The sequence below is a fragment of the Zea mays genome, chromosome 3, assembly GCF_902167145.1.
Source record: "Zea mays cultivar B73 chromosome 3, Zm-B73-REFERENCE-NAM-5.0, whole genome shotgun sequence".
NCBI lineage: Eukaryota > Viridiplantae > Streptophyta > Magnoliopsida > Poales > Poaceae > Zea > Zea mays.
Window position 1 is genome coordinate 237,056,533 of NC_050098.1, and position 71,307 is coordinate 237,127,839.

Sequence of the window (71,307 nt, forward strand, 5' to 3'; positions counted from 1 at the left end):
CAGAAGCAATACGTTGTGTAATGATATTTTCGATAATATAATGTTTGTTCGATATTAGTTCATTCTATTTTAGTCGGTGTATTTATAATAATATTACATATTTATATCGTCAATATAATATTAATATTACAGTGATATTTTGCCACACAAATTTTACGTATTATAGTTATATTTATCGTTCTTTGTATTTTATACTAATTTTTAACTTTCATAGCAACGTACAGATACATACCTTTACATAGTGAAATTTGGAAGAGATGACGAAATAAGGACGACATAAGAGCGTGTTTGGTTTGGCTTTTGCCCCATAAAAGCCAAAAGCCAACCAAAAGGCCGGATCTAGGAAGCAGCTTTTTGTAAAAACCGACTTTCTCGAGTGCAAAACTGAAAGCACCTCTAGACGTGCTTTTAGTGGCTTTCGGATTGAACTGTGAAAACATATATCGAAGAACTTTTAACGACAATTAATGGTTTCCAACTTTCCACCAAACGATTTTTATCTTTTTAACAGCTCACAAACTACATCAACTTTTTCTACAGCTCACAACACACAACAATTTTTTCACGGCTGGAGCCCAACCAAACATACAAAGTAACCAGATATGGGCCCTGTTTGGCACAACTTATTTTCAGCTTCTTCACAAATTTAAGCAAAAGTTTTGCCAAACAGCTAGCTTCTGCAACAGCTTATCAGTTCAGCTGCTTTTCAGAATACACTAAAAGCAGTCAACAAGCAGAAGCTGCTTTTCACCAACTTAAGCTGTTTTTTTAACAAGCAGCAACTGTGCCAAACAGGGCCATGAAAGTTGCCGCAGAGAACACACAATACATATTCTGTCACTGGCCCTTCTCAGCATGTCTCGTCAATTTAACCGGCCCGGCCCATAATCCCTTGTAAGAGAGGATTTTGCTAGGTTTTTGCCCCCAACCGCCCAACTGCGCGTGCTCCTGCCGACCTCCCACCCCTCCACTCCCCTGCGGTTGGCGGCTGTCTCGCCGAAGCGACCCAGCCGGCGCAGCCGATATGGCGAAGGGCGACGACGCGCTGGCGCGGAAGCGCAACCGTGTGCGCCGCAAGCGCCTCCGTAGCAGCGAGAACGCTGTTTCCGCGCGTGTCGCGGCGATCATCGCCTCCAAGCACCGCCGCAAGTCGGGGAAGCGCCGCGCCTGCGAGGGCATGTGCTTCTCGCTCCCCACGCCCGACGACCCGTTCAACGAGCGCCATGGCAGGAAGCACAAGCTCGATGACGAGCCGGCCGACGACACAGCCGCCGACGCCGCTGAGGACAGCGGCAACCCCAAGAAGAAGGGCGCGAACACCAAAAAGCAGCAGCCGGTGGCAAAGTATGGCGCCGAGGCGAAGTCGAAGGCGGTTCGCGAGAGGGAGACGGGTGCGGAGGTGGTCCGCGGGGACTTCGACCGGCCGTCCAAGTTCCTGGTGGTCTGTCTCAACGCTATCCGGGATGCGGTGGCGCCCGAGGAAGGCGGTGGCAGCATCCACGGCGCCGGCGACTGGGGCGTGGAGCTCTGGCGGTGCTGCTCCGCCCAGGCGCCGTCCGACGTGCTCGACGCTAGCGGCGCGTGCGCCACGGTGGCGCAGACCGCGTGGCTCGTCTCCACCGCCTGCGACATCGTCGCTAGGAAAGAGAGGCATGGGATGGTCGTGTCTTGCCCCTTCCTGCTGTACCTCGTCTCGTCGCAGGATAAGGCCGCGCAGGTTTGTCCTCACATTTTGATGCTCCTATTACCTAGTATTTCTTTCTGTGAGGTTCAGTGAGCAAATTGGAATGATTTACTGATTCTACTGGTGTTGTTTGGGCAGGTGCGATCGATATGCAAACCCCTGAAGCCTCTTGGGATTCATTCAGTGAGCTTGCATCCTGGCGCATCCATTGAACACCAGATCTCTGGGTATGTTTTGTCCACTATTCGTGTCATCCGTTGTTGACTGTAAATGTGCTAGTGTAGTCGTGTATTGTATATAGTAAATACTAAATGACAACCGTTATATTAGTGTTAATTCATTTTGTTTGGACTGCTCTATCAGACTGAAAACTTGTGAGCCGGAGTTTCTTATTGCTACCCCCGAGAGGCTTCTTGAACTTGTTTCGTTAAAGGCGATTGACATATCAGGTGTATCAATGTTGGTAAGTGAACGTGGTAATCGGAGTGAAAGGCTTGATGAACTGTGTCATTCTGATTGTGACTATGAAAGTGGTGTTCTATGTAATTGCACATTGCAAACCGTGAATTTGCAACAAGTTATTCATCATGGTTCTTAGTGTGCTTAGTTGTTCTAGTTTCTGTATTGCTTTTCTCCATATAGTTATCAATCCTGCTACCGAGCTTCAGCTAAAGATGACAACTTCAATTGGCAGGTCATTGATGGACTGAAATGTTTCGTAGACCACAATGTTAGTGACAAAATATTTTCTATTAGAGACGCCATATCAAACAATCTTCAGATTACTATCTTCACCGATCCATCTGATAAAAATATTGCAACAATGGCTAAAAATCTACTCCGTGGAAGAATTACAAAGCTTTCTATCAATGATTCTGTTTCTTCACGAAGTGCATTTATAGCCCAGCATGTACACTTCTGTCCATCGGAGGAGCTGAAAACAACAAAGGTAATTACTTATTTCTCTAGTGCCTGGTTGTCTTTCAAGTGGTCTGCAACTTACTCAGGAGAATAATAATGCATAACTAGTGAACTTGTATTTTTTCTACAGACCCCTAGCCGTTGTTACACTTAATGTGTTTCCTTTCTGAGATCTAAAAGACTTAATTGTTTTCCTGCATACTGGAAATCCTTCTTAGTTACCAGTAGTAGATTTGGTAGTATGACATTGATTGCCTAAACATGCATTGGGACCCTGCATGCTAGTACTAGCTTACTCTTACACCTATCAAGACTGCAATACGAGTCATCGAATCACATTATCATATGATCCTAGTTTTAACAAACAATATGAGGCGCAACAGGGGTTTTAGGCAGAGTGACCATGGTATTGTAGAATCGGGATTCACATGTGATTTCATACTGTCCAGACAGAGGGGGAGAGTCTCTTCGCTGCATTATATATGTGACTAGTCGCCTGGTCGGTACCATACCATGGCAACTGGTGTCGACTAGCCAATGCTGCTGCAGACCAGCAAAAGCATTTGTGAAATTGCGATAGAGCTCTGTAGCCTGGGCCACTGGCAGTGCTCCGCTGCACTGCTGCAGTTGCAAAATTCTTGGCCATATGGTTTCAGTACTGTAAATTTTAGTTTATCCTTGATGCATGTTTTTTTTTTGTAATTGTGTTTGTTCATCTTGGACTTGGGGATAAGAGTAAAAAGTCAACTAAAGGAAACAATAGAGTAATGCTGCTTATCGCTAGTGATTCTCTTGTTGGATTGAGTCTGCAACTTCAGTGAATGTTGGATTCAGAACCTTAGATGTGTTTGCATAATTGTGCAAGTCTGAATGGAACTCTGCAGTTTGTATCTCCAGAACCTGTCTAATGACAAACAGAAACTATCTGCATCCTAATATTATAATTATCATATTGTCTGTTGGAAGTGCTATGCTATAAATAAATTAAGGATGTAAATTTACCATATTAAAAAAAATAAACTTAAAAAACGAAAATCTGATAGGATCCTGATCCTACAATATGACCCTTCTCGGCAGAAAATGATCCTACCTGGAATTCCGATCCTAAGAACCTTTCTCATGTCTATTGAATGAATCCATGGCTGGTAGTTTATTTAATCGTAGCTGTTCAAAATGCTTGTATGATTGGGGTGTGCTGTGGCTTTGATGTTCTGATGAACTATTTCTACTTTCAGGTTAAGGAAATTCTTGAGCAGATATTGCAAGATCATCCTAAAAAGACATCAAAGGTGCTTCTAGTAGCTGCAAGCGATAAAAAAGCACGGCTCATGTCACTGTCGCTGAAGCTGGAAAATTGCACAGTGATTGATGACTCATGTGGCAACTCCTTTACAATATGCAGCAGGTACAGTGAACTAAACATCATCGCATTTTCTCTGCAATTTCCGTTCTTGCATGCAAACTGAACCAAACTTGTAAATCTTTTAGCATATTCATTTTCCAATCTCTGCATGCAAACTGAACCGATCTTACCGATTTAATAAAATACATCCAGGAGAACTTTGGGTTTGAGGTCCTCGAAAAGTTTTAATCGCCATATTATCTTTTGACTGAGTAGCGTGTAACTCATATCCTCTATCGTTGACATTGTACATGCATTTTGCAGTGTGGGGCTGATGAATGTCATTGTGAAAGACCGGGAGAACATGTCAGTGACAGATGTAGAGGCATTCGAAACCGTGCTGGTGGTGGATCTGCCTCCTTCAGTCGACGAATACATTGAGATCCTCACTGGGGCTGCTCTTCATGTGATTGGAGGCGAAGTGCATAGCATATTCTGTAACACTGATGCTTCTGTTGCAAAACCTCTGGCTCAGCTTCTTGCAGACTGCGGTCAGGTGGTGCCTGAATTCCTCAAAAGCCTGAAGTCTTCATAGCAGAGACTTGTGTACGCAATCAGAGTAGTCAGATCACACCGTGGCGATTCAGATCATATCGGAGCAGTGTGTGTTCTACATGTTATTCTCATTTATCAGCACAGCATTGGTATTCAGGCCTCGTCCTTGGTATGTACTATTATGTCGTGCATTGTGAAATGTGAATGCCTTGAGGCCCTTTTCCTGGGAGTTGTTTATTGTCAATTGTGTCAAAGGAACTGAGTCAGTCATCCCTTTGCTCCCTCCCCAGCTTCCTTTGTCCAAAGGCAAGCAGAAACAGGGACCTCCACTGAGAGATCTTGGCACCTTCAAAGTGCATCAACCAAAATGTCAAAGACACAGCTTCTTTTAATCAAGTTATTTTTCACATCTTTACAGCACCTCATCTTGTGTTCTTGCTGGCTCGTTTCCTAGGATGTCAGCTCGATGGATTTTTGTCAAATTTCAACGAGGGTGTCCAGGTCTAGGATCATCTCGGGGTCCAACCATGCGTGGATCGAGTCTACGTAAAGCAAAGGTGACCATGAATACTACCAAAAGGAAACCATTTAACGAACTTTGAGACGAACATCTAACCAAAACTCAAATAACTCACATCATAGCACGGGGGCTAACGCAGGGAAAATTATAGTTCCAATAAACATCTACAATGAGTAAGGTTAGCCCTCGTGAAATAAGTCTATTTTCTCGGGCTTTAAAGAGGGAGAAGGGTTGTTAGCTAAGCTTAAAGCCTAGGTAACATGACTACTGGAGATGTGAGAAGAATACAACGTAGCAATGCTACGAAGAACATTGGTGATGTGAAACCAAGGGAAATGATTGAAGAGGAAGGTCAAGTGATCCCTCCATCAAATATGGACACCATTGATTCTCGTGATCAAGGTCAAATACATCAAGTGCAAAATCAATATTTGTCTAGTCCAACTCAAAATAACACAATATCGTAACCAACCAAGCTCAAATGGTCAAGTTATTCTGCCAATTACTATTGCAATAGATCATCCATTGAATCAAATAGTTGGAGATTTGAGAAGCGGTGTTCAAACAAGATCAAGGCCAACATCCTTTTGCGAACATTGCTCACTTATATCATCCATTGAGCCAACAAGAATTCAAGAGGCATTATTGGATATTGATTGGACAAATGTCATGCATGGAGAACTCAACAATATCACAAAAAGCATGAGAACTAGTTGAGATGCCCAATAATTACAATGTGATTGGAATCGAGTGGATTCTCAAGAACAAGCAAAGTACAGTTGGAATAGTGTTAAGAAGCAAAGTAAAACTAGGTGCACAAGGTTACACTCAATTGGAAGGTCTTCACTTTGGAGAGACATATGTCCCAGTTTCAAGATTTGAGGCTATAAGGATTCTATTGATATATGCCTATGCTCATAAAATCAAGTTATACCAAATAGATGTCAAGAGTGCATTTTCAATGGGCACGTCAATGGGTTAGTTTATGTAAAAATACCACCCGACTTTGAAGACTGCAGTAAACCTAACCATATGTACAAACCGAAGGCACTATATAGATTAAACCAAGCACCTAGAGCATGATATGAGATATCAAGGGATTTTCTACCCTCAAAGAGATAGAATATGTGCAAGGTTGAAGCAATTATCTTCACCAAAAGGATTGGAAACGATCTGTTTGTATGTCAAGTATATATTGACAGTATCATCCTGGGATCAATACATCATTTTTTTTGAAGAATTTGGAGAGATGATGACTCAGGAGTTTCAAATACCAATGATTGGTGGGCTAAGATACTTCCATGGACTTCGAATCAAGCAAATAAAGAATGTCACATTTGTGAGTCAAGAAAAAAAAATATCAAACATATATTGAATAAATTTGGGATGGTTGAAGCCAAATCAATACATGCACATTGTGCATGCACCTCCACTCGTTGTTGCCAACTTGGTCACCCATCTAAATGGAAGCCTCTAATGGTGATGGAATGCAGTCTAGCCCTCTCAGGCACCAACATTGTCACCTGCAGATGTTGTCCCTCAACCAACAATGTCGAGGTAGCGGGATAGGAGACAGCGGTCCTCACCAGAAACGTTAAGCGGACCATCATCCATCTAATAGTGAGCCTTAAAATGCCTCATCAAGCTTCCCTCTAGAAGGAATGGGAGGCAAAGAGGGATAGCAAGGATGGTGGGCTTGAGGTCGGGTTGCACTTGTCAGCCTATCACATTAGACTGACCACTGGGCAGGTGAAAGCTCCATGTGCGATTTTGGTAAATGAGACAACTAGTGGACTAACCTCTACCCTAAGCGTCGATAATAAGATAGTTAAAATCCACATCCAAGGTTGAGCTAGATTGACAACCATAAAAAGGATGATGATGGACACGAAGGATAATCAAGTGCTAAACATGGAAAAAGGAAGAAGAAAAGTAAAATGCAAGGACTCAAGGCAAATGTATAAGATATAACAATTTATTTTGCTGGTCAATATGTAATAGAATATGTATTAAATTTAGAATAGATGTGCATACTATAAAGAGGGAAGTCTAACAAGACAACTCAATCATCTAGCGCCACTAGGTGTAGGAATCACATGCATTACATATTGGCCTAAGTGACACACGTGAGAGCAAGCGAAACTATTAAGACCCTTGAAAAATGCTAACTATTCTCTATTATGTTTGGTAAAAAATTAGAGTTAGCACACTTTAGAAGAAAAGAGAAATAGCTCTCGATGTAGATTTTTATGTGCACTAGACATGTCCAGTGGTGCTGCGAATATGACATCAATTATGAAGTTAGCTTGTATGTACTTCACAATTTCAGATGAGCACTATGGTGTTCGTGTGCACCGGATAGGGTGCGTCAAATGTGTATGGTGAGGCACTAGATAGCCCACCAGACAGGATGCTCAGAGAGAACGTCAAACATGCATTTCAGTTCTATAACGTACCGATATATTTGTTGTGGCATCGAACACCACATAGGACAGGGCACTCAAAGAGCATACAATTTGCATAGTTCAGCTCAACACTCCCTAGACATGTTTGATGATATGTCTGGTGAGTGCAACATACATCTAATATTGTTAACAACTAGTTTAGAACTATTACAAATATAGCCATTGGAATGGCACCCGACATATCTGGTGCAGGGGTCGATGGTGCACCGGATATGTTCGATGCCCCAAAATTTTGTGTTTCAAGAGATAATGGTTAGATTCCTTTATGGGATTATAAATAGACCCTTTGGCCAACTTTGGCCGGCACCTCTCGCTTCATACAATTGTGAACAACACTTGAGGATAGAGAAACACACTCCACACACATGCAACTTGTAGTTCATCATTTGGTTGAGATTTGAGAACTCATAGTGCATTACTTGTAGTTGTTGCATATTGTGGCACTAGCTAGGTGATTTGGGTTAGTTACACTCCTATTACACCTAGTGGCTATCATCACCTAGATGCCATAGAGTGTGTGGGGTTATTGAGCGACCATTGGTGATTACTACCAGCTCTAATCATTATTGCGAGTGGTTCTTGTGCCCATTCCTCGTGGGTGATTCACAAAGAGCAACTAAAGTGGAATCGTCACTTATTGGACTGCTTCTTTAGAGTGATTCTTACTTCACCTTTATTATGGGCTTGACATGTTATGTCAATTAGCGCATAAATCACCTTGTTTGGACTCACCACAATGAAAACGTAGGTTGTTGGCAAGAAACCGAATCTCGATGATATATCTTGTGTCATCTCTTGCCCCATCAGGTTGCACTCTATACCTATTCTTGCATACTTGTCTATTTAGTCTTGTGTAGTTTATATTTGAGTTTTATCTCCTACTAGTAAGTAGCTTTTTTGTATTCTATACAATCCTTTTTCCAAGATACTAGATTAATTAGAAGCTAGCATAGAATGTATTAGAGCAAGAGCAAGTATATGCTTTCTCATCCATCAGCTTGGTTCCAGTAATAATATTAAATTTTTGTAGAACAGTTTTATAAGCTATTCAGTCACAGCATGGCCTGCCTTCCCCAATGCCTGGGGTCGCCAAACCCTCATTCTAAGAATGTGTGCTGCAAATTTGGATAGGCTAGAGTTGTCTACCGGACACGAAAAAAGAGAATGCTTCCAGCAGAACACCCATGCAAATACATATATATCCCCGCAGAAGAAAAAGAAACCCGTGGATTTGGGATACAAGGAAGCTATGCACATCCTCATCCACGTTATGGTAGAAGGTGAAGTCAACAGACACGCAAAACCACATGTATGTAAGGTGCTTTCCGCACATTGCTGGACATCTTGGTACCAATAGTTTAATAATCTAGCCAGTTTGTAATGGAAAAAGTTATGATTAGAAGCATTGAAAAGGACAACTCTTAATGGAAAACCAAGCAGCAGGCATAAAGCTTCGGTACTGTAAACGACAAGACATGGCCATTAAAACCTAGAAGGCAATTCTTTCTCCAATGACTAAGTTCTGGTCTTAGCGGTACTGAAGGCGACTCCTGTCATATGTCCCCCACGAAGCATATTCAGGAGGATGCAAAGGATCTTTCTCAGGAACCCCCTGGTGATACAACAGAAGGTTACAGATAAAATAAGGAACTGTCCATATAGTTAACTAATGTTTTAGGAGATCATACCACATAAGCATTATAACCATCTTCATATGGGTTCTTAGTGAAGGTCACTTCCGAACTCCCAATCTGCATCCCATATGCTCCACCTAAAATGTTACATAAAGGTAATTGCATAAGAACTCTGCCATATGCTAAAGAAAATAAAAAAAAAAGAGACAAGTACAAAACATCAACAATACTGACGAGATAAACACTTTCAGAAAGCAGACTTTGAAGAAAATCACTGTCCATGCTAAATTTCAAATGGTTCAGTCTTAGCAAATGATTTAAGCATTCATTGTTGATAAGGAAGGTTCCTGAGTGTAGTACATGAAGTGATGAACAAGGTAACCACCTAGCCTATCTAGGCAGCAGCATCTTGCTAGCCAACTAGCCTACCAAAGTGGTGATCAAACATTCAAACCTGCCTAGTCCTACCTAATCCCAATTCGGTGCTAGGCGCTGATCTGGAGGCCAGATCAGCGCCTAGGGAAACACTGATTATGGCACACTAACACATCAATTTCCACCGTTCTTGTTGCCCCATTAAACAACACTAATTGTTGAGTAAGCCATATCAAGACATCAACTAATTGTTGAGTAAGCCATATCAAGACATCAAGGCCAATGGTGGAAAGTATTACACTGCCATACATTGATTCTGCATGTCCAGGGTTATGCTAAATCAAGATCAACATAAAAGAATAGACATGCACATAATATACATTTTAGAGCAACGGATACTTCCCAACATAAATAAAAATCTGTGCATGCTTCTATACATTTGGACATGTGCAAAAATAACACAGTACAAGTATTGTTTATTTTGAACTATCACATTCAATGAGATCAGCAAATTAACAGAGCTCAGTAAGCACAAAGCTGAGTGATTTCTGCCCAAGAATATGAACCTAAACCATCAGTGTATATTATTTAAACCATATACTATATGTATCCTTTATCAGCTAACAATTATAATTCCAGAGTGTATGCTATACAGTAGTTTTTCATTAGATCTATAATTAGATTTCACACCTCAAATACTTGGTATTTTAAGAAAGGAAAACTGAAGATTGATCAAAGGTAAAGACTCCTAGGCAAGAATAAGAACAGATACAGCTGATATGCACAAAATCATTGTGCAGACAATAGCAAAAAGAAAAAGGAATCAAAACCTGATGGCCTACTCCTATAGCCATGGCATAGTGATGGTAATAGTCCAAACTGTTAGACTATGTGTGTGTGAGTGTGTGTGGGCCGGCACCACTGTTGGGCTGCCGACCCATTAGGGTTAGGGTTGAGTCTATATATATTGTATCCCATCTATTATCAATACATCATCCATTACACTTCTACATGGTATCAGAGGGCTAGGTTAGGGTTAGGGTTTCATCCCAGCCGCCACCTCCCTCCTCCAACCCCTACAGCCGCCTGCCCCACATCCAGCCGCCGCCCCGGGAGGCTCATCCCTCCCTCTCGGGGCGGCTCCCTTGCAGACGCTGCCTCCTCCCACCTCCCCCCGGCGTCAGAGGATTAGGGTTTCTCCCTCTCCACCCACAACCGCCACCCACCCCTCAGCCGCCGCCAGCCCTAGGACCAGCCGCCGCCCCCGGGAGGCTCATCCTTCCCTCCCGGGGGCGGCCTCCCTCCTCCCAGCCGCCGCCACCCCTCAGCCAGCGAGCTCGAGCTCCCTCTGCAGGCCGCCATCACCTCGTCCTGCTCTCTCCTCACCTTCGGCCGCCACAAGCCAGGGCGCAGCATGGGCGCGCGGCGGCCACGACGGCTCGAGCGCTGCGGCCTCGGCCTCGCACGGCGCGGGCGCAGCGACCCCGGCCCCAGCGCGGGACCGACCCCGGCGGCTACGCAGCCTCGTCGGAGCACGGGCTCCTAAGGCGAGACGCGAGCGCGCGTCCCTGCGCGGGCACGGCCAGTCAGGCGCGGCCACAGCGCAGGCGTGGCCCAGACGCAAGAGCGCAGCCCCGCCGAGGGCGCCGCTCCGGCGCGGGCGCGACCACTGCGCGGGCACGCGGCCCCAACACGGGCGTGCGGCCCTGGCCAGGTGCCGGCGCGGTCTCGGCGCGCGGCCAGCCGCTGTTAGGCGGGCGCGGCCCAACCCTCTTCCTCGGTGTCCGCGCCCCTTCTCTTTGTCTGCCGCCCTCCCCGGCGTACGTGCCCCCAGCGCAACGCCCTTCCCGACGTCCGCGCCCCCACGCGCAGGTCTTCTCCTCCTCGCGCGTGCTGTGCAGCCACCGCAGTGCTGCCATCGCCGGGCCTAGTGCAACCTCACCCTTTGAGCTTCTTCCGTCGCCGGTGCCGCCAACACCCCTTGCCAGGTCCGGCGCAGGCCCCTGCCCGGCTGGACCCGCCCCGCCGCCCACCCCTTCATCGCCTTCGTTGGATCCGTCGCTGCCGCGACCTTCCTGGCCGGATTCACGTTGCTGCGACCTTTCCAGCTCGATCTGATGTCCCTTTGGCTGGATCGCGTCTTCCCGGTTGGATCCATCGCTGCCGTGGCCTTCTCGACCGGATCTGTCGTTTCCCCTTCTATTCTGCCGCGGGCGCGAACACCATGATCGGGGCAGACGTTTGCGCTACTGTCGTCCTCCCTGGCGAGGCTCCTTGACGCCCGGACGATCGAAGAAGAAGGAAGGTCGGCCTGCCGGTGCCCTTTTGTTGTGTCGCCATGCCGATCGTTGACGCTCGAACGTCGACCCCTCCCAAAGATCAGGCTTCTGCTGCGTGTCTCCCGACCGCGACCACCTCGACTTCGGCTACCTCGGCATCTAGGGGCTATCGTCTTCTTGGAGCACACACTGGTCTCTACTCCAGTCACAACATTCGCATCATCACGACGCTACGACTGCGGGGGAATTTCAACCCGTCGGCTCCTACCTTCGGCCTCTACTCCAGTCTCATCGTGTGTGGTGCCCCCGTTGCGACTGCGGGGGAATGTTAGACTATGTGTGTGTGTGAGTGTGTGTGGGCCGAAACCACTGTTGGGCTGCCGGCCCATCAGGGTTAGGGTTAAGTCTATATATATTGTATCCCATCTATTATCAATACATCATCCATTACACTTCTACATAAACAGATACAGAAATATGCATAGTCCAGACAACCAAACAGAATTATCTACAATAGTACAGCCTCCTACCAATGAGAGTAGGGACTGTGTGCAACAGGGATAAGAAAATTTACAGTCTAGTCAAGCAATTAGTCCTAACATCATACCTGGGCCCCTTGGTCTAACTTCAAAATTAGCTAATTCGCCTCGCATCTGCTCGATCTCTTGTGCCATAGAAAGCATATTCTTCTCCATTGCCTTCCTTTGTTCCAGCAATTCCAAATTCCCCTTCTGCTCTAACCCGCAAGCAGTCCTACAGGAGACAAATCAATGGTCTTATAGTACAAGCATATAAATATGGAAAAGACTAACTGGTGCGCCCAAAAATCATAATGGAGCAGATGGAACTGCAGAAGTACCTCACGTGAACAAGTTCCTGTTGCAGACCATCAATTTCTGTTTTCAGCACAGGTAGCTGCTGTTTAACAGATTGCTCCCTGTTCAGCTCTTCCACGAGAGATGCAGCCTCTGCAGATAGTTCTTTCCGAGCGGTAACGAGCTTGTCAATTTCACCACGAAGATGCCTGACCTCATCACACAAGTGCTCACTTGCTCCAAGTTCAGCTTCAAGCTTCCTCCTCTTGTCCATAAGCTTACTGATATAAGCTTCTTTCTCAGTGTTAATGTCAGCAATGATCACATTCAAGTGGCGGACCTCATCTTTTCCAGCTTGTATTTCCCTGCTTAACAGTTCACGCTCCTCAACTAGAGCACGGTTATGTGCCGAAAGCCTCCGGAGTTCAACTTCCTGTAACTCAAGCTCATCCTCGAAGGCAGCTGGGTAAGGGGGAGGAGCCGCCCTCATGCGTGAGCCTTGATGGAGCTCAGGATAGGCCCTGCGTTCATCAACCCCACGACTGCCAGGATAGCCCCTATGGTCGACCACACGAACACCAGGGTAGCCCCTAGGTTCCTCAAGCAGATGGGTGTCAGGGTAGCCCCGACGCTGCTGAACCCCACGAATGTCAGAGTAGCCCCTCCGATCCCCATCCACGAGGACTTCAGGATGGCCTCTGGGATCCTCAACTAGAGGGACTACATGGTACCCTCTGCTGCGGTTATCAATCAATCGTCCTGCCAGGCGACCTCTTTCCGACATGATGCTTGGTGCTTTGGCATGGAAAAAAACAACAAAAGTAAAAAAAAAAACGGATCCATCATTACAGGAACATGAAGCCGGCATATTGATCGAATGATGTAACAGTGGCGGTTGAATAACACTGTTAAGACGAAGTTCATGTCCTTCCTATGGACCTAAAACAACACTCCGGTTAACACCAGGCATCCTCGGGGCATGGCAATATGGCATGGCCGGGGGAGGACCCAGCAAAGGGACATTGGTGTACACATGTACGCCCCATAACTTCTTAAAAAATTTCGGAGTTAGGAGGCATCAAATAGCCAAAGAGCTTTAGGTTAGGGTTCGAGTGCTCGGCTTCGCTCAGCAGGTCAAGGGAAGAGAAGGTATAGGAATACCTGGTACGTGCTCGTCGCCGTCGAAGACACTGGCGAAGGCCTCAGCACCTGGCGTTTGGCGGCGCCGGCGCCGGCAGCCCACCAGCCGTCGGAGGGCGAGAAGGGAGCGAAACACCAGCTGCCGCGGAGAACGAGATCCCGTGCGCGAGAGACAGAGAGGAGAACCGTGAACGCAACGCAAGGGGATGCGGCGGACAACCTGCCGGCCCAGTGTTCGGACGGGGAGAGCGCAGCGCACACGGGCCTTCTCCTGGGCCGTTCTTTTTCCAGACGTTTCTTTCGAAAATTCTTTTCTGTTTCTTTTCGTCTTTTTTTTATTTTGTATTCTCAGTGGTTCCATATCTATTCTCTCTCCCATTTGTTTCAACTTTTTTGAGATTTTGTAATTCAGATTTTGGACCATTTAAAAGTGAAAAAGCTTCCGGAAGTCAAAAACCGGAAACTCACTAGGGTAAGCTTTTAGGCTTTTGGCTTATGCAAGTTTTTTGGCTTTTAGGATGTCCAAAAGTTGAAGTATAAAATTTCAAAAAACTGAAACAAGCCAAAAATGTTCAAGGGATAGTACAACATTTATTTTAAATAAAATAAACAATAATAGTATTTAAGAGTGTGTTGTAAATAACTAAATAGAACTTTTTCATATTTATTGTTGTAAGGAGAAGTCTTTGTGGAAGGTCCTCAATTCACATTTCCAAATATTTCAAGTATGTTTCAGTAATCGATGGGCACGAACTTTGATGATCTGGTTTGATAAGTTAAAGGGAGAGGGGAGGCTTCAGAGGCGTGGAAAACAAATAGCTTTGTCACATCACGAAGTCGCCTTCAAAACAATGTGTTAGAACTTGGAACGAAGCTACGGTTAACCAAGGGCGCTGTGAAGGGAAGGGGTCCAAAAGGGACGTGTGTGGCATGTCTCAGGGGAAAAACAGAAACACCCATTGTAGTTTTATAGGATTTGTATGTAGACATCATGACACTAGTATAATTTCATAGGAAGGTGTACAATGATATGCTCCTATAAATAGGTGAATAGTGCACATGCACGTGAGACTTTTGGCAATTCGCGTACTCTCACTACCTTCGAAGTGCTCAGCCTCCAAAGTTTTCTCTATAAATTTACCTTCAGACGTCTTGTACTCATTTTGACAGGTTCTAGTCCGCAGGCGGTTCAACTGGGAGGTCGACTGAGCTTCAAGGTTGAGCTAACCTATTGAACCTAGTTTGGCTCTGCCCAAAATCAGTTCAACTGGCTTTGAGATGCGGTTCAACTGCATTTTGTCAAACCTCGGGATAAATCTCATGTTCTTGAGTTCTTGCCTCGTTCATCCGTTATGCTTTATTTTTGGCAAGCAAAAGGCTTCAAGCGATTTGTTGTGTGTGTGTGTGTGTGGATTCTGTGGAGTTGCCCCACTCCGATCCATCACAATTTTCACTTAGGTTATCCCTAAAGTTCTTTGTTTCAAATAATCTCTTATTATCCTCCATGTTGTTCTTATCCTAGATCTATTCTCACAGTTGAACTGGTTCAGAGTGGTTCAACCACTCTTAGTAGCGGTTGAACCTGCTTGTACCAGTTGAACTGGTAATTTGACCTTTTCGAAGTTTATGGTGAAAATTACAGGTGTAGCCTATTCACCCCTCTAGGCAACTTAGTATCAGAGCTTAATATTCGTTCTTATCGCTTAACCATGGGAGGAAACGATCATGTCGACTCTAAGGAACAACGAAGATCCTCTTCTCGAGGAAGTCTCAGCTACGGTCGATGGAGAGGAACTGAATCCCGAGATCCTCGACCTTGCCATGAAGCTTGCTGAAAAGATGTTCCTCAAGATGAAACAGGAAGACCTGAAGAGAAAGGCCAAAGAAGAAGAAATCAAGAAAAGGGCCGAAGAAGAAGAATCAAGGAGAAAGGTCGAAGAAGAAAAAGGAAAGAAGAAGTTGGAGTACAACGACGACTTGGTTGAACTCTTGGTATCTAAGGTAATGAATAAGGTAGGTTCAAATGACGAAGAGTCATCAATCAAAAAGCAAGGGTAATGAATTTCACAAAGTTCAATTCATTTACTCACATAATTTTATGCTCAACTTCTCTTCAACGCCCCTCGGAAAGCTTCCAACACTTAGCGAGTTGAACTATGATGAGTGGGCCGACAAAATGGAGTTTCATCTAATCGGTGTGCATCCAAGTCTTTGGGCGATTGCGAATATAGGTGTGTGTGCAAGCCCGCCCTACGAAGAGATGACCCCAAAGATGATGCAAGATATGCATAGTAATGCTCAAGCCGTGAGCATTATCAAAGGAAGCTTGAGTGTGGAAGAATACTACAAGTTCAAGGAAGAGAAGATGCTCATGATATTTGAAATATCCTAAAGATGTCTCATGAAGGCAATCCTGAGGCGAAGAGGCATATGATCGAGGCATTGGAGAGCGAATTAGTAAGGTATGATTGAATCAAGGGTGAATCATTCCAATCATTATTTGATAGATTGATGGTTTTGTGCAACAAGATAGGAGTGCTTGGAAGTGATAATTGGAATGATTCAAAAGTCACTAGGCTTTTCATGAGAGCCTATAAAGAAAAGGATAATGGTCTAGCAAGGATGATTTGAGACGGTGATGACTATGAGGAGATGAATCCTCATCAATTATTTGTCAAATTACAACAACATAAAATCAGAGGAAGCGCCAACTAAGGCAAGTGACTCAAATGCTTTAGTTGCAAAAGAACAAGATTCGTCTAAGAAGGCTTCTGTGGGCAAGGATGATAAGTGCAAGAAAAGCCATCGAGAGCTCAAGTGAAGATGAAAGCTCAAGTGATGAAGATACAACCATGTTCATCAAAAGTTTTAAAAAGTTTGTTAGAAAAGGGGATGAAAGGGAATTAGGCTTACACCTAGTCCCTAATTAATTTTGGTGGTTGGATTGCCCAACACAAATAATTGGACTAACTAGTTTGCCCAAGTGTATAGATTACACAGGTGTAAAAGGTTCACACTCAGCCAATAAAAAGATCAAGTTTTGGATTCAACAAAGGAGCAAAGAGGCAACCGAAGGCCCTCTGGTCTGGGAGCACCGGACTGTCCGGTGTACACCGGACAGTGTCCGGTGCACCAGAGGACTCCAACTCGAACTTGCCACCTTCGGGAATTTCTCAGGCCGGCGCGCTATAATTCACCGGACTGTCCGGTGTACACCGGACAGCGTCCGGTGCTCCAACGGGACGCAGCTCTGGAACTCGCCAGCCTCGGGATTTTACGAAGGCTGCTCCGCTATAATTCACCGGACATGTCCGGTGTGCACCGGACTGTCCGGTGCAATCGCGGAGCAACGGCTATTTCGGCGCCAACGGCTACCTGCGACGCATTCAATGCGCGCGCAGCGCGCGCGGATGTCAGGCACGCCCATACTGGCGCACCGGACATCCAACAGTACATGTCCGGTGTGCACCGGACATCCAGGCGGGCCCAGAAGTCAGAAGCTCCAACGGTCAGAATCCAACGGCATTGATGACGTGGCGGGGGCACCGGACATGTCCGGTGTGCACCGGACTGTCCGGTGCGCCATCGAACAGACAGCCTCCCAACGGCCACTTTTGGTGGTTGGGGCTATAAATACCCCAACCACCCCACCATTCAATGTATCCAAGTTTTCCACTTCCCAACTACTACAAGAGCTCTAGCATTCAATTCTAGACACACCAAAGAGATCAAATCCTCTCCAAATTCCACACAACGCCCTAGTGACTAGAGAGAGATTTGCTTGTGTTCTTTCGAGCTCTTGCGCTTGGATTGCTTTCTTCTTTCTTGATTCTTTCATTGCAATCAAACTCACTTGTAATTAAGGCAAGAGACACCAAACTTGTGGTGGTCCTTGTGGGAACTTTGTGTTCCAAGTGATTGAGAAGAGAAAGCTCACTCGATCCGTGGGATCGTTTGAGAGAGGGAAGGGTTGAAAGAGACCCGGCCTTTGTGGCCTCCTCAACGGGGAGTAGGTTTGCAAGAACCGAACCTCGGTAAAACAAATCCGCGTGTCACACTCTTCATTTGCTTGCGATTTGTTTTCCACCCTCTCTCCCGGACTCGTTTCTTTATTTCTAACGCTAACCCGGCTTGTAGTTGTGTTTATATTTGTAAATTTCAGTTTCGCCCTATTCACCCCCCCTCTAGGCGACTTTCAGGGAATTTTGTAAGTTTTGAGTGCATGATCGAAGGCTCGAGGAAGATCAACGAGCTTGATGATCCCTCCACATCCGAAGCTCAACCCGTCGCATTCAAGGCGACAGAGGAAAAGAAGGAGGAGTCTACACCAAGTCGACAACCAATAGACGCCTCCAAGCTCGACAATGAGGAAATGGCGCTCGTCATCAAGAGCTTCCGCCAAATCCTCAAGCAAAGGAGAGGGAAAGACTACAAGTCCCGCTCCAAAAAGGTTTGCTACAAGTGTGGTAAGCCCGGTCACTTTATAGCTAAATGTCCATTATCAAGTGATAGTGACAGGGGCGACGACAAGAAGGGGAGAAGAAAGGAGAAGAAGAGGTACTACAAGAAGAAGGGCGGTGATGCCCATGTTTGTCGGGAGTGGGACTCCGACGAAAGCTCAAGCGACTCCTCCGACGACGAGGACGCCGCCAACATCGCCGTCACCAAGGGACTTCTCTTCCCCAACGTCGGCCACAAGTGCCTCATGGCAAAGGACGGCAAAAAGAAGGTTAAATCTAAATCCTCCACTAAATATGAATCCTCTAGTGATGATAATGCTAGTGATGAGGAAGATAACTTGCACACTCTTTTTGCAAACCTCAACATGCAACAAAAAGAAAAACTTAATGAATTGATTAGTGCCATTCATGAAAAGGATGATCTCTTGGACACCCAAGAGGACTTCCTTATTAAAGAAAATAAAAAGCATGTTAAGGTTAAAAATGCTTATGCTCTAGAAGTAGAAAAATGTGAAAAATTATCTAGTGAGCTAAGCACTTGCCATGAGACTATAGACAACCTTAGAAATGAAAATGCTAATTTGTTAACTAAGGTTGATTCTCATGTTTGTAATGTTTCAACTTCCAATTCTAGAGATGTTAATGATGATTTGCTTGCTAGAATTGAAAAGTTGAACATTTCTCTTGCTAGCCTTAGAGATGAAAATGAAAAATTGCTTGCTAAAGCTAAAGATCTTGATGTTTGCAATGCTACTATTTCCGACCTTAGAACTAAGAATGACATGTTACATGCTAAAGTTGTAGAATTAAAATCTTGCAAACCCTCTACATCTATCGTTGAGCATGTTTCTATTTGTACTAGATGTAGAGATGTTAACATTGATGCTATACATGATCACATGACTTTAATTAAACAACAAAATGATCATATAGCTAAATTAGATGCTAAAATTGCCGAGCATAACTTAGAAAATGAAAAGTTTAAATTTGCTAGAAGTATGCTCTATAATGGGAGACGCCCGGGCATTAAGGATGGCATTGGCTTCCAAAGGGGAGACAATGTCAAACTTAGTGCCCTCCTAAAAGATTGTCTAATTTTGTTAAGGGCAAGGCTCCCATGCCTCAGGATAACGAGGGTTACATTTTATACCCTACTAGTTATCCTGAGAACAAAATTAGGAAAATTCATTCTAGGAAGTCTCACTCTGGTTCTAACCATGCTTTTATGTATAAGAGTGAGACATCTAGCTCTAGGCAACTAACTCGTGCTAAGTTGCTTAAGAAGAAAATTCCTAATGCATCAAATGAACATAGTCTTTCATTTAAAACTTTTGATGCATCTTATGTGTTGACTAACAAATCCGGCAAAGTAGTTGCCAAATATGTTGGGGGCAAGCACAAGGGGTCAAAGACTTGTGTTTGGGTACCCAAAGTTCTTGTGTCTAATGCCAAAGGACCCAAAACCATTTGGGTACCTAAAGTCAAGAACTAAACTCGTTTTGTAGGTTTATGCATCCGGGGCTCAAGTTGGATACTCGACAGCGGGTGCACAAACCACATGACAGGGGAGAAGAAGATGTTCTCCTCCTACGAGAAAAACCAAGATCCCCAACGAGCTATCACATTCGGGGATGGAAATCAAGGTTTGGTCAAAGGTCTTGGTAAAATAGCTATATCTCCTGACCATTCTATTTCAAATGTTTTTCTGGTAGATTCTTTAGATTACAATTTGCTTTCTGTATCTCAATTATGCAAAATGGGCTACAACTGTCTCTTTACTGATGTATGTGTCACTGTCTTTAGAAGAAGTGATGATTCAATAGCATTTAAGGGTGTGTTAGAGGGTCAGCTATACTTAGCAGATTTTGGTAGAGCTGAACTCGACACATGCTTAATTGCTAAGACTAACATGGGCTGGCTCTGGCATCGCCGACTAGCACATGTTGGGATGAAGAATCTTCACAAGCTTCTAAAGGGAGAACACATTTTAGGACTAACAAATGTTCATTTTGAGAAAGACAGGGTTTGTAGCGCATGCCAAGCAGGAAAGCAAGTTGGTGCTCATCATCCACACAAGAACATCATGACGACCGACAGGCCGCTTGAGCTACTCCACATGGATCTATTCGGCCCAATTGCTTACATAAGCATCGGCGGGAGTAAGTATTGTCTTGTAATAGTGGATGATTATTCTCGCTTCACTTGGGTATTCTTTTTACAGGAAAAATCTCAAACCCAAGAGACCTTAAAGGGATTCTTAAGACGAGCTCAAAATGAGTTCGGCTTAAGGATCAAGAAAATTAGAAGCGACAACGGGACGGAGTTCAAGAACTCTCAAATCGAAGGCTTTCTTGAGGAGGAGGGCATCAAGCATGAGTTCTCTTCTCCCTACACCCCACAACAAAATGGTGTAGTGGAGAGGAAGAATCGAACTCTATTAGACATGGAAAGGACCATGCTTGATGAGTACAAGACTTCGGATCGGTTTTGGGCCGAGGCGGTAAACACCGCTTGCTACGCCATAAACCGGTTGTATCTACACCGAATCCTCAAGAAGACATCCTATGAACTCCTAACCGGTAAAAAGCCCAACATTTCATATTTTAGAGTTTTTGGTAGCAAATGCTTTATTCTTGTTAAAAGAGGTAGAAAATCTAAATTTGCTCCTAAAACTGTAGAAGGTTTTTTACTTGGTTATGACTCAAACACAAGGGCATATAGGGTCTTTAACAAGTCCACTGGACTAGTTGAAGTCTCATGTGACGTTGTGTTTGATGAGACTAACGGCTCTCAAGTAGAGCAAGTTGATCTTGATGAGATAGGTATTGAAGAGGCCCCATGCGTCGCACTAAGGAACATGTCCATTGGGGATGTGTGTCCTAAGGAATCCAAAGAGCCTCCAAATGCACAAGATCAACCATCCTCCTCCATGCAAGCATCTCCACCGACTCAAAATGAGGATGAAGCTCAAGTTGATGAAATAGAAGATCAAGCAAATGAGCCACCTCAAGATGACGGTAATGATCAAGGGGGAGATGCAAATGATCAAGACAAGGAGGATGAAGAACCAAGGCCGCCACACCCAAGAGTCCACCAAGCAATCCAACGAGATCACCCCGTCGACACCATCCTCGGCGACATACATAAGGGGGTAACTATGAGAGCACCTAGAGGGGGGGTGAATAGGTGATCCTGTAAAACTTAAACTTATAGCCACAAAAACTTGGTTAATCATTAGCACAATAATTGCCAAGTGGCTAGAGAGGAGCCAAAACACAATAACCACAAGAAATCAATCACAGAGATGACACGGTGGTTATCCCGTGGTTCGGCCAAGTACAAAACTTGCCTACTCCACGTTGTGGCGTCCCAACGGACGAGAGTTGCACTCAACTCTTCTCAAGTGATCCAATGATCAACTTGAATACCACGGTGTTCTTCTTTACTTTGATCTTTTCCCTTTTGCGAGGAATCTCCACAACTTGGAGTCTCTCGCCCTTACAATTGAATTTCACAAAGAAGCACGGAGTAAGGGAGGGAAGCAACACACACAAATCCACAGCAAAATGCGCACACACACAGCCAAGAATCGAGCTCAAAAGCCTATCTCAAAGTTCACACTTGAACGGAGCTCGAATCACTTGAGAATGACAAACGAATGCGCAGAGATTGAGTGTGGATGATCAAGAATGCTCTAAGGTTGCTTGTGTTCTCCTCCATGCGCCTAGGGGTCCCTTTTATAGCCCCAAGGCAGCTAGGAGCCGTTGAGAGCAAATCTGGAAGGCCATCTTTTCCTTCTGTCGTCGGGTGCACCGGACAGTCCGGTGCACACCGGACACTGTCCGGTGCCCGATTTCTTTCCTTAAACGGCGCAGCCGACCGTTGCAGATCTGGCGCACCGGACACGTCCGGTGCACACCGGACAGTCTGGTGCCCCCTTCCGACCGTTGGCCGGGCCACGTGTCGCGCGCAGATTCCGCGGTCGACCGTTGGCTCGGCCGACCGTTGGCTCACCGGACAGTCCGGTGCACACCGGACAGTCCGGTGAATTATAGCCGTACGCCGTCGGCGAATTCCCGAGAGCGGCCTCTTCACGCCGAGTCAGTCTGGCGCACCGGACACTGTCCGGTGCACCACCGAACAGTCCGGTGTGCCAGACAGAGTTGAGTCTTGGCTGTACACAGCCAAGCTTTTTGCACCTCTTTTCTTTTCTTCTTCTTTCTGTTTCTAACACTTAGACAAGTATATTAGTACACAAAACCAATGTACTAAGGCTTAGAAACATACCTTTACTTGTGATTTTCACTTTGTTCATCCATGGGCATAGATTCACCGTTAAGCACTTGTGTTTGCACTCAATCACCAAAATACTTAGAAATGGCTCAAAGGCAAATTTCCCTTTCAATCTCCCCCTTTTTGGTGATTTATGCCAACACAACATAAAGCAACTAGAACAAGTGCAAAATCACTTCAAATAAAACTCAAATTCATTTTGATTCAATTTTGGCATATATGGATCATCCTTTGCCACCACTTGGTTTGTTTTTGCAAATCAAACTCAAATCTCTATCTCTAAGTCAAACACACATGTTGAAGCGTAAAGAGAGTCATTCCAAAAGAGATTGATCAAAGATTTCAAAAACTCTCCCCCTATTTCCCATAATCACTACTTCTCCCCACAAGAAGCCAACTTTTGACAAAAGAGACAATGAAAGAGTTTTGACAAACCAAAAGCTCTACTCTATTATTTTCAAATCTCTCAAGTGGTAGCTGATCCATTTATTGCTTTGGCCTTTATTTTCTCCCCCTTTGGCATCAAGCACCAAAACGGGATCAATCTTGGCCCTATAACACTATTGCCTCACCAAGATCTTCAATTAAGAGCAAATGGCAATAAGAGTTCATGAGATGGACTTGGAATAAGTTACCCTCTCATCGGAGTGCAGTGGAAGTCTTTCATGGTCCAAGCTCACCTTTTCCCTTTCAATTCTCCTTCGAGACTAAATCAAGCAAACTCAAGCATATGGTTAGTCTCAAAGGGTCAAGTTGTAACACATCTCCCCCTAAACATGTGCATCACTCTGCAACATACTTATGAGGTCCAGGGAGTGTTTGTACAACTTGAGCACCATAATAAGCAACAAAATGCAGAATGAACATGATCAAAGGCATAAACACATGTATGCTACAATTCAATCCAAGTTCCGTGAATCTAAGACATTTAGCTCACTACGCAGCCTGCAAAAGGTCTTCTCATCTAGAGGCTTGGTAAAGATATCGGCTAGCTGGTTCTCGGTGCTAACATGAAACACTTCGATATCTCCCTTTTGCTGGTGGTCTCTCAAAAAGTGATGCCGGATGTCTATGTGCTTTGTGCGGCTGTGCTCAACAGGATTTTCCGCCATGCGGATAGCACTCTCATTATCACATAGGAGTGGGACTTTGCTCAGATTGTAGCCAAAGTCCCTGAGGGTTTGCCTCATCCAAAGTAGTTGCGCGCAACACTGTCCTGCGGCAACATACTCGGCCTCAGCGGTGGATAGGGCAACGGAGGTTTGTTTCTTAGAGTTCCATGACACCAGGGACCTTCCTAAGAATTGGCACGTCCCTGATGTACTCTTCCTATCGACCTTACATCCAGCATAATCGGAGTCTGAATATCCAATCAAGTCAAAGGTAGACCCCTTTGGATACCAGAGCCCGAAGCAAGGCGTAGCAACTAAATATCTAAGGATTCGCTTCACTGCCACTAAGTGACACTCCTTAGGATCGGATTGAAATCTAGCACACATGCATACGCTAAGCATAATATCCGGTCTACTAGCACATAAGTAAAGTAATGACCCTATCATTGACCGGTATGCCTTTTGATCAACGGACTTACCTCCTTTGTTGAGGTCGGTGTGTCCGTCGGTTCCCATCGGAGTCTTTGCGGGCTTGGCGTCCTTCATCCCAAACCGCTTCAGCAGATCTTGCATGTACTTCGTTTGAGAGATGAAGGTGCCGTCCTTGAGTTGCTTCACTTGGAACCCAAGGAAGTAGTTCAACTCGCCCATCATTGACATCTCGAATTTCTGCGTCATCACCCTGCTAAACTCTTCACAAGACTTTTTATTAGTAGAACCAAATATTATGTCATCGACATAAATTTGGCACACAAACAAATCACCATCACATGTCTTAGTGAAAAGAGTTGGATCGGCTTTCCCAACCTCGAAAGCATTAGCAATTAAGAAATCTCTAAGGCATTCATACCATGCTCTTGGGGCTTGCTTAAGTCCATAGAGCGCCTTAGAGAGCTTACACACGTGGTCGGGGTACCGTTCATCCTCAAAGCCAGGGGGTTGCTCCACGTACACCTCCTCCTTTATTGGCCCGTTGAGGAAAGCGCTCTTCACATCCATTTGGTACAACCTGAAAGAATGGTGAGCGGCATATGCTAGCAAGATACGAATTGATTCTAGCCTAGCCACAGGAGCAAACGTCTCCTCAAAGTCCAAACCTGCGACTTGGGCATAACCTTTTGCCACAAGTCGAGCCTTGCATTGTTCCTCGTCACCACCCCGTGCTCGTCCTGTTTGTTGCGGAACACCCACTTGGTTCCCACAACATTTTGCTTGGGACGAGACACCAGTGTCCAAACTTCATTGCGCTTGAAGTTGTTGAGTTCCTCCTGCATGGCCAATACCCAATCCGGATCTAGCAAGGCCTCCTCTACCCTGAAAGGCTCAATAGAAGAGACAAAGGAGTAATGCTCACAAAAATTAACTAGTCGAGACCGAGTAGTTACTCCCTTGCTAATGTCACCCAGAATTTGGTCGACGGGATGATCCCTTTGAATCATCGCTCGAACTTGGGTTGGAGGTGCCAGTTCCGCTTCTTCCTCCATCACATGATCATCTTGTGCTCCCCCTTGATCACACGCCTCCTGTTGATGAACCTGTTCATCGTCTTGAGTTGGGAGATGCACCGTTGTTGAGGAAGAAGGTTGATCTCGTTCATCTTGTTCCTGTGGCCGAACGTCTCCAATCGCCATGGCTCGTATTGCGTCCGTCGGAATATATTCTTCCTCTACATCATCACAATCAACAACTTGCTCTCTTGGAGAGCCATTAGTCTCATCAAATACAACGTCGCTAGAGACTTCAACCAAACCCGATGATTTGTTGAAGACTCTGTACGCCTTTGTATTTGAGTCATAACCTAACAAAAACCCTTCTACAGCTTTGGGAGCAAACTTAGAATTTCTACCCTTCTTCACTAGAATGTAGCATTTGCTCCCAAATACACGAAAGTAAGATACATTGGGTTTGTTACCGGTTAGTAGCTCATATGACGTCTTCTTGAGGAGGCGATGAAGGTAGACCCTGTTGATGGCGTGGCACGCCGTGTTCACGGCTTCCGTCCAAAAGCACTCGGGGGTCTTGAACTCTCCTAGCATCGTCCTCGCCATATCTATGAGCGTCCTGTTCTTCCTCTCTACTACACCATTTTGCTGTGGTGTGTAGGGAGTGGAGAACTCGTGCTTGATCCCTTCCTCTTCAAGGAACTCCTCTACTTGAAGGTTCTTGAATTCGGTCCCGTTGTCGCTCCTTATCTTCTTCACCTTGAGCTCAAACTCGTTTTGAGCTCTCCTTAGGAAGCGCTTGAGGGTTCCTTGGGTCTCAGACTTATCCTGCAAAAAGAATACCCAAGTGAAGCGGGAAAAGTCATCAACAATAACTAAACCATACTTACTTCCTCCTATACTCAGATAGGCGACGGGTCCGAAGAGGTCCATATGCAGCAGCTCCAGGGGTCTTGAGGTGGTCATCACATTCTTGCTGTGATGTGCTCCTCCCACTTGTTTACCTGCTTGACAAGCTGCACAAGGTCTATCCTTTTCGAATTGCACGTTAGTCAAACCTATCACGTGTTCTCCCTTTAGAAGCTTGTGTAGGTTCTTCATCCCCACATGTGCTAAGCGGCGATGCCACAACCAGCCCATGCTAGTCTTAGCTATTAAGCATGCATCTAGACCGGCCTCTTCTTTTGCAAAATCAACTAAATAAAGTTTGCTGTCTAATACACCCTTAAAAGCTAGTGAACCATCACTTCTTCTAAAGACAGACACATCTACATTTGTAAATAGACAGTTATATCCCATATTGCACAATTGACTAACCGATAGCAAATTATATCCAAGAGACTCTACTAAAAACACATTAGAGATAGAGTGCTCATTAGAGATTGCAATTTTACCTAACCCTTTTACCTTGCCTTGATTCCCATCACCGAATATAATTGAATTTTGGTAATCCTTATTTTTGACGTAGGAGGTGAACATCTTCTTCTCCCCCGTCATATGGTTTGTGCATCCGCTGTCGATAATCCAGCTTGAACCCCCGGATGCATAAACCTGCAAGGCAAATTTAGGCTTGGGTTTTAGGTACCCAACTCATGTTGGGTCCTACAAGGTTAGCACAAATATCCTTAGGGACCCAAATGCAAGTTTTGTCTCCCTTGCATCTTGCCCCTAATTTTCTAGCAACTATCTTCCTATCTTTTCTACAAATAGCAAATGAAGCATTTAAAGCATGATATATTGTAGAAGGTTCATTAGCTTTCCTAGGAACATTAACACCATTTCTCCTAGGCATATTATGAACAACATTTCTCCTACCAACATTTCTATCATGCACATAAGAAGAACTAGAAGCAAACATGGCATGAGAATCAAAAGCATTGTATGCATTATAACTCCGATAAGCATTTTTAAATTGTCTCTTGTCATGATACAAAAAGGCATAGTTCTTTTTAGCACTACTAGCCATAGGGGCCTTCCCTTTCTCCTTGGCAGAGATGGGAGCCTTATGGCTTGTTAAGTTCTTGACTTCCCTTTTGAAGCCAAGTCCATCCTTAATTGAGGGGTGTCTACCAATCGTGTAGGCATCCCTTGCAAATTTTAGCTTATCGAAATCATTCTTGCTAGTCTTAAGTTGAGCATTAAGACTAGCCAATTCATCATTAAGCTTGGAAATTGAAACTAGGTGTTCACTACAAGCATCAATGTCAAAATCTTTACACCTAGTACAAATTACAACATGTTCTACACAAGAATTGGATTTATTTGCTACTTCTAATTTAGCATTTAAATCATTGTTGACACCTTTTAAAGTAGAAATGGTTTCATGACAAGTAGATAGTTCAAAAGAAAGCATTTCATTTCTTTTAACTTCTAAAGCATAGGATTTTTGTGCTTCTATGAATTTATCATGTTCTTCATACAATAAATCCTCTTGTTTCTCTAAGAGTCTATCCTTCTCATTCAAGGCATCAATCAATTCATTGATTTTATCAATCTTATTTCTATCCAAACCCTTGAACAAGCTAGAGTAATCTATTTCCTCATCGCTAGACTCATCATCACTAGAAGAAACATAAGTGGTGTCTCGAGTACTCACCTTCTTCTCCCTTGCCATAAGGCATGTGTGACGCTCGTTGGGGAAGAGAGTTGATTTGTTGAAGGCGGTGGCGGCAAGTCCTTCATTGTCGGAGTCGGAGGAGGAGCAATCCGAATCCCACTCCTTTCCGATATGTGCCTCGCCCTTGGCCTTCATGTAATGCTTCTTCTTCTCCCTTTTGTTCCCTTGGTCCTGATCACTATCATTGTCGGGACAGTTAGCAATAAAATGACCAAGCTTACCGCATTTGAAGCATGAGCGCTTCCCTTTGGCTTTGGTCTTGCTAGGCTGTCCCTTGCGACCCTTAAGTGTCGTCTTGAATCTTTTGATGATGAGGGCCATCTCTTCATCATTAAGTCCGGCCGCTTCAGTCTGTGCCACCTTGCTAGGTAGCGCCTCCTTGCTTCTAGTTGCTTTGAGAGCAAGAGGTTGTGGCTCGTTGATTGGTCCATTCAAGGCGTCGTCCACGTACCTTGCCTCCTTGATCATCATTCGCCCGCTGACGAATTTTCCTAGGACTTCTTCGGGCGACATTTTGGTGTACCTGGGATTCTCACGAATATTATTCACCAAATGAGGATCAAGAACGGTAAAGGACCTTAGCATTAGTCGGACGACGTCGTGGTCCGTCCATCGCGTGCTTCCGTAGCTCCTTATTTTGTTAATAAGGGTCTTGAGCCGGTTGTAGGTTTGAGTTGGCTCCTCGCCCCTTATCATCGCGAACCGTCCAAGCTCGCCCTCCACCAATTCCGTTTTGGTAAGCAAGGTAACGTCATTTCCCTCATGAGAAATCTTGAGGGTGTCCCATATCTGCTTGGCATTGTCCAAGCCGCTCACCTTGTTGTACTCGTCCCTGCACAAAGAGGCTAGCAACACAGTAGTAGCTTGTGCATTTTTATGAATCTGTTCATTAATAAACATAGGGCTATCCGAGCTATCAAATTTCATTCCATTCTCTACAATCTCCCATATGCTTGGATGGAGAGAAAATAAGTGACTACGCATTTTGTGACTCCAAAATCCGTAGTCCTCCCCATCGAAGTGTGGAGGTTTGCCAAGAGGAATGGAAAGTAAATGCGAATTCGAACTATGTGGAATGCGAGAATAATCAAATGAAAAGTTCGAATTGACCGTCTTCCTGTAGTCGTTGTCGTCGTCCTTTTGGGAAGAAGAGGATTCGTCGCTGTCGTAGTAGACGATCTCCTTGATGCGCCTTGTCTTCTTCTTCTTCCCATCTTTGCGCTTGTGGCTTGAGCCCAAGTCGGTAGACTTGTCATTCTTTGGCTCGTTGAAGATAGACTCCTTCTCGTTGTTGTCGACCACCATCGCCTTTCCCTTAGGATCCATCTCTTCGGGCGATTAGTCCCTTCTTGAAGAGAACCTGGTTCTGATACCAATTGAGAGCACCTAGAGGAGGGGGGTGAATAGGTGATCCTGTAAAACTTAAACTTATAGCCACAAAAACTTGGTTAATCGTTAGCACAATAATTGCCAAGTGGCTAGAGAGGAGCCAAAACACAATAACCACAAGAAATCAATCACAGAGATGACACGGTGGTTATCCCGTGGTTCGGCCAAGTACAAAACTTGCCTACTCCACGTTGTGGCGTCCCAACGGACGAGAGTTGCACTCAACTCTTCTCAAGTGATCCAATGATCAACTTGAATACCACGGTGTTCTTCTTTACTTTGATCTTTTCCCTTTTGCGAGGAATCTCCACAACTTGGAGTCTCTCGCCCTTACAATTGAATTTCACAAAGAAGCACGGAGTAAGGGAGGGAAGCAACACACACAAATCCACAGCAAAATGCGCGCACACACAGCCAAGAATCAAGCTCAAAAGCCTATCTCAAAGTTCACACTTGAACGGAGCTCGAATCACTTGAGAATGACAAACGAATGCGCAGAGATTGAGTGTGGATGATGAAGAATGCTCTAAGGTTGCTTGTGTTCTCCTCCATGCGCCTAGGGGTCCCTTTTATAGCCCCAAGGCAGCTAGGAGCCGTTGAGAGCAAATCTGGAAGGCCATCTTTTCCTTCTGTCGTTGGGTGCACCGGACAGTCCGGTGCACACCGGACACTGTCCGGTGCCCGATTTCTTTCCTTAAACGGCGCAGCCGACCGTTGCCGACCGTTGCAGATCTGGCACACCGGACACGTCCGGTGCACACCGGACAGTCCGGTGCCCCCTTCCGACCGTTGGCCGGGCCACGTGTCGCGCGCAGATTCCGCGGCCGACCGTTGGCTCGGCCGACCGTTGGCTCACCGGACAGTCCGGTGCACACCGGACAGTCCGGTGAATTATAGCCGTACGCCGTCGGCGAATTCCCGAGAGCGGCCTCTTCACGCCGAGTCAGTCTGGCGCACCGGACACTGTTCGGTGCACCACCGGACAGTCCGGTGTGCCAGACAGAGCTGAGTCTTGGCTGTACACAGCCAAGCTTTTTGCACCTCTTTTCTTTTCTTCTTCTTTCTGTTTCTAACACTTAGACAAGTATATTAGTACACAAAACCAATGTACTAAGGCTTAGAAACATACATTTACTTGTGATTTTCACTTTGTTCATCCATGGGCATAGATTCACCGTTAAGCACTTGTGTTTGCACTCAATCACCAAAATACTTAGAAATGGCTCAAAGGCACATTTCCCTTTCAAACTACTAGATCTCGTATTGCACATTTTTGTGAGCATTACTCTTTTGTTTCCTCTATTGAGCCACACAGGGTAGAGGAAGCACTACAAGATTCGGATTGGGTGGTGGCGATGCAAGAGGAGCTCAACAACTTCACGAGGAATGAGGTATGGCATTTAGTTTCACGTCCTAACCAAAATGTTGTAGGAACCAAATGGGTCTTCCGCAACAAGCAAGATGAGCATGGTGTGGTGACAAGGAACAAAGCCCGACTTGTGGCCAAGGGATACTCACAAGTCGAAGGTTTGGATTTCGTTGAAACCTATGCACCCGTAGCTAGGCTTGAGTCAATTCGTATATTATTGGCCTATGCTACTTACCATGGCTTTAAGCTTTATCAAATGGACGTGAAAAGTGCCTTCCTCAATGGACCAATCAAGGAAGAGGTCTATGTTGAGCAACCTCCCGGCTTTGAAGACAGTGAGTACCCTAACCATGTCTATAAGCTCTCTAAGGCGCTTTATGGGCTCAAGCAAGCCCCAAGAGCATGGTATGAATGCCTTAGAGATTTCCTTATTGCTAATGGCTTCAAAGTCGGAAAAGCCGATCCTACTCTATTCACTAAAACTCTTGAAAATGACTTGTTTGTATGCCAAATTTATGTTGATGATATTATATTTGGGTCTACTAACGAGTCTACATGTGAAGATTTAGTAGGATCATGACACAAAAGTTCGAGATGTCTATGATGGGGGAGTTGAAGTATTTTCTAGGATTCCAAGTCAAACAACTCCAAGAGGGCACCTTCATCAGCCAAACGAAGTACACTCAAGACATTCTAACCAAGTTTGGGATGAAGGATGCCAAACCCATCAAAACACCCATGGGAACTAATGGGCATCTCGACCTCGACACGGGAGGTAAGTCCGTGGATCAAAAGGTATACCGGTCGATGATAGGTTCTGAAAGGGAATTAGGCTTACACCTAGTCCCTAATTAATTTTGGTGGTTGAATTACCCAACACAAATATTTGGACTAACTAGTTTGCCCAAGTATATAGATTACACAGGTGCAAAAGGTTCACACTCAGCCAATAAACAGATCAAGTTTTGGATTCAACAAAGGAGCAAAGAGGCAACCGAAGGCCCTCTGGTCTGGGAGCACCGGACTGTCCGGTGTACACCGGACAGTGTCCGGTGCGCCACCAGACAGTGTCCGGTGCACCAGAGGACTCCAACTCAAACTCGCCACCTTCGGGAATTTCCAGAGACACTCGCGCTATAATTCACCGGACTGTCCGGTGTACACCGGACAGTGTCCGGTGCGCCAAGGAGGAGCAGCCTCAGGAACTCGTCAGCTTCGGGAATCTCCAACGGCTAGTCCGCTATAATTCACCGGACATGTCTGGTGTGCACCGGACTGTCCGGTGCAACTCCGGAGCAACGGCTATCTCCGCGCCAACGGCTACCTACGGCGCATTAAATGCGCGCGCAGCGCGCGCAGAAGTCAGGCGCGCCCATACTGGCACACCGGACAAGGAACAGTACATGTCCGGTGTGCACCGGACATCCAGGCGGGCCCACAAGTCGGAAGCTCCAACGGTCAGAATCCAACGGCAGTGATGACGTGGCGGGGGCACCGGACATGTCCGGTGTGCACCGGACTGTCCGGTGCGCCATCGAACAGACAGCCTCCCAACGGCCACTTTTGGTGGTTGGGGCTATAAATACCCCAACCACCCCACCATTCATTGCATCCAAGTTTTCCACTTCCCAACTACTACAAGAGCTCTAGCATTCAATTCTAGACACACCAAAGAGATCAAATCCTCTCCAAATTCCACACTACGCCCTAGTGACTAGAGAGAGAGATTTACTTGTGTTCTTTCGAGCTCTTGCGCTTGGATTGCTTTCTTCTTTCTTGATTCTTTCATTGCAATCAAACTCACTTGTAATTGAGACAAGAGACACCAAACTTGTGGTGGTCCTTGTGGGAACTTTATGTTCCAAGTGATTGAGAAGAGAAAGCTCACTCGATCTGAGGGATCGTTTGAGAGAGGGAAGGGTTGAAAGAGACCCGGCCTTTGTGGCCTCCTCAACGGGGAGTAGGTTTGCGAGAACCGAACCTCGGTAAAACAAATCCGTGTGTCACACTCTTTATTTGCTTGCGATTTGTTTTGCGCCCTCTCTCGCGGACTCGTTTATATTTCTAACGCTAACCCGGCTTGTAGTTGTGTTTATATTTGTAAATTTCAGTTTCGCCCTATTCACCCCCCCTCTAGGCGACTTTCAATTGGTATCAGAACCCGATGCTTCATTAGAGCCTAACTGCTCGAAGTGATGTCGGGAGATCACGCCAAGAAGGAGATGGAGACCGGCGAAAAGCCCACTACAAGCCACGGGAGCACTTCATCGGAAGAGTCCCGCACCAAGAGGAGGGAGAAGAAGAAGAGCTCCTCCAACAAAGGGAAGGAGAATAAATCTTCTTCTCACCACAAAGAGAAGAAGGAAAAATCTTCTTCCCACAAGCCGCATCGAAGCGGAGACAAGCAAAAGAGGATGAGGAAAGTGGTCTACTACGAGACCGACACTTCATCAACATCGACCTCCGACTCCGATGCGCCCTCCGTAACTTCTAAACGCCAAGAGCGTAAGAAGTTTAGTAAGATCCCCCTACACTACCCTCGCATTTCTAAACATGCACCTTTGCTTTCCGTCCCATTAGGCAAACCACCAACTTTTGATGGTGAAGATTATGCTAGGTGGAGTGATTTAATGCGATTTCATCTAACCTCACTCCACAAAAGTATATGGGATGTTGTTGAGTTTGGTGCACAGGTACCGTCCGTAGGGGATAAAGACTATGATGAGGATGAGGTGGCCCAAATCGAGCACTTCAACTCTCAAGCAACAACCATACTCCTCGCCTCTTTAAGTAGAGAGGAGTATAACAAAGTTCAAGGGTTGAAGAGCGCTAAGGAGGTTTGGGATGTGCTCAAAACCGCACACGAGGGAGATGAGCTCACAAAGATCACCAAGCGGGAAACAATCGAGGGGGAGCTCGGTCGGTTCCGGCTTCGCAAAGGAGAAGAGCCACAACACATGTACAACCGGCTCAAGACCTTGGTAAACCAAGTGCGCAACCTCGGGAGCAAGAAGTGGGACGACCACGAAATGGTTAAGGTTATTCTAAGATCTCTCATTTTCCTTAACCCCACTCAAGTTCAATTAATTCGTGGTAATCCTAGATATACTAAAATGACCCCCGAGGAAGTTATCGGGAATTTTGTAAGTTTTGAGTGCATGATCGAAGGCTCGAGGAAGATCAACGAGCTTGATGATCCCACCACATCCGAAGCTCAACCCGTCGCATTCAAGGCGACAGAGGAAAGGAAGGAGGAGTCTACACCAAGTAGACAACCAATCGACGCCTCCAAGCTTGACAATGAGGAGATGGCGCTCGTCATCAAGAGCTTCCGTCAAATCCTCAAACAAAGGAGAGGGAAAGATTACAAGTCCCGCTCCAAGAAGGTTTGCTACAAGTGTGGTAAGCCCGGTCACTTTATAGCTAAATGTCCATTATCAAGTGATAGTGACAGGGGCGACGACAAGAAGGGGAGAAGAAAGGAGAAGAAGAGGTACTACAAGAAGAAGGGCGGCGATGCCCATGTTTGTCGGGAGTGGGATTCCGACGAAAGCTCAAGCGACTCCTCCGACGACGAGGACGCCGCCAACATCGCCGTCACCAAAGGGCTTCTCTTCCCCAACGTCGGCCACAAGTGCCTCATGGCAAAGGACGGCAAACGGAAGAAGGTTAAATCCAACTCCTCCACTAAATATGAGTCTTCTAGTGATGATAATGTTAGTGATGAGGAGGATAATTTGCGTACCTTTTTTGCCAACCTCAACATGCAACAAAAGGAGAAACTTAATGAATTGATTAGTGCTATTCATGAAAAGGATGACCTTTTGGACACTCAAGAGGACTTCCTTATTAAAGAAAATAAGAAACATGTTAAGGTTAAAAATGCTTATGCTCTAGAAATTGAGAAATGTCAAAAATTATCTAGTGAGCTAAGCACTTTCCATGAAACAATAGACAACCTTAGAAATGAAAATGCTAATTTATTAGCTAAGGTTGATTCTCATGTTTGCAATGTTTCAATTCCCAACCCTAGAGATAATAATGATGATTTGCTTGCTAGGATTGAAGAATTGAACATTTCTCTTGCTAGTCTTAGATTAGAAAATGAAAATTTGATTGCTAAAGCTAAAGATTTTGATAATTGCAATGCTACTATTTCCGACCTTAGAAGTAAAAATGAAATATTACATGCTAAGGTTGTAGAACTAAAATCTTGCAAACCCTCTACATCTACCGTTGAGCACACTTCTATTTGCACTAGATGTAGAGATATTAACATTGATGCTATACATGATCACATTGCTTTAATTAAACAACAAAATGATCATATAGCTAAATTAGATGCTAAAATTGCCGAGCATAACTTAGAGAATGAAAAATTTAAATTTGCTAGAAGTATGCTCTATAATGGGAGACGCCCTGGCATCAAGGATGGCATTGGCTTCCAAAGGGGAGACAATGTCAAACTTAGTGCCCCTCCTAAAAGATTGTCTAATTTTGTAAAGGGCAAGGCTCCCATGCCTCAGGATAACGAGGGTTACATTTTATACCCTGCCGGTTATCCTGAGAGCAAAATTAGGAAAATTCATTCTAGGAAGTCTCACTCTGGCCCCAATTATGCTTTTATGTATAAGGGTGAGACATCTAGTTCTAGGCAACCAACCCGTGCTAAGTTGCCTAAGAAAATTCCTATTGCATCAAATGATCATGACATTTCATTTAAAACTTTTGATGCATCTTATGTGTTGACTAACAAATCCGGCAAAGTAGTTGCCAAATATGTTGGGGGCAAGCACAAGGGGTCAAGGACTTGTGTTTGGGTACCCAAAGTTCTTGTGTCTAATGCCAAAGGACCCAAAACCATTTGGGTACCTAAAGTCAAGAACTAAACTTGTTTTGTATGTTTATGCATCCGGGGGCTCAAGTTGGATACTCGACAGCGGGTGCACAAACCACATGACAGGGGAGAAGAAGATATTCTCCTCCTATAAGAAAAACCAAGATCCCCAACGAGCTATCACATTCGGGGATGGAAATCAAGGTTTGGTCAAAGGTCTTGGTAAAATTGCTATATCTCTTGACCATTCTATTTCCAATGTTTTTCTTGTAGACTCATTAGATTACAATTTGCTTTCCGTATCTCAATTATGTCAAATGGGCTACAACTGTCTATTCACTGATGTAGGTGTCACTGTCTTTAGAAGAAGTGATGATTCAATGGCATTTAAGGGAGTGTTAGAGGGTCAGCTATACTTGGTAGATTTTGATAGAGCTGAACTCGACACTTGCTTAATTGCTAAGACTAACATGGGCTGGCTCTGGCATCGCCGACTAGCACACGTTGGAATGAAGAATCTTCACAAGCTTCTAAAGGGAGAACACATTTTAGGACTAACAAATGTTCATTTTGAGAAAGACAGGATTTATAGCGCATGCCAGGCAGGAAAGCAAGTTGGCACCCATCATCCACACAAGAACATCATGACGACCGACAGGCCACTGGAGCTCCTACACATGGATCTATTCGGCCCGATCGCTTACATAAGCATCGGCGGGAGTAAGTACTGTCTAGTTATTGTGGATGATTATTCTCGCTTCACTTGGGTATTCTTCTTACAGGAAAAATCTCAAACCCAAGAGACCTTAAAGGGATTCTTGAGACGGGCTCAAAATGAGTTCGGCTTGAGGATCAAGAAAATAAGAAGCGACAACGGGACGGAGTTCAAGAACTCTCAAATTGAAGGCTTTCTTGAGGAGGAGGGCATCAAGCATGAGTTCTCTTCTCCCTACACGCCACAACAAAATGGTGTAGTGGAGAGGAAGAATCGAACTCTATTGGACATGGCAAGAACCATGCTTGATGAGTACAAGACTTCGGATCGGTTTTGGGCCGAGGCGGTCAACACCGCTTGCTACGCCATCAACCGGTTGTATCTACACCGAATCCTCAAGAAAACATCATATGAACTCCTAACCGGTAAAAAGCCCAACATTTCATATTTTAGAGTCTTTGGTAGCAAGTGCTTTATTCTTGTTAAAAGAGGTAGAAAATCTAAATTTGCTCCTAAGACTGTAGAAGGCTTTTTACTTGGTTATGACTCAAACACAAGGGCATATAGGGTCTTTAACAAGTCCACTGGACTAGTTGAAGTCTCATGTGACGTTGTGTTTGATGAGACTAACGGCTCTCAAGTAGAGCAAGTTGATCTTGATGAGATAGGTGATGAAGAGGCTCCGTGCATCGCGCTAAGGAACATGTCCATTGGGGATGTGTGTCCTAAGGAATCCGAAGAGCCTCCAAATGCACAAGATCAACCATCCTCCTCCACGCAAGCATCTCCACCAACTCAAAATGAGGATGAAGCTCAAGTTGATGAAGAAGAAGATCAATCAAATGAGCCACCTCAAGATGACGACATAGATCAAGGGGGAGATGCAAATGATCAAGACAAGGAGGATGAAGAACCAAGGCCGCCACACCCAAGAGTCCACCAAGCAATTCAACGAGATCACCCCGTCGACACCATCCTAGGCGACATTCATAAGGGGGTAACTACTAGATCTCGTGTTGCACATTTTTGTGAACATTACTCTTTTGTTTCCTCTATTGAGCCACACAGGGTAGAGGAAGCACTCCAAGATTCGGATTGGGTAGTGGCGATGCAAGAGGAGCTCAACAACTTCACTAGGAATGAGGTATGGCATTTAGTTCCACGTCCTAATCAAAATGTTGTAGGAACCAAATGGGTCTTCCGCAACAAGCAAGACGAGCATGGTGTGGTGACAAGGAACAAAGCTCGACTTGTGGCCAAGGGATACTCCCAAGTCGAAGGTTTGGATTTCGGTGAAACCTATGCACCCGTAGCTAGGCTTGAGTCAATTCGCATATTATTAGCCTATGCTACTTACCATGGCTTTAAGCTTTATCAAATGGACGTGAAAAGTGCCTTCCTCAATGGACCAATCAAGGAAGAGGTCTATGTTGAGCAACCTCCCGGCTTTGAAGACAGTGAGTACCCTAACCATGTCTATAAGCTCTCTAAGGCGCTTTATGGGCTCAAGCAAGCCCCAAGAGCATGGTATGAATGCCTTAGAGATTTTCTTATTGCAAATGGATTCAAAGTCGGAAAGGCCGATCCTACACTCTTTACTAAAACTCTTGAAAATGACTTATTTGTATGCCAAATTTATGTTGATGATATTATATTTGGGTCTACTAACGAGTCTACATGTGAAGAGTTTAGTAGGATTATGACACAGAAATTCGAGATGTCTATGATGGGGGAGTTGAAGTATTTTCTAGGATTTCAAGTGAAGCAACTCCAAGAGGGCACCTTCATTAGCCAAACGAAGTACACTCAAGACATTCTAAACAAGTTTGGGATGAAGAATGCCAAGCCCATCAAGACACCCATGGGAACCAATGGGCATCTCGACCTCGACACGGGAGGTAAGTCCGTGGATCAAAAGGTATACCGGTCGATGATAGGTTCTTTACTCTATTTATGTGCATCTCGACCGGATATTATGCTTTCCGTATGCATGTGTGCAAGATTCCAAGCCGACCCTAAGGAAGCTCACCTTACGGCCGTGAAACGAATCTTGAGATATTTGGCTTATACTCCTAAGTTTGGGCTTTGGTACCCTAGGGGATCCACTTTTGATTTAATTGGTTATTCGGATGCCGATTGGGCGGGGTGCAAAATCAATAGGAAGAGCACATCGGGGACTTGCCAGTTCTTGGGAAGATCCTTGGTGTCTTGGGCTTCAAAGAAGCAAAATTCGGTCGCTCTTTCTACCGCCGAAGCCGAGTACATTGTCGCAGGCCATTGTTGCGCGCAACTACTTTGGATGAGGCAAACCCTGCGGGACTACGGTTACAAATTAACCAAAGTCCCTTTGCTATGTGATAATGAGAGTGCAATCAAAATGGCCGACAATCCCGTCGAGCATAGCCGCACTAAACACATAGCCATTCAGTATCATTTTCTTAGGGATCACCAACAAAAGGGAGATATCGAGATTTCATACATTAATACTAAAGATCAATTAGCCGATATCTTTACCAAGCCACTTGATTCGCGCAATTTCTTTTGCTAACTTGCACACATAGCTCACTTATATACCTTTGATCATGTCTCTTTCATATGCTATGACTAATGTGTTTTTCAAGTCTATTTCAAAACAAGTCATAGGTGTATTGAAAGGGAATTGGGGTCTTCGGCGAAAACAAAGGCTTCCACTCCGTAACTCATCCTTCGCCGTCGCTCCAAGAGACTCTCCATCTTTGGGGGAGAGAGAGCAAAAGGACTTCGTCTTTGGTATAATCTTAACTCATTTATTTATGACCAAAGGGGAAGATAGCACTTCGAGGGCTCTAATGATTCCGTTTTTGGCGATTCATGCCAAAGGGGGAGAGAGTAAGAGCCCAAAGCAAAAGGACCGCACCACCACCAATTTCAAAAAAACTTAGTGTTGAATATTTTCAATTGGTATCCTATTGTGTTCAAAAGGGGGAGAAAGTAGTATTTCAAAAATGGTATATCAAAACCCTCTTGAACACTAAGAGGAGGATCTCTTTTAGGGGGAGTTTTTTTTAGTCAAAGGAAAAAGCATTTAAAACAGGGGGAGAAAATTTCAAATCTTGAAAATGCTTTGCAAACTCCTATTCATTTACCTTTGACTATTTGCAAAAGAACTTAGAAAAGATTTTTACAAAAAGAGTTTGCAAAAACAAAACATGTGGTGCAAGCGTGGTCCAAAATGTTAAATAAGAAAGAAACAATCCATGCATATCCTGTAAGTATTTATATTGGCTCAATTCCAAGCAACCTTTGCACTTACATTATCCAAACTAGTTCAATTATGCACTTCTACATTTGCTTTGGTTTGTGTTGGCATCAATCACCAAAAAGGGGGAGATTGAAAGGGAATTAGGCTTACACCTAGTCCCTAATTAATTTTGGTGGTTGAATTACCCAACACAAATATTTGGACTAACTAGTTTGCCCAAGTATATAGATTACACAGGTGCAAAAGGTTCACACTCAGCCAATAAACAGATCAAGTTTTGGATTCAACAAAGGAGCAAAGAGGCAACCGAAGGCCCTCTGGTCTGGGAGCACCGGACTGTCCGGTGCGCCACCGGACAGTGTCCGGTGCACCAGAGGACTCCAACTCAAACTCGCCACCTTCGGGAATTTCCAGAGACACTCGCGCTATAATTCACCGGACTGTCCGGTGTACACCGGACAGTGTCCGGTGCGCCAAGGAGGAGCAGCCTCAGGAACTCGTCAGCTTCGGGAATCTCCAACGGCTAGTCCGCTATAATTCACCGGACATGTCCGGTGTGCACCGGACTGTCCGGTGCAACTCCGGAGCAACGGCTATCTCCGCGCCAACGGCTACCTGCGGCGCATTAAATGCGCGCGCAGCGCGCGCAAAAGTCAGGCGCGCCCATACTGGCACACCGGACAAGGAACATTACATGTCCGGTGTGCACCGAACATCCAGGCGGGCCCACAAGTCGGAAGCTCCAACGGTCAGAATCCAACGACAGTGATGACGTGGCGGGGGCACCAGACATGTCCGGTGTGCACCGGACTGTCCGGTGCGCCATCGAACAGACAGCCTCCCAACGACCACTTTTGGTGGTTGGGGCTATAAATACCCCAACCACCCCACCATTCATTGCATCCAAGTTTTCCACTTCCCAACTACTACAAGAGCTCTAGCATTCAATTCTAGACACACCAAAGAGATCAAATCCTCTCCAAATTCCACACTACGCCCTAGTGACTAGAGAGAGAGATTTACTTGTGTTCTTTCGAGCTCTTGCGCTTGGATTGCTTTCTTCTTTCTTGATTCTTTCATTGCAATCAAACTCACTTGTAATTGAGACAAGAGACACCAAACTTGTGGTGGTCCTTATGGGAACTTTGTGTTCCAAGTGATTGAGAAGAGAAAGCTCACTCGATCCGAGGGATCGTTTGAGAGAGGGAAGGGTTGAAAGAGACCCGGCCTTTGTGGCCTCCTCAACGGGGAGTAGGTTTGTGAGAACCGAACCTCGGTAAAACAAATCCGCGTGTCACACTCTTTATTTGCTTGCGATTTGTTTTGCGCCCTCTCTCGCGGACTCGTTTATATTTCTAACGCTAACCCGGCTTGTAGTTGTGTTTATATTTGTAAATTTCAGTTTCGCCCTATTCACCCCCCCTCTAGGCGACTTTCAGGTTCATTACTCTATTTATGTGCATCCCGACCGGACATTATGCTTTCTGTTTGCATGTGTGCAAGATTCCAATCCGACCCTAAGGAATCCCACCTTACGGCCGTAAAACGAATCTTGAGATATTTGGCTTATACTCCTAAGTTTGGGCTTTGGTACCCTCGGGGATCCACATTTGATTTGATTGGTTATTCGGATGCCGATTGGGCGGGGTGTAAGATTAATCGAAAGAGCACATCGGGGACTTGCCAGTTCTTGGGAAGATCCTTGGTGTCTTGGGCTTCAAAGAAGCAAAATTCGGTCGCTCTTTCCACCGCCGAAGCCGAGTATATTGCCGCAGGCCATTGTTGCGCGCAATTGCTTTGGATGAGGCAAACCCTGCGGGACTACGGTTACAAATTAACCAAAGTTCCTTTGCTATGTGATAATGAGAGCGCAATCAAGATGGCGGATAATCCCGTCGAGCATAGCCGCACTAAACACATAGCCATTCAGTATCATTTTCTTAGGGATCACCAACAAAAGGGAGATATCGAGATTTCATATATTAACACTAAAGATCAATTAGCCGATATCTTTACCAAGCCTCTTGATGAACAATCTTTTAACAAACTTAGGCATGAGCTAAATATTCTTGATTCTAGGAACTTCTTTTGTTAAATTGCACACATAGCTCATTTATATACCCTTGATCATGTCTCTTTCATATGCTATGACTAATGTGTTTTTCAAGTCTATTTCAAACCAAGTCATAGGTGTATTATTGAAAGGGAATTGGAGTCTTCGGCGAAGACAAAAGGCTTCCACTCCGTAACTCATCCCTCGCCATCACTCCGAGCCGCTTTCTATCCTTGGGGGAGAAAGCAAAACAAAAGGACTCCTACTTTGGTATGATCTTCACTCTTTAATTTATGACCAAAGGAGGAGAAAGTAATTTTAAGGGCTCTAATGATTCTGTTTTTGGCGATTCATGCCAAAGGGGGAGAGAGTATGAGCCCAAAGCAAAAGGACCGCACCACCACCAATTTCAAAAACTTCGTGTTTCCAAGAGTATTTTCAATTGGTATCCTATTGTGTTCAAAAGGGGGAGAAAGTAGTATTTCAAAAATGATACATCAAAACCCTCTTGAATACTAAGAGGAGGATCTCATTTAGGGGGAGTTTTGTTTAGTCAAAGGAAAAGCATTTGAAACAGGGGGAGAAAATTTAAAATCGTGAAAATGCTTCTCAAAATCTTATCCATTTACCTTTGACTATTTGCAAAAGAACTTTGAAAAGGATTTACAAAATAGTTTGCAAAAATAAAGCATGTGGTGCAAGCGTGGTCCAAAATGTTAAATAAAAAAGAAACGATCCATGCATATCTTGTAAGTATTTATATTGGCTAAATTCCAAGCAATCTTTACACTTACACTATGCAAACTAGTTCAATTATGCACTTCTATATTTGCTTTGGTTTGTGTTGGCATCAATCACCAAAAAGGGGGAGATTGAAAGGGAATTAGGCTTACACCTAGTCCCTAATTAATTTTGGTGGTTGGATTGCCCAACACAAATAATTGGACTAACTAGTTTGCCCAAGTGTATAGATTACACAGGTGTAAAAGGTTCACACTCAGCCAATAAAAAGATCAAGTTTTGGATTCAACAAAGGAGCAAAGAGGCAACCGAAGGCCCTCTGGTCTGGGAGCACCGGACTGTCCGGTGTACACCGGACAGTGTCCGGTGCACCACCGGACAGTGTCCGGTGCACCAGAGGACTCCAACTCGAACTTGCCACCTTCGGGAATTTCTCAGGCCGGCGCGCTATAATTCACCGGACTGTCCGGTGTACACCGGACAGTGTCCGGTGCTCCAACGGGACGTAGCTCTGGAACTCGCCAGCCTCGGGATTTTACGAAGGCTGCTCCGCTATAATTCACCGGACATGTCCGGTGTACACCGGACTGTCCGGTGCAATCGCGGAGCAACGGCTATTTCGGCGCCAACGGCTACCTGCGACGCATTCAATGCGCGCGCAGCGCGCGCGGATGTCAGGCACGCCCATACTGGCGCACCGGACATCCAACAGTACATGTTCGGTGTGCACCGGACATCCAGGCGGGCCCAGAAGTCAGAAGCTCCAACGGTCAGAATCCAACGGCATTGATGACGTGGCGGGGGCACCGGACATGTCCGGTGTGCACCGGACTGTCCGGTGCGCCATCGAACAGACAGCCTCCCAACGACCACTTTTGGTGGTTGGGGCTATAAATACCCCAACCACCCCACCATTCAATGTATCCAAGTTTTCCACTTCCCAACTACTACAAGAGCTCTAGCATTCAATTCTAGACACACCAAAGAGATCAAATCCTCTCCAAATTCCACACAACGCCCTTGTGACTAGAGAGAGAGATTTGCTTGTGTTCTTTCGAGCTCTTGCACTTGGATTGCTTTCTTCTTTCTTGATTCTTTCATTGCAATCAAACTCACTTGTAATTAAGGCAAGAGACACCAAACTTGTGGTGGTCCTTGTGGGAACTTTGTGTTCCAAGTGATTGAGAAGAGAAAACTCACTCGATCCGTGGGATCGTTTAAGAGAGGGAAGGGTTGAAAGAGACCCGGCCTTTGTGGCCTCCTCAACGGGGAGTAGGTTTGCAAGAACCGAACCTCGGTAAAACAAATCCGCGTGTCACACTCTTCATTTGCTTGCGATTTGTTTTCCACCCTCTCTCCCGGACTCGTTTCTTTATTTCTAACGCTAACCCGACTTGTGGTTGTGTTTATATTTGTAAATTTCACTTTCGCCCTATTCACCCCCCCTCTAGGCGACTTTCAGGGGACAAATTTCAAAGGAAAGGAAAGGAAAGGAAAGAAGAGAGCATGCTATGAGTGTGGCAAAATCAGCCACTTTATAACGAATTGTCCTAACAAGAACGTTCAAGAAGGAAAGAAAAAATTCAAGAAGGATAAGTTCAAGAAGGGTGAAAAGGGCAAGGGCTACAACAAGAAAAAGAAGTATGGCCAAGCCCTGGAACTCCGATGAAGAGAGTTCAAGCTTACTCGAGAAGGAGCCACTATACTATGGTAAAACCGGGTGTTTTACCCTGGTGAGGCCGCGTTATCCGTATGCGTCTTGGTCACCTGGTCGTCTCTGCTCATGCTCATTATGACGGACAACGTGGGGCCTTAGTGCCATCATTACTGCCTCTGCACCACGTCGACCCCTAGCCTTCGTAGCTTGGGTCTCAGCGTGGCTCGTCGCGTTGCGGGCCCTGTAGATGCCTACGCACTCAGGCCTAGTCCCAATAGGTCATGAGTGCGTCGTAGCCCGAGGGGCTCGTAGGTAATGAGTGCGTTGCGGCCTAGGGGCTCACAGGTCATGAGTGGGAGGCAGAACGATCCTCTTTTTGCGGCTCGGTGCCAGACATAGTTAATGCAGCCAACCACTTATGACATGTTAGTCTTGGGCCTGGTGAGGAATCCACTTGAGTAGCTTCCTTCGGTACGCGCGGCCCACTCTCTATCTCTACCACGCCCGGCCCTAGACTCGGTGCCTCAGGGTTTATCCGGGGACAAGCGCTTTCAGGGTAGACAATTCCGTTATTATTCCCCCGCTGACCGGTGGTCCCCGATAGTCCGGAGGTCCTTATCCTGTGCGCTCTCTTTGACTGATGGGTCTTAGGGCATGTTTGTTTCAACTTATAGATTATTAAATCTAGATTATAGTATAGATTATATAATCTAGATTATAATTTGTTGAGATTATAATATGTATGTAGATGTTTGGTTGTCCAGATTATAGTGATACAGATTATATCTCTGAGACACAAAGGCAATAATGCCCTTGTTTGTAGTCCATCAATTGCAGTCTTGTGAGCATTTTACCGAGCATGTGGAGCACACATGTCCCTGTTGCGACATCAATGGAGTTAGTTCCTGCAGTGAACTGTCTCTGTTGCGACGTCAATGGAGCATCACTAGTTCATGGACATGTCTCTGCTTGCTGCAATTGCCAAGTAGACGAGTCAACTAGAGTGACAATTTCAAGTGGATTTTCAGGTACCGAACGATCTGAGCCCATGGGATTCTGAAAACGTTTTATGAAGTCATAAAAAATCGGACACCTATAACAATCCATGTCCAAAGCATGTGTAGGGAGAGTAGTGCTCCCTCCCCATCTCAACAATCCGAAGATCTCCGTACCGTTGACCAACACCAACCGGCCGGCGCACGCTCCTCCTGCGCCCACCATGGCCGGCAGCGACGCCGACCGCGAGAAGAGCTGCTGCTGCAGCTGCTGCACGCCGCTCATCTCCCTGGGCGTCGTCGTGCTCATGTACTGGGCCATCTTCCAGCCGCACCAGATACGCGCCAGGGTGGACTACGCGGAGCTGTCCAGCCTCAGCGTCTCCAACGCTTCATCCGGCTCCTCCCCCTCCCCCGTCACGGTGTCCTACCACGTGGCCGTGAACCTGAGCCTCTACAACCCCAGCAAGCGCGTCGGCATCTACTACGACACCCTGGACGCCGCGCTCCGGTACCGCGGCGCCGTGCTGAGCCCGGCCGCCAGCGCGGCGTCCCCCGCCGAGTTCCACCAGCGCCGGAAGGCCGGGCGGGCGGTGCGCCTCGTGTTCGACGGGGAGCGCGTCGCCGTTCCAGGCGACGCCGGGACGCAGCTGGACGGCGAGGTGAGGGCCAAGGCGGAGCTGGGCCTGGAGCTCAGCGTCGAAGCGCGGGTGAGGTACGTGTTCGGGATCGTAAAGGTACGGCAGAGGCCGGCGGTCTGGTGCGCGCTCAGCATCCCGGTCCCGCCGGTGCCCGGCGGCCTGGGCGTTCTTGGCTCCGGCGACCGGTGCCGGGTCAAGTACCGGTGATTGATTGTTGGGTTCAGTTGGCTTGTTGTTCGCAGTACCAGTACCATTATTCACTTGTTATTAGGCTGGGCCTTGTGATTCATCCAGAACAGCAAATGCATTCCATTCTGTTTCTTTCTTGGAATAACTAGATCTATACCATTAAAAGATTGTAACTTTAAATATATATATAGTTGATTTCATATGTAATTGAATTATGTTAACGCCACTATATACAATTAAGTTAACAATGCTATATATTTAAAGTTATAATCTTTTAATGGTATAAATCCAATTTCTTCTTCGATACTAGCTCTAGCCCAAAGTTTGTGCGGCGGTTGACGTGAAATTTCTCTAGTCAACGGGCCGGAATGTGCAGGGTTGTTTCCATCCAAGCCGTGAGACGTCGACGGCGGCGCCAGGCTGGCAGTGGCCAGCCGACCGTGTGTAGGCAACCGTGTGCTTTCTTGCTGACGAAAGACGACGACGACCGCGGTAGCTGCTCTGGAGATGAAAAGTGTATTCATTTCGTTTTTTCTTTTGTCATACTATTAGAGCAGGTTTGGAACAAAGCGAATACTTTGGCAACTCTATTTTTCCGTGGAATTCTTATTTTATAAAAAAATAATTTTTCTTTAGAAAATAAAAATCACTTGGAAAAAAGCTGGTTTTGTAGCACATACGCCTAGAGTCTCATGTGGTTAGCACTCAAGGACCTAGGATTTATACTAGTTTAGGCAATGTGCCCTGCATCAAGTTTGGTGATGTTTGTTCACATTCGTGAGCACGAGTGTTCCAAGTTTACAAATAGGTGGGGATGCTACAGCGTCATAGGGATTGTGTCTACTTCTACTACTACTCTATAAGGATGCAACGAGAGCGTCCACCACGGCTCGCCTCCGTCCGCGACTCCCCCGGGACTCGTCCGCGTCCGCGTCCGTGTCCGCAACCCCACCGCCTCCCCGCTGTACCACATCTATGTCGCCTCCCTTGCTGCCGCGGTGCCCGCCGCCGTCGTCTCCGTTGACTACCGCCTAGCGCCTGAGCACTGCATCCCTGCCGCCTACGACGACACATTCGCAGCCCTGAAGGTGGTCATCGCCGCGTGCCGCGCGGATGGCGCCGAGGCGGAGGCTGAGCCCTCGCTCGCCGCTCACGGCGACGTCTTCCGCATCGTCCTTGCGGGGGACAGCGCCGGCGGTAACATGGCGCACAACGTGGCGATAAGGCTGCGCAAGGAAGGCGGCATCGAGGGTTACGACGACATGGTCAGCGGCGGCGTCCTCTTGTACCCTTATTTCTAGGGGAAGGAGCTGCTGGGCGCGGAGCCCACGGATCCCGGCTACCGCGCAATATTCGATCCCACTTGGGAATTCATCTGCGGCGGAAAGTTCGGCCTCGACCACCACTACGTCAACCCAATGGCATCGCCGGAGGAGTTGAGGCAGCTCGGTACCCGCCGCGCGCTGGTGACCATGGCGGACCAGTGCTGGTTCGTGGAGAGGGCAAGGGCGTACTCAGAGGGAATCAAGAAGTGCGGCTCGGAGGAGGAGCTCGAGCTCTACGAGACCAAGGGTGAGGCGCCCGTCTTCTTCTTGCCTAAACACGACAACGAAAAAGCCGTGAAGGAGCTCGCCCTCGTGGCCGAATTCGTCCGGCGCTGTTGAGGTACCTTTCACTTTGTTTGCTCGGACCTGGTGAGTAGTTCAGTGGAAAAAATCGTACAATTAGTGACTTTTATTCATATTGCAAGTTAAGGACAGAGGTTCAGTCTCGATTCAGAATCCTGATCTTGAATTTCTGTTGTGCATCGGAATTTATCCTGAATAGTACACATTGTAATTCTGAAGTGTAGGCAAGCGAGTGGCTAAATGTATTGTATACTTGAAAATTGCCCCTATTTATTTTGGACTCGACTGCACGTTGTTAGTAATTGCATCTTTTGTTTGGGAAGAAATTACTTTTTGTTTGGAAGGAAATTACTTGGACTACCCGACTTGATAAGACTCGAAATAGATCCATTTCATTGAGGTTTTATTCATACCACCTGCTATAGATACCTTGAAATACTGAAAACACACATCCCACTATCACTATTATTTTGCACTCTTTCTAAAAAAAATCGAGTTGCGTTAGCTGTGAACAAGTAGATAGAGGAACAGCCTCACAACAGCTGCAATGCGATCTTGTCTGATGATCTATGCCCCTGTCTATATATTTTAAACTCCATTCTATTACTCTATCTGCAGTATCAGCGTCAAAATAGTGTTATGATCAGAAGAGTCCGCTCCGCTGCCATGCGCTGTGCGCCCTGGCGCTCATCGCGGCGTCCCACCCGCGCGATGTTGTGGCCCCGCTCGTCCCGCGCATCCTCGCCGCCGCTCTCTGCCGCGTTCGGGACCAGGACTCCTCCGTCCGCACCGCGGCGGTGGCCTCGGCCTCGACGTCCGCCGTGCTTCGGCCCCTCACGGACGCGCTCCTCCACGAGCAGGACCAGTGCGCGCAGCTAGCGGCCGCGCTCGCCATGGCCGCTGCCGTCGAGGCGTCCGCCGTCACTGTCGACCTTGCTTCCTACCTCCACAGGCTCCAACCGCGCCTCCTCAAGTTACTTCGCAGCAACGCCTTCAAGGCGAAGCCCGCGCACATCACCCTCATCGGCGCCTGCGCGACCATGGGCGCCGATGTTGAAGTCACCGCCTCCATCTCGTGCCTCCGCGATGCAATCGCTAGCGATGACTGGGCAACGAGGAAGGCTGCGGCGGAGGCGCTTGCTGCATTGGCCCTAGAGCACACGGATCTTCTCACGACCTACAAATCCTCTTGCGTCACCTTCTTCAAGGCCAGAAGGTTTGACAAGGTTGGTCATCAATTTGGTTTGGATCTTATTTTTGGCATTTTTTATCCTGACTGTGGGGTTGACCGGCTGAGTAACAAAATTCTTCAATGCAGGTCAAGGTTGTGCGAGAGTCGATTAACCGAATGATTGAGGCGTGGAAGGAGATCCCGGGTGCTGAAGAGGACGAGTGATCCTCCGCTCTGCCACCAGCGTCCCAGTCACAACGAAGATCTTCTCTTACATGTGAGGGGTATCCCCTTCGTAGTTCTAACTGTACTTGGCTAATTTCTACTACTTCCGCATGTACAGATCTGCTAATCTTTTTCCTATACCTTGTAAGAGGTAAAGAACTAAATAAGAGTCTCTTGTTGTTTACTTATAAACTCTTGATGAACAGTTGGGTAAATGCTACACCTATTTCTTTTTTATATACAAATTATCCTGTAACTACTTAGGGAGTGCAAGTGATGGGCGATATCCAGCTGCTTCACTGGGCTCAAACTCAGTTCCTTCAGCAACAAGGAAGAGCATATTATCTGTAAGCAGATCATCTTCGCCTGATGTGTCTACCAGTGTCACCAAAACAAATAGTCCTTCATCCATCAGGAACAAGAAACTGTCACCGCCTTCATATCACAAAGTGCGCCAAGCAAATAATTGTGATTACAAGGTCAACATTGTTGTTTCTCCGGATGCTACCCCAATCAAAGTGGTGACAGAGGAGAAGCTGCTGAAAGGACGCGGTGTGAGAGACAGACTGGAGTCTAGGAGGACGCTCTTCAAAGGCAGCGAGGATAGGTCGGCCAAGCTGGCTGCCCACAAAGCAGGGTCACGAGTTGTTCTGTACGAAGGTGGTGGTAATTTGGAATAGATTTTAGAAGTTGAAGGTGGATCAGAAAGGCATGCAGTTCACAAAGATGAGAGCTTGTCAGAAATAAGGACACAGCTCCTTCAGATTAAAAATCAGCAAAGCAGTTTAATGGAGCAAATGAGTATGTCACCATTAATGTTGAGTTATCGATCGAGTAGCTCGTTAATTCATTAAAATTCCTTGCAGATTCTGACTCTAATGTTACGGTTTATTTTTCTAGTAACCAGAGGATGACAAGCCTGCTACAGGAGTTGGTCCTAAGTTATACAATAAGCCTGATTTTTTTACAGAGTACACAAATGCCAGGTTTTTCCTGTTTGGGCTAGCATCACAAATGGAAACAAAAAATTGGACTCAGCCCATCGTGAAGATATGAAGGAAGAGCACTATCCCATTATTCTGTTTTTTCGGTAATTAAAGCATCATCTCCATTCTTGGTTGTTCCCATTTTTCTATTATTTACTAAGTAGCTTATCTGGCTAATGTTAAAAACAGGAAGAAGACCATGTTTCTAGCATGAACATGCCAGCATGGTGCCATCAACAACTTCTCTGTTAGCTCACGGTACACCATGCTCCAGCCTGCCCCTTGGTTATCACTAATTCAGTCATCTGTGGTGCTGATTGTGTTCCCAAGATGCACTGAAATAGAGCAAGATCAAATGAGGATGAAGTTACTGTGTAGAGATTTTTGTTCCCCCTTTGTAGCAGCATCCATGGATTTTTATTTGCGCAAAATTACTCTCTTTTACTGGTTCATTCAATAATTCAATTTGTTGCTTGGAAACCACTGTATAATAAATACAAATGCTATGGTATGATTTTGTGAATTCTGATCGCTCCTTTTCTTGTTAGCATGAGTTCTTGTAATTTGGCATGTCTTTTTGGTTTTGCATATATGGTATGGTCCTGAAAGAATCCTGTACGGATGAATGATGTAGTAGGCTGGTAGCTTGTAGTACAGGAACGGGTTGGTAGGCCAACTTTGAGATTTGCATCATGTTGCGAGGAAATTATTGATAGAGAAATCAAAGCAACAAATTCGTGTTCTGGAGAATGTTCATGCACAAGATCTTGCCATTATGGCACTATCGAGATCTCTCAATATGTTTTTACTTCTGTTTTTGTCTCCTAAAAATGATTGTGTCTGGTCATTCACTCATTCTTCTTGTAGAATTCAAGTTTCTATCTTCAAATCTGAATTGAATTTAAATGAAAGTGACACGAGAAACATGCTTCATGCTTTCTTTTGTCTTATTTGTGATATTTCTCACCTAAAGATACGTGCTCATTCCTGAAATTGACTGTGCTGTTGTGTTCATGGCAATTTGTATTTTTGAATTTCAATATATTTTATTATAACATGTTCACACCGTAGTAACGCACGAGCATTCACCTAGTATTGAAAGAAGGCCAATGGCAACTCCAATATTCTGGTAATTAGGACAACGGGTAGACTAATCTCTACTCTAGTGTTATTAATGAGCTATGTTTAAGCCCACATTTAAGACTGAGCAAAAATGACAACCACGTTAAGGATTATGTTGACCACACATGAATAATAATAGTGTGCTCAATTTGAAAAGAAGGACAATCTATACCCTAGTGTTGTTGTGAATAAGCTAGGTTTAAGTCCACATTTAAGATTGAGGAAGAACGACAACAATGGTAGGGAGGATGGCGACTGTGAAGAATAATGGTGTCGGGTACCCAAGAACAGGGTACCCATGGCGAGGCCCATAAACCTCTTTCAAACCCACTCGACGAGCAAGCCTGCTGGGCGGGGTGTAGGACCAAGTCCATGTGTCACACCCGGTTTTGGAAAACAAACTGAATGCGAACTATGTACGTGTTAGGATCAGAAATTCACGTACACAGCGATTACATAATTAGACATCATCACACAGTGCTCAAATAATAGCGGAAAGAAGTAGTACATTATTACATCATGATGTCCAAAACATCCACAAATCATTAACTTAAATGAGAAATCAAAATACTAAATGAAACGTAGTACGATATATCCTTCACAGGCAGCTGACTGAGGGTTTGCCGCTAATCTACTCTAGAACTCGTCGAAGTCTTGAAACTCCTGAAAGTCCTCCACATGACCTTCATCTTCTCCTGAGCAGGGGTTGCAATAGGGACAACCTGGTGTTTGGTGTTTTAAGCAAGGGTGAGTACACTTTAACGTACTCAGCAAATGTTTCGTTTAGCTAAAGTGGACTAACTGTATGTGGGGTGAAGCTCAAAGAAGTTACTTTTAGTTGGCCAGGTACTTATTACTAGTAGAGAGCCAAGTTTTAGCAATAATGCCAAGTTATTAACCAAAAAAGGTATTCCCTCCAAGAGGAAATACAAGGATCCATCATTATAACCATCATCATTAAACCATCACCATCAAGGTATCCAGAATAACTCTAATCAAAGGAGCTCCCAAGGCTGCTCAAAACCGTGAGCACAGCTGATATACCAATTTCTAACCCTCTGCAGAGGTCGCACACTTTACCCACGAGTCGTGATCCCTCTTTGCCTTGGGTTGTACAAACCCTTAAACACTCACATACGTAGCCTTTACAAAGATTCCACAGAGGTCGTAGACGCCCGTTAGGTTTCTCCAGTTTGATAAACACAGTACCTCTCTCACAGGAGGGGTGACTAACAAAAGCAAAACGAGCGAACCTCGTCACCTAGCCTCAGCAGAGCAAGTACTGTGCCCGGACCCCATTGACAGCGCAACGACGAAGCCGACTACACATCAAGTTCCTCTAATTTAATCAGCTAAGGGTGTCTCATACCACCCTCATGGTTGTACTGTTTTCCAGTTGGTCATCCAACGAACAGGTCCTTACGGAGAGGTACTCGAGAAATAGCCCGAGTCCCCTTTAGTGCCACAAGGTCATCATCATAACCAGAATAACATCATCGTATCATAAAGTATTCTCATCATGTTAATTGATTAAAGTAAAGCACTAGCATGATATTAACCACAACAGCTAAATCCCAAAAGGGTAATCAAGGACATGATAAACAGAAAACTAGTCAATCCTTAGGTTGATCATGCTAAGCGGGACAATGAATTATAAAGTAAGTATAACATAATTGGTCAGAGGACACTTGCCTTCACCAAGTTGTTTTAGGTTATATGTATCACCTGGTGGTTCTTGATAATTGCTCTCATTATTAGTGTTTTTCCCTTGTGTTGGAAGTCTAATACATTTTGGACTCTCCTACACTTTTTCGCTTAGGTTTCCACTCATTTTGGTCGCAACATTAAGGTCGTCTAGTGTGACAATGACTAGTAGTTTCGACAACTCCTCTCGGCTATTCTTCTCCTCCCATAGTATACAACTCTGGATGTCCAACCCTTAAACTTCTTCATAGAATAGCAAGGATCCACATATGATTCACAATACTAGCAACAACATGCACTACTTGTTCTTTTAGGCCTTCATTCCTGCTCGCTACTAGGTTAAGAGCCTCCACACGACCACCAACCCCCTTAATCGCCTTCCTACCAAGGTGATTCATGCTCCCACATCTGATTTGCTCTCTTTGACACTCTTCCATTCTATGACCATCTTTTTATCTTTGGCGTGTGTGCTAGCTCAACCTTTTTTCCATCGCTCCACATAAGATTACCCCTTGCTCTTCCTGTTGTGTCTTTCTTGGATACTCCCCTAGTCTGAAGGGGTACATATGTCTTGACCTCACCACTCATTGTCTCCTAATTTCCTATCATGTTGTCTTTGCCGAGATAGACTTTCCCTTCTCCTCGTCCCCCTTGAGGTCCACTGTCGGTGTTTTGGGTCCGACCGCACACCCGGGGTTGCCCCTCAAGGTGTTTTTAGGAGTAGGACGGTGTCGACGACTGTAGCAAAATGGTTCGTGCCGATCGCACGAGGAACAGTGGACAAGGTTTACAGGTTCGGGCCGCTTAGAGATGCGTAACACCCTACGTCCTGGTGAGTATGCTTGGTGAATGTGGTTACAAGAGAGCTCTCTGGATTGAGAGTGCAGAGGGTTGATGTGGGTGGCTAAGTAATAGGGTCGATCGTTCTGAAGGGGTGCCCCCTGGGCTTTATATACTCGACCGTGGGGCAATACATGTGGATATGATAACAACGTGTAGCTAAAAGATAGTGAACTGTTTGAGTTTATCTCCCTATAATTCTGCTCTGCCGACTTATCCTCGCGTGGCTTCGCTGCCTGGGAGCTCCAACGCGGGAAAGTCGGATCTCTGTTGTGGTTACTCGCTCGACGTTGTGGATCATTCGGGTGTGCACCAATCCGGCCTCATGTCGATCTGCTTTGCTGGTTGTCTCTCCCCAGGCCCACGAAAGAATGACCTTACGATTTACTGGGCCTTTGGGCCTTTCGTGAGGTCTTTTACTCTTTTAGTGGACCCGGGGGATATCTATCCCCCACAAGCCCCCGATCTTTGGGTTAATTTAGAGGTAATCAGCCCAAAGATCCTAGGTCCATCTTGCAGGTGATTTGAGGAAAATGACTTTTTGCTGTTTTTCTCCTGCTTTGATCACTCGTAGACCGAAACCTTGTTTCGTGCTTGTGCCTTAGAGGTCGGCATTTCAACTTGCAGGATTCTGAAGGTGTAGCCCCCGAGCTTCGAGTAGATTTTAGAAAATAATCTACTCGAAGGTCTTCCGAAAATTATTTCCATTTGTGCTCATGCGTTTTGGTTGAGGGTTGGCCTTTTAATCTTGTCCCACGCCTTAGAAGTCGGCACTATCTTGGCTTGGAATGATAATCCATGGGGTGCACCGGAGGTGCACCCAATGGGTGTAGCCCCCGACCTTCAAATGGATTTTTGAGGATAATCCATTTGCAGGTCTTCCTTTTGTGTCTCTTTGCTGAAAATTATCCTTTCTGTTTGTAGAAGTTGGCATGAAGCTATTCGCATTATGCTTTGGAGGTCAGCATTATGTCGTCGATATTTTGCTTCAGAGGTCAGCATACATTTTGTCTTTAGTAGCCGAGTTCGCAATCCATCCATATCTTGCTAGGTAGTGCAATTTATTTGCTCTGCGACTGATTGGACGTTTGACGGACGTTCTCTGTCTAGTCTTCACATCGCTTCTGTCGGTCATATTTTGTACTTCACTGGCTATATTTGGCTTTCCTCTGATCCTTACTGATATCTCATTTTTGTCTTGAGGTATTCACTGCGTGCCCTGCACAGATGTGACCGTTTTGAAAAATATACTGATAATTCCTGGGCATCCCCCCCCAATGGGTGTGGGCAAGGGACGGCTTGGTACGCTGAGTGTTTTAGCCGGCTGCTTCTGAGTAGTAATGTGATGTGACGACGGGTGTAATCATATCCTCCGCGCTGTTGACTGGAGTTCCAATGGGTGTTGTGTTGCGTGAAACGGCGTCAGCCGCCTGACGTGTCTTCAGACGGGTTGAAGTGCTTATTGAATGCTTCGCGACTGTTCAGTGACCGCGGTTGGAGGTGAACGGTTGCCTTCTCCTTCTATAAATAACGCCGTTGTCTCTCTGGCTTTTTCATATCTCTCGCTGTTCTCTGCTGCTTCCCTTCCTTCTCTCCCTTCTGCTTCCACCATGGGCAAGAACGACAAGCGCAAGCGTGAGCCAACTCCTCCATCGGAGGAGTTTGGTGACTCGGAGTACTCAGAGGAGGAGTTCTCCTCTGAGTCTGAGGGGTCTCCGGCTCCTGTCCCCCTGCGTGAGTCGTCTGACGACTCAGACGACTCCCAGGGGCTCGCGGCGGAGGTCTGGACGTACATCCGGGCCGTCGAGCGCTCCGGGCTCGAGGGCTCGGATGAGTCGGAGTACTCCTCGGATGAGGAGGACTCGGACGGCGGCGACGAGGACGAGGATGACGACGACGACGACGACGATGGCGACGGTGACGGTGACGGCGACGGCAGCGGCAGGGGCGGCGGCGACGGCAGCAAGGACGGTGACGGCAGCGGCAGGGTCAGCAACCAGGGCGGCAGCAGCAGGGGCAGCACCAGAGGCGGCAGCGGCGGCGGCAGCAACAGGGCCAGTGGCTAGATGCCACTGGTCTTTTAGATATTAGTATAGTATAGTTAGAATAACGTAGTAGTAATGTAGAGTAGTATAGCGTAGTAGGGAAGTATCAACTCATAAAGAGTTGATTTGTAAGTTTGTTATCTTCCCTTCTAATGAATGAATGATGTTGGCTTCTCCTTGATGACTGTCCTGCTTATTTGTGAAGTTAATTCCTTTGAGAGAGTAAGTGAATAACTCGGGCATCAAACTGATGCTTTTAGGAATAACCGCCGAGTAACTTTGTAGATGGTGTCGGCGCTTTTAGAATTACTGCTGAGTGATTGAACACAATATCGGAGTTTTAGATATAACTGTCGGGCGACTGAATACAATATCAGCTTTTTAGAGGCAACGCCAAGTGACTGGAGGGCGACGTCGGCATTTTAGAGGCAATGCCGAGCGACTGAACACGAAATCGGCGTTTTGGAGGCAATGCCGAGTGACTGGAGGGCGACGTCGGCATTTTAGAGGCAATGCCGAGTGACTGGAGGGCGACGTCGGTCATTTTAGAGGCAATGCCAAGTGACTGGAGGGCGACGTCGGTCATTTTAGAGGCAATGCCGAGCGACTGAACACGGAATCGGCGTTTTGGAGGCAACGCCGAGTGACTGGAGGGCGACGTCGGTCATTTTAGAGGCAATGCCGAGCGACTGAACACGGAATCGGTGTTTTGGAGGCAACGACGAGTGACTGGAGGGCGACGTCGACATTTTAGAGGCAATGCCAAGCAACCGAACACGAAATCGGCGTTTTGGAGGCAACGCCGAGTGATAGCAGGCCGGGCGAGCCACTTTGAGGATGATGGCCGAGTGATGAGGTGGCGCACCGGTGTTCTGGAGATAACTACCGGGTGACCACGTGGCACGCTGGGGTTTTGGAAATAACTGCCGGGTGATGACTGGGCACTTTTTGAAACGGTATCTGGCTCGAGAATATCCCATAAGTGCTGCGCTTTTAGCCGCCTTTGCTTTCCGTGCCCTAGTTCTTGCTTTCCCGCTTCCGAATCCTTTCTGCCATTTGCTTCCCACTCTGCTCGCTGGTAGAATCGAGATGGCACCCAAGAGGAAGACCTCGAGTTCGTTTGCTGTGGTGATTCCTCCCATCGACCCTAACAGCCAGTTGCCTTTCGCAGGTAACCACATGTCTGTCATTTCTGAAACTGAACTTCTCCACCTCGTGTCTATCGGGGTTCTTCCTCCGCGAGAACTCTGTTCTTGGCGGATTTGCCATGGGTTTACTGTTCCGACAGAGGATACCCATGAGTCCGTTGTCTATGCCCCTTTCCTTCTCCGCGGCCTTGGCCTTCCTATTTCTCCCTTTTTCCGCGACCTCCTTGATTTCTATCATCTTAACTTGACCCATTTGAACCCCAATTCTATTCTGCAAATCTCCATTTTCGTTCATTTGTGCGAGGCCTTTCTTGGGGTGCTGCCGCATTTCGGTCTGTGGAAATACTTGTATCATTGTCGCCTTGGTATGGCCGGGGGACAACATCAGTTGGTTGGGGGTGCCAGCTTGGAGATGCGCCGTGGGAGGAAGACTGAATATCTCGAGATCCCTCTCAAGGACAGTATTAAGGGATGGCGCCTGGAGTGGTTCATAGTTGAGAATTATGGGAATTCTCTCCCCTCCCGGTCGGGAAGACAGCCGGACGTTCGCACCCCAAGCTGGACCGAGTCTCCCACAGATCAGGAGGTAGCTGAGGCAGGTGTATTGCTAGCTGAAGTTGGACTGCTGAAAGAGAGGGGTCTGACTGCTGAAGCTGTGGTTACTGATTTTGTTTTCAAGAATATTCAGCCATTGAAAGACAGGGCCTATCCAGCTTATCTGTATCGAGGGCTAGCCGACTCAACTCGGGTTACTAACAGAAAAATTCCCTCTGCAGACTTGGTGAGCCGATTAGAGATGATCCTTAGGGGCAAAGTGTCAAATGTTGGTGCTCCAGTGGCATACTCGGCCTGGAACCTACCTCCTCCCAAAGCCTTCACCCTTTTTGTGTCGAATCCACCTGTTGCTGATGGCAGTTTGGGCCTTAGAGTGCGACCCTCTGCTGATGAAGTTAGTGCCTTGGTTGCTTCGCTTGGGGAGATTCCTGATGATGAACGGCAAGTCCATTTTGAGGTGCCCTTGAACCCTAGTGATGCGGAGATAAGTGCTATGCTTGATCTGCTAGCTGAGGATTCTTCCGACGCTGCTCCTGCTGGGGCGTTGGTAGTGGTACCCCTCCCAGAGGCTGATACGACTTTGGATGCTCAGAAGCCTGTCAGTACTCGCCCAAGGCGCCCTTGTCGAGCCAACCAGCCTGATCCTTCTGCTGATGAACAGAAGAAGAAAAGAAGACGCCTCCGGCGAGTATCCAGTTTTGATCAGGACGCTGGTACCTCGGTTCCTGCTACTGAAGAAGTGCCTGCGACTGGATTTACTGACGCTGACCCCAATGGGTGTACGCAATCCGCTGCTGATCCCAATGTGGGTGCTCCATCCGTTGCTGATCCCAATGGGGGTGCTGCTTGTGTTGCCAATGTGGATGACGAGGAGGAAGAAAATGAGATTCCTTTGACTCGGAAAAACAGTCGGCAGTTCATCGCCAGCGGTGAAAGTAGTGAAGTTCTCTCTCCTGCTTTGTCTGCCCTCATTGGTCTGCAAGAACTGTCCCTGACCAAATTTGATCAGACTCTTGAGGATATGGTCCCAGAGGACTTGTTATCGGAGCCAGTGGATGATGGTGCAATGGAGGCTTGCGCTGACATGCCTGATGCTGGGTTGAGGTCATCCCGTGCCTCGTCGACCTTAGAGCGCGATCTCGAGGGTCAGGAGACTGACTTGGATCGTCCTGGTCCTATGGAAGTAGCTGAGGGCCCGTCAACCTTAGAGGTGGTTACTGCGAAGAGCTTGGACCTCAAGAATGGTGCTGACACATGCTCAGCCCCCAAGGATGTCGCCGGGGATGACTTGACTCGGGCGGGGAGTGCAAGCCACTGCCCAGCCCCCGAGGGTGCTGCCGGGGATGATCCGGCTCAAGTGGGCAGTGCAAACTATGACCCAGCCCCCGAGGGTGCCCGAGCGGGTTCTCCCTTCTGTACTTCCATGGACGTTCATGCAGGATCTCCTCCACACTCTGGCTGTATGGTGGTAGCCCAAACCTTGGACCAGGGAGTCGCTTTAGAGGGCAGCGTCCCCGCTGACCGAGTGTTGGGCTCTGTTGAAGGTACTGAGCTGATCCCTGCTGATTCGTTGCAAGCTGCTTCGGGTGGTGGCCTTACGCCTGCTTATCAACTGATCTCTCCTGATTTGGGGATTCCCTCGTTCTTTTCCAACCTCCAGGTACTGTGATGTATTTTAGCTTGATTTTTACATTGTATGAACTGCTGTCATTACACTCAACTGTTCTCCTCATCAGACTTTGCCTTTACTGTGGACCGCTTTACATTCTGACCCCCTTTTTGTTTGATTATTTCCTGCTAGGAATGACTCGGCAGATTTCAACTCTTGAGGAAAAACATTCCCGAGATCAGGCTGAATTGGTCCGGCGGTGCGCTGACTTTGAGGAGAAGTACTCTCAGAGCCAAACTGAACTGGGTCAGGTTTCTGCTGCCTTGGATGATGCCAATGCACTGAGTTCTTCTCTTCATGCTCAGCTCAATTCTGAAAAGGTGATCTACAAAACTGTGCTTTGCCTTGCTGTGTTCCTATTACTTGCTTGTTTTTGAGGGAGTTGACTTTTGATCGCAGGAAGAAAAACGTATCCTTGCTGCTTCTCGCGACAATCTTGACAGATTGTATCGTGATTCTAGCAACTCGCTGACCATCTTGGAGAGGAGTCACCGCTTTACAATGGAGGAATTGGACAATCAACGTTGTAAGCTGCAGGAATCCGCGGACGAAGTGACCCGCCTCAAGCAGTTGATATCAGCAAAGGATGCCACCATCGAAGAACTCTGAGCTTCCAAGAAATCCATTGTCCAGGAGTTAGAGACTACTCGACTGGCTGCTAAGGTTGCCGAAGAGACTTCTGTTACTCTCAGAGCCCAGCGCGACAGAGCCATGGACAAGGCTATTCGGGCGGGACGAATCTTGATAAGGAGACCCGGCGTGGTTGTTCCTGAAGACATAAGGGCTGATGTGAATGCTGCCCCTGATTCCTCGAGTCACCCTTCTTCGTCGGTCGCTCCTGAGAAAGACATTGCGAAATAGAGAAACATTTTGCGTGCTTTGAGCGCGCAGTTAGCATGATCGAGTATTTGTTAGAGGACATCAGTTCAACATTCGAATGATATAATTACTCTCTTATTGTCTCAGAATTCATCAGTTCGTAAATTTGTAGTAATGAAATGACGCGCGATGATTATGAAATTTGTTTGCGGGATATAGAAGTCATCCCTATATGAGTAATCATAATTACGTCAGATCGCCTTAAGTCGCTGCTGACTTAAGTCGATTATTTTCGTTAATAGGGCGTAGTGGTCACCCTGAATTGCATAGGCATGAGCATGTTGCACCGGCTTAAGTCGCCACTGACTTTAGCCGATTGCTCCATTAGTAGGGCATAGTGGTCACCCCGAGTTAAGTAAGCGTGAGCATGTTGCACCGCCTTAAGTCGTTGCCGACTTAAGTCGATTGCTCCGATAGTAGGGCATAGTGGTCACCCCGAGTTAAGTAAGCGCGAGCATGTTGCACCGCCTTAAGTCGTTGCCGACTTAAGTCGATTGCTCCGTTAGTAGGGCATAGTGGTCACCCCGAGTTAAGTAAGCGTGAGCATGTTGCACCGCCTTAAGTCGTTGCCGACTTAAGTCGATTGCTCCGATAGTAGGGCATAGTGGTCACCCCGAGTTAAGTAAGCGTGAGCATGTTGCACCGCCTTAAGTCGTTGCCGACTTAAGTCGATTGCTCCGATAGTAGGGCATAGTGGTCACCCCGAGTTAAGTAAGCGCGAGCATGTTGCACCGCCTTAAGTCATTGCCGACTTAAGTCGATTGCTCCGATAGTAGGGCATAGTGGTCACCCCGAGTTAAGTAAGCGTGAGCATGTTGCACCGCCTTAAGTCGTTGCCGACTTAAGTCGATTGCTCCGTTAGTAGGGCATAGTGGTCACCCCGAGTTAAGTAAGAATGCAAGTCGATCGTAAACAAACTGAGTATCTTTGAAACCTCTTTTTTATTGATGACATATTTCCACTTTACAGAGTACATCGTCGTCCCAGCAGTTTTTGAAATACAGCTAGGGATAAAACTTTCTGAGGTGTTCTATGTTCCAGGAGTTCCTGACTTCTGTGCCATCCATCTGAGCGAGACGATATGATCCTGGCCGAGTGTCTTCTGCTACCATGAAGGGTCCTTCCCATAAGGGTGATAACTTGTGCCGTCCCTCCCCCGTTAGAATTCGGCGGAGGACGAGATCTCCTATTGAGAAGGATCGTTGTCGCACAGCCTTGTCGTGATAGCGCCTTAGAGTCTGCTGGTACCGTGCTGATTGGATCACCGCATCCAGCCGTTCTTCTTCAAGTATGTCAATGTCCTCCAGCCTGGTGGCCTCGGCTTCTGCTATGTTTTCGAAGATCAACCTTGGCGCCCCAAACTTGAGATCGGCGGGTAGCACTGCCTCCGACCCATAGACCATGAAGAAAGGAGTGTTTCCATGCAGGGCTCGGCTAGGTTGGGTTCTTAAGCTCCAAACGACATAGGGCAATTCCCTTATCCACTTTCCTGCGTACTTTTCATTCTTGTCGAAGACCTTTTTCCTGAGTGCCTCCAGTATCATCCCGTTGGCTCGCTCAACCTGCCCGTTAGCTCTTGGATGTGCTACAGATGCATACTTGATCTGAATGCTCTTTTGCTCGCAGAAGTCGAAGAATTCTGGACTTGTGAAGTTGGATCCTAAGTCAGTTATTATGCTGTTTGGTATCTCGAATCTGAATATTATGTCTTGTATGAATTCCACGGCCTTAGCAGAGGTTAAAGAAGCAATGGGCTTGAACTCTATCCATTTAGTGAATTTGTCGATCGCTACCAATACATGAGTGTATCCCCCTTGAGCTTTCTTGAAAGGTCCAATCATATCCAGTCCCCAGCATGCGAAAGGCCAAGTTACTGGTATGGTCTGCAATTGCTGTGCTGGCAGGTGTTGTTGCTTTGACAAGTATTGGCAAGCTTCGCACCTCTGAACTAACTCGGCTCCATCGCTCTTTGCTGTTGGCCAATAGAATCCTGACCTGAAGACCTTCCCGACAAGTGTTCTGGAGGCTGCATGTACTCCACATTGCCCAGCGTGGACCTCATCCAGAAGTTGCTTCCCAGTGGACGGGAGGATGCACTTCATGAGGACGCCTGATGCACCCCTTCTATACAATGTCTCCCCAATGAGTGTGTAGTGAGCCGACTGTCTAGCAATGCGCTCGGCCGAGTTCTTGTCATCTGGTTCTTCTTCATTCTTTATATACTTGATGATTGGCCTTCTCCAGTCATCAGAGTCTGACTCGGGTTGATCTACAATGTTGCACTCTTCTGCTTGATCCATTGAGATACTCGGCTGTAGTATTTCTTGCACAAAGACTCCGGGTGGGACCTGAGTTTGACTGGATCCTAGCTTGGACAGTACATCGGCTGCTGTGTTCCGATCTCTTTCTATGTGATGAAATTCCAGACCCTCGAATTTATCTTCCAGCTTTCGGACGGCAGCACAGTATTTTCCCATTGAATCGCTTGAACAATCCCACTCTTTGTTTATCTGGCTGATGACTACCAGAGAGTCTCCGTATACCATCAATCTCTTGATGCCCAACGAGATGGCGATGTTCAATCCATGGATCAGAGCTTCGTACTTGGCTGCATTGTTGGAGGCCGGAAATAGCAACTGTAGGGCGTATTTGAGGTGCTCGCCTCCAGGCGCGGTGAAGAGAATCCCTGCTCCTGCTCCCTGCAGCTTCAGCGAGCCATCAAAATACATTCGCCATACTTCTGCAGTCTCTGGGTTATCTGGTACTTGCTGCTCAGTCCACTATGATATGAAATCAACCAGTGCTTGAGTTTTGATGGCAGTGCGAGGTCGGAACTCGATGTCATGAGATCCCAACTCACAAGCCCATTTGGCTATCCGGCCAATGGCTTCCTTGTTGTGAAGAATATCCCCTATTGGAAAACCAGTGACTACTATGACTTTGTGGTCATCAAAGTAGTGACGTAGCTTGCGGGCAGTTAGAAGTACTGCATATAATAGCTTCTGAACTTGAGGATACTTTTTCTTTGATGGGCCTAGAACTTCACTGATGAAGTAAATAGGATGTTGCACTGGGTAGGCATGTCCTTCTTCTACTCGCTATTATCAATGTCCTTCTTCTACTCGCTATAATGCAAGGACAATGGGTAAGTACACGGTCATCACGTCTTCGGACGCCCCGGCAGCTCGAGCAGCAGTGGTGTAGACGGCTAACCAGCCCCCTGGATCCTGTTTAGGTTCATATTTGTCGACATTGGATACCTTGAAGTTGGGAGGCCATTGGATGGCCCTAAGGCGCGGAGTAAGAGCAGACACTCTGCACGTGTCCTCCTGTCGTCGGGGATGATGTCTGTCCCGGGGAGGGGAGTAGTGGTTGTGGTTCCTCGACCGTCCCCGGGTGGTACCGCCAGTTGAGGCCGTTGCCGACTCAGTTCTGGCGGCCTGGCTCTGAGCCGGGATGCTATGATCCCTGTCGTATTCCTCCCGGCGGCGGATCTCGTTCTCATGCCGCCGTTCGCGCGAAGCATTGATGGAGCTTCGCGTGTCTCGGCGACTGTTGATGGCGTGTCGTAGATCGTTCGGCGGGTGGGCAAGCGATAGAAGATGGTTGGCCGCTTGGGTGAACAGTCGTCGGTAGCCCTCGGCGTCGGGAGTCCGAGGGAGTCCATCAGCTATCCGAGCTAGTACCCCTCCAACTTCGCTCGGCGTGTTCATAGCTCGGGCGAAGTCGGGATTCAGGTTGCACCCGAAGAATGGGTTCTCTCGGCGTTGCCTTGCATCTTGCTCGGCTTGTTCCTGAGCCTGGCGGCGATCACGTCGTCGGGAGTTCCTTCGTTCTCTGAAGACGCGTTCTTCCGGAGTTTCTCCTATCTCCGAGACCTCGTCTCGCGAGACAGGCTGCTCCGGATCCTGTTCTCCGGCCACGTGATGTCGTCGAATGTTCCTGCACCGGTTCCTCCGTCGGCGGGATTCTCGTTGAGGTGGTTCTTCTCCGGGTGCAGTCGGCTCGTCATCGGAGACGGTAGGTGACTCCACTCTCCCGATGAAGAGGACGTCGGGGTAGAATGGTACTGCTGTCGTGGCGACCTTCTTTTCGTTCTCCTTTGAGGGAGGAGGAACGGAAAGAACAACTTGCTTCTCCTTGGTCTCCTTCTTCCTTGCGATCTGTGTCCATTCTTTTGTCGGGGAAGTAGACAGTGGAGTTCTCCGGGTCAGCGGGCCTTCGGGCCCCGACTTTCCGGAGACGATCTTTTTCTGGAGAGCTGGAGGTTGCGCTTCTCCGGCATTTTCGGAGTTTGTTGGAGGAGACTTATTTTCCGGCGGATCCGCAATGCGGTGTAGAGTTCCCTCTTCATCCGCTACGGATGAGATTGTTCCGAAGCAAAATATGGATCCGGGACGCAGGGTGATCTTGCTGTAGAAGGTGACGGCCATTGAGCTAGCTCGGATCGTCGACACACCCCCTACCTGGCGCGCCAGCTGTCGGTGTTTTGGGTCCGACCGCACACCCGGGGTTGCCCCTCAAGGTGTTTTTAGGAGTAGGACGGTGTCGACGACTGTAGCAAAATGGTTCGTGTCGATCGCACGAGGAACAGTGGACAAGGTTTACAGGTTCGGGCCGCTTAGAGATGCATAACACCCTACGTCCTGGTGAGTATGCTTGGTGAATGTGGTTACAAGAGAGCTCTCTGGATTGAGAGTGCAGAGGGTTGATGTGGGTGGCTAAGTAATAGGGTCGATCGTTCTGAAGGGGTGCCCCCTGGGCCTTATATACTCGACCGTGGGGCAATACATGTGGATATGATAACAACGTGTAGCTAAAAGATAGTGAACTGTTTGAGTTTATCTCCCTATAATTCTGCTCTGCCGACTTATCCTCGCGTGGCTTCGCTGCCTGGGAGCTCCAACGTGGGAAAGTCGGATCTCTGTTGTGGTTACTCGCTCGACGTTGTGGATCATTCGGGTGTGCACCAATCCGGCCTCATGTCGATCTGCTTTGCTGGTTGTCTCTCCCCAGGCCCACGAAAGAATGACCTTACGATTTACTGGGCCTTTGGGCCTTTCGTGAGGTCTTTTACTCTTTTAGTGGACCCAGGGGATATCTATCCCCCACATCCACCACTTACTCCATCGATGAGTTGGATTTTCTACTTGACACTGACACTGTGGCTCTCTGTAGTTAGCAACCTCTTCTGTTTCCACCACCTGGTTCACCTTTAGTGCTACCACGTGCGACACCGGTGCCCCATGGCTGATGTGCACCTCAGCACCTGGACCCCAGTAGGACATCATGATGCGCCTAGTCCACCCATATGCCTTTGTTGGGCCCACGATAGCACTAGATGCCCTAACTTTCCCTCGGCTTCTTTGGCCACACCCTCACATCATTCGCTTCCCTAGTGCCCTTGCTAGTCCCAATCCCTATCCCTCCCTTGTACGTCAACCCTGTGCATGTCTATCAGTGATGTGCACAAGAGGATGTCCCACCTCACTCCCAGTTTGAGCTGATGATGTACTATCCTCCTCTTTTTCACTAGGATCCTTACCACGTCCACTCAATGGTGATGTGATAGGCCGTTGGTGTTCTTTGCCATATCGATCGTCTTGTCCTCTCTATGACATCCTCCCCATCAATCACCTCATGTCATTTTCAGTTCATAGTGCCCTCATCAATCCTCAATAGCATCATGTTATGGAGGAAGAGTACTAGGCCCTCCTTGCCAACAACCACACCTAGGACTTGGTGCCCCATCCCCCAAGCATCAATGTGGTGACTAGCAAGTAGGTCTTTACACATAAGAGGAAGGCAGATGGTTCTATGTATTGGTACAAGTCTACCTAGGTTCTCTGTGGCTTCACATAACGCCCTAGCATTGACTATGATGAGACATTTAGTCCACCTACCGTCTGTACCATTTTCTCATTAGCCCTCTCAGTCTCTTGGTCGGTTCATCAATTGGATGTCAAGAATGCATTCCTCTATGGGACTCTTACCAAGATAATTTATTTTAGCCAGTCTACTAGCTTTGTTGACCCTTCACACCCCTCTACGGTATGCAAGCTCAACAAGTCCCTCTTTGGTACAATCAGTTTGTCATCTATCTGCTCTCGCTAAAATTTGCTTAGGCTAAGTCAGACACCTCTTTGTTCATCTACTGTGTGGTAGTGACATCGTGTACCTCCTATATGTTGATGATACTGCCCTGTTCTTCGGGTTGTCTACACTAGATCATTAATTTACATGAGTTCACGATGAAGGATTTGGGTCCTCTTCTCCATTTTATAGGGATTGTTGTTGAATGTCGTCGTCTAGCCTCTTTCTTTAGTAGCGCAGTATACCCTTGATATCCTAGTGCATGCTGGACTGCAAGCCCTATGCGACCCCATTGGACAAATAGACCAAGAACTTAGGTGTCGGGTCCGTGTTAGCAACCCCACCGCCTACCGGAGCCTTGTAGGTGATCTTCAGTTACTCACATTCACCAAGTCTAACATTGTGTATGCCGTTCCGCAGGTCTGTCTCTAAATGCATGATCTCCAGGAGCTACACTAAGCGCAGTTAATTAGATCCTCCAGTACCTATAAGGTATTTTGAGTCACAACCTTCTTCTTCGGCTCTATTCCACACCTGAGCTTGTTGTCTACACCGACCTACTAGGCTAGGTGTCCTGCCAGTCCACCTTCGGCTATGCAATGATCCTTGTGGACAACCCCATTTCTTGGTCCTCCAAACATTAGCTTTGTGGTCTCCTACTTCAGTGGTGAAGTTGAATAACGGGTTGTCGCTAATAATGAGGTGCATGAGGCAAGCTGGTCGCGCCAACTCCTCTCGAAGCTTCATAACCCCCTTCTCGAGGAGCACGCTTGTCCTGCAGCAATATATGTCGGCATCGTCTACGTCTCCTTGAACCTCGTCGAGCACCAGTGTACGAAGAATATTGGGATCGATGTCCGTGAGCGTGTGGTCGTTGGGGACGTTCGTGTTCATTACGTTTCAACGAGCTTGTAATTTGTCAACATCTTCACTAAGTGTGTTTCCTCTTCGTTGTTCTAGGACTTTAGTTACAGTAGTCTCAACGTTGCGAGGTAACACATGTAATACTAAAACTGCAGCCCATTGTAATAATAGGGTTTTCATTCTAACAATGCATGCCATCCTTGTATACGATGATAGAGAATATCACGCACCAGGATATGTAGCAGTTATTGTTCGTCACCTATCCCTTCATCCACAACACTGCAACAGAAGATGTGTCATTCTCAACTGGAGGATCTTCTACAACTAACAGGAATAGAGAATCACGCGCAATACAGCAACCGTTGTCGCCGTGCGTGCAGCGGAGTTACTGGGTGGGATGCATCTGTCTGTCATGAGCCGGCAGGCCGATCGACCACAATGCCGGTCGATTTCACGTACTCTACACACAACAGCATGCATGTCTCCCCGGCCTCGACTAGTGTGCCGTACGTACGTGTGCGGCCTAGGCGTGCATGTGTTTTTCAGGTCGGATCGATAGATATTTGGGATCCCGACACCGTACCAGCCGGCCGCCGGACGGTGAAGAGATCCGGCAGGCGTTGACGTTACGACGTGCATAAGGCTATTCACAGTGGAGGTTTTATGGGGTGTTTCATGTATTAATTAGCCTGCCACGTCAGCTATTTTGATGACATGTCACATCATTTAAGAAGGAAGAGTTTCATGGAGTTTCATGGGGATGAAACCATGTTAACTCGTTTCCAAGATCTTGGAAACTGTGTGAAACCTCCACTGAGAGTGTTTTGTTTCATCTTCATATAATTGAGTAAATCCTATTGGTTATTTATATGCAGCATTTAAGAAGTATGTTGACATATGAAATAGTGAGATGAAACTCTCTATTGAGAGAGGGTATTTCATTCATCCATAAATCTGATGTGGCATTTTTGGAAACAGTGACATGAAATCCCCATTGTGAATAGCCTAATGTCACTTCCCCGCCAGTGCCGTGCACCCATACGTTAATACGTACGGTACAAGCGTGTGCATGCATGTAATTAAGCGCGATCGATGTATGCCGTACTCCGTATGTATACGTAAAAAATATATAGGCCGTCCGTCCTGCAAGAGTTGTAGACGTAAAACATATATGGACGTAGCTGACCAACTGACATGTGGGGTCGATTGTGGTTTAGTCCGACACGTCAGCCACCGGACGTAACTGTAGAGGATACCTTTATGATCCACACCGGCTACTTTAGCCTGCCAAATAGAGATGTAAATGGTAAGTATTATCTTTTCGTATTTGAATTCGTTCGTCTAAGAGGGCTCAGAACCGATTCGTATTCGAGACCAGGTATTCAATACCTGATTCATATCTTATCTAAATCCGATCCATATCATATCTTATATCTCAGTATCCATATAGTCAAAGTTAGATATTTAAAATGTCGATATTCATTTAGATCTTATTCGACATAACTCGATAAATATTCGTATCCAAACCGATCCGAAGGAAAAACATAAAAATAAATATAAAACAAGTAATTCATTCGTATCCGATCTAATTACATCCCTATTGCCAAGCTAGAATTTAGCTAGATCTATTTGGAGTCTAACTCAAACTTGTTTTTAGCTAGCTGTAGCTAGGTTGAAACAACTAAATAAATAATGGGTAAGTATATATTTTAGCCTCCAACTAAAATTTAATTGTATCTTAATACTATGATCTTTATCAGCTAGCTAAAGTTTAATTGATGGATTCAAACAAGCTAGATCTAATTACTGGCCACGTATTAGGGCACAAATTAACATTATTATTACTGCATGCATGCATGTTCTCACTGTAGCTATAGATGGCCAATAAACACGAGGCCCGCGAGTCCGGCATGAAGCCCGCTGTTTGGGTCTGGTCCGAGTCCAGCACGGCCCGGTTTTATGCGAGCCCGGACCGGGCCGGGCTCGGACAAGAAACTAGGCACGGTGGGCTAGCCCGCCACGACCCGTTTACCTCTAAGCACGTTGAGCCCGCTTTTTCACTAAAACATGCTTTTCGGTCTGTTTAGCCTGCTTTTTCGTGCTAAACGGGACGCCTGGCCCATTTAGGCCCGCTATGGGCCGGACTTGGACATAGAATCGAGCCCACGGGTTTAGAAGGCCCGGCCCGATTTCCTAACCGTGCCTAGTGAGCCGGGCCCAAAAACGGGCCGTGCTTCACCGGCCCAGACCGGGCCGGGTGGCCCGTTTGGCCATCTCTAACTGTAGCGGATCTAGCCATTCTCACGTCGTTACTCAGTGCTAGGTGGGAGGGAGGCAGGGAGCTATACACACTACTATACGGATCGATTTTTCAAGGCGACGCATGAAAAATGCTCACTATTTAACGGGTCATTTTTAAAGATGAGCACTTTACAATGATCGTCTCTGAAATGATCGTCTCTGTTAGTAGTTTCGGTTTATAAAAAAATTGTCAGACATATTAATTAAGGTATCTGTCTCTATAAATATAGTTTTTAGAAAACCCTAAAAACAAAAACTGGTATCTTTTTATATCAAGTTTTTGTAAGGTACACTATCGGAATAGGGCTCTTTGCTGAGTGTCTGAAGCAATCGGCAAAGTCTGTAAACACTCGGTGAAGGTGTGACACTCGGCAAAGAGAGCTCGACGAACTGTACATCGGCAACGGCTTCTTTGCCGATTACTTTTTATCGGGCACTCGACAAAGACGTTACCGAGTGTCACTCGGTACTCGATAAAGAAAAGCCACCGTCACGGCGACTGGTAACGGAGACAGCGCATTTGCCGAGTGTTCAAGGTGACACTCGGCAAAGAGATTACCTTTGCCGAGTGTCCGCCAAACTAGCACTCGGCAACGAGACCACCAGCGGGGCCCTTTGTCAGTTTCTTCGCCGAGTGCGTTAGGAGGCACTCGACAAAGCTTGTTTCTTTGCCGAGTGTCAGGACCGTAGCACTCGGCAAAAAAACTTTACCGGTGCCCAGGTGTTCCTTCTTTGTTGAGTGTTATGACCTTGACACTCGGCTAAGTGACCAGTATACACATTTTAAATTTGTTTTTCCTATTCCCTCAACAAACAAAAGATATATCACATATACATCACAGATATCACATAATCATCATAGATATCATATATACATCACATATCTCACAAAGACCATAAATCAAACAAGTTCTCACAACATTACCAACATGTTCGAACACAAACATAAGTATCCAACACTCCAGAACATAAGTCTCAAGTATCTCACAAAGCATTACCAACATCAAACAAGTTTAGATTGGGTTATCTCACATAGTATTAACAACACTAACAAAGATAATATCTCATCGAGGTGGGCGGCTGTACTGGTGCGGCGATGGGCTAGACGATCCATGAGGATTGTTGGATGCTGCCCCAGATTGTCCCTGCACAGAGAAGAGATTGCATGTGTTATACCAAATGAATATATATCATGAAGAACTAGAATTTTGATACTCACAGGAGTATGGAACTAAGCAAGGTCAACTGTAGGGAACAACGGAGGTGGTGGAGCGAAACCCTGTGCGACACCAAGGCTCTGCATGTACTGGAACATCTCCACCATCCTCGCCTCCATCTCCTGACGTTCTCTCCTCTCTGTTTCTAGCTGGGTCTGTAATATTCCAAGCCAATGTTATAGTAACTCAAAGAGATGGTATATAACTCAAGGAATGACGAGTTACAGAAGCACTAACCTTGAGTTGTTGTATGCGATGATGTGAGCTGTCCTTTCGAGGTCGTATGGCTGGGCTCGAGCTCGTGCTCCTTGCTGGCACCTGAGACAGAGTGGGAGTGGACGATGAGTCGATTGCCCCGTCGACAATCTAGTACTACCCATGTCTCTTGCCTCCTCCGACCCTCATGAGGACATCGGGGTCGATCTCCTCGGTCCTTGGATCGTAATTTGACCCATGGACCTCCTGTGCCATGGCGATGTAGTCATGAAGGCGGTTGTAGACGACGGGGTTGCTATACGCCTCGGGGCGGTCATCCGGGTTGTAGGTGACGTCGGATGTCGCCTTGCCCTTGTGGGCCATAGCATAGGCCGAGAAGATGGAGCAAGGCTGGCCACCATGTGACACCGATTGCAAGAAAACCAATGAGATAGTTAGAAATAATATCTAATCCAGTGTTATATACCTAGATAAAAAGGAGGGCGTACTCATGCTTCTGCATATTGGCCTAGCCTGCGGCTGCCTTGGTGGTGGGAGGGACCTTGCATCATCAGACGCCGTTCCCGGCTAGCGTTGTGTGTCTCGTCCCACTCAGGCGAGCACCACCTATCCACCATCACTAAGGATGTGCGGCGCACCAATTAGAAATCAACTACAAAGTAAACACGTACACTACATATTAGGAGATAAAATTAAGGAATTTTTTTGTCACAAATATTAAAGTGTTGTCGATGACTGGCGGGCCCCGTCCATCAGCGCGCATCCGCGCCCGCGCCCGTGCTTGCCCCGCGCCGCTGACCAGTGGGTCCGACCTTGCCGTGGCCCCGCCCGTCAGGCACCAGCGCTCTAGCGCCCAGTCGCTCACCCTATGTCCCGCCCGAGCCGCTGGCCAGTGGGCCCCGCTTGTCAGGCGTCCGCGCCCGCGCGCCCGCCCGCTAGTTCTAATCCAGGCCGTTGTTCTGGGATCTAATGGCTGGTAGAACTCGATACCCCTTCATTTTGCAGTTTTGTAAAATGAACCCCCAGCTTCCGAGAAATAGAACCTGTCGTCCCTGGAATTTGCAGCCGAGCCCCTAGGATTTTGCAGAAAGAACCCCGAGCTTATATTTAATCGCATAAATAGGTCTAATTTTGTATTTTGAATCCCAAAACTTGTTTATTTC

At 46.6% G+C, this 71,307-nt stretch overlaps 3 protein-coding genes and 2 pseudogenes across 6 annotated transcripts; 4 read left to right on the forward strand and 1 right to left on the reverse strand.

Annotated features, from left to right (window-relative positions):
* The first annotated feature begins 862 nt into the window (after positions 1–862).
* On the forward strand, positions 863–4,925 carry LOC100284481 (ATP-dependent RNA helicase). The gene is made up of 6 exons (NM_001157376.2): positions 863–1,717; positions 1,823–1,911; positions 2,048–2,147; positions 2,379–2,633; positions 3,841–4,010; positions 4,272–4,925. The coding sequence occupies exons 1-6, from the start codon at positions 1,025–1,027 to the stop codon at positions 4,540–4,542; spliced, it is 1,578 nt and encodes a 525-aa protein (NP_001150848.2). The 5' UTR covers positions 863–1,024; the 3' UTR covers positions 4,543–4,925.
* Positions 4,926–8,717: 3,792 nt separating this feature from the next.
* On the reverse strand, positions 8,718–14,017 carry LOC100283029 (uncharacterized). Of its 2 annotated transcripts, none has more exons than XM_008674669.4 (5): positions 13,752–14,017; positions 12,635–13,385; positions 12,383–12,528; positions 9,176–9,258; positions 8,718–9,099 (listed from the first exon to the last, which is right to left on the reverse strand). In XM_008674669.4, exons 2-5 carry the CDS (start codon positions 13,372–13,374, stop codon positions 9,016–9,018), a joined length of 1,053 nt encoding a protein of 350 aa, XP_008672891.1. In that variant the 5' UTR covers positions 13,375–13,385; positions 13,752–14,017; the 3' UTR covers positions 8,718–9,015.
* A 30,768-nt stretch (positions 14,018–44,785) lies between these two features.
* On the forward strand, positions 44,786–45,595 carry LOC100284750 (YLS9). Its single transcript, NM_001370680.1, has one exon. The coding sequence runs from the start codon at positions 44,876–44,878 to the stop codon at positions 45,497–45,499; it is 624 nt and encodes a 207-aa protein (NP_001357609.1). The 5' UTR covers positions 44,786–44,875; the 3' UTR covers positions 45,500–45,595.
* Positions 45,596–46,218: 623 nt separating this feature from the next.
* Positions 46,219–50,014, forward strand: LOC118476827 (tuliposide A-converting enzyme 1, chloroplastic-like; annotated as a pseudogene). Its single transcript, XR_004857441.1, has 5 exons — positions 46,219–46,258; positions 46,346–47,146; positions 47,728–48,335; positions 48,428–49,595; positions 49,681–50,014. The product of XR_004857441.1 is annotated as a tuliposide A-converting enzyme 1, chloroplastic-like (transcript).
* LOC118476828 (TORTIFOLIA1-like protein 3) lies at positions 47,350–50,014 on the forward strand (annotated as a pseudogene). Its single transcript, XR_004857442.1, has 5 exons — positions 47,350–47,403; positions 47,745–48,335; positions 48,428–48,557; positions 48,770–49,595; positions 49,681–50,014. The product of XR_004857442.1 is annotated as a TORTIFOLIA1-like protein 3 (transcript).
* Positions 50,015–71,307: the final 21,293 nt, after the last annotated feature.

Excerpts from the sequence above, each read along its gene's own strand:
- LOC100284481 (NM_001157376.2), top strand. The coding sequence starts at position 1,025 with ATGGCGAAGGGCGACGACGCGCTGGCGCGGAAGCGCAACCGTGTGCGC. Across the intron at positions 1,718-1,822 it reads CGCAGGATAAGGCCGCGCAG|GTGCGATCGATATGCAAACC; the intron begins GTTTGTCCTCAC and ends TTGTTTGGGCAG. Across the intron at positions 4,011-4,271 it reads TCCTTTACAATATGCAGCAG|TGTGGGGCTGATGAATGTCA; the intron begins GTACAGTGAACT and ends TGCATTTTGCAG.
- LOC100283029 (XM_008674669.4), bottom strand. The coding sequence starts at position 13,374 with ATGTCGGAAAGAGGTCGCCTGGCAGGACGATTGATTGATAACCGCAGC. Across the intron at positions 9,259-12,382 it reads AGTTAGACCAAGGGGCCCAG|GTGGAGCATATGGGATGCAG; the intron begins GTATGATGTTAG and ends GTAACATTTTAG. Across the intron at positions 9,100-9,175 it reads ATGGTTATAATGCTTATGTG|GGGGTTCCTGAGAAAGATCC; the intron begins GTATGATCTCCT and ends TTGTATCACCAG.
- LOC100284750 (NM_001370680.1), top strand. The coding sequence starts at position 44,876 with ATGGCCGGCAGCGACGCCGACCGCGAGAAGAGCTGCTGCTGCAGCTGC.